At 42.8% G+C, this 57,888-nt stretch overlaps 5 protein-coding genes across 6 annotated transcripts in view; 3 read left to right on the top strand and 2 right to left on the bottom strand.

Annotated features, from left to right (window-relative positions):
- Positions 1-1,329: 1,329 nt before the first annotated feature.
- On the bottom strand, positions 1,330-6,914 carry LOC308287409 (actin-related protein 2/3 complex subunit 4-like). Its single transcript, XM_080728567.1, has 6 exons — positions 6,863-6,914; positions 5,911-6,029; positions 4,552-4,663; positions 3,834-3,929; positions 2,966-3,136; positions 1,330-2,098 (listed from the first exon to the last, which is right to left on the bottom strand). The coding sequence occupies exons 1-6, from the start codon at positions 6,863-6,865 to the stop codon at positions 2,093-2,095; spliced, it is 507 nt and encodes a 168-aa protein (XP_080584693.1). The 5' UTR covers positions 6,866-6,914; the 3' UTR covers positions 1,330-2,092.
- Positions 6,915-8,059: 1,145 nt separating this feature from the next.
- Positions 8,060-17,442, top strand: tada3l (transcriptional adaptor 3-like). Of its 2 annotated transcripts, XM_080727580.1 has the most exons (11): positions 8,065-8,077; positions 8,241-8,277; positions 9,097-9,136; positions 9,435-9,674; positions 10,361-10,608; positions 11,691-11,796; positions 12,381-12,516; positions 13,275-13,378; positions 13,554-13,660; positions 15,134-15,325; positions 16,432-17,442. In XM_080727580.1, the coding sequence occupies exons 4-11, from the start codon at positions 9,465-9,467 to the stop codon at positions 16,622-16,624; spliced, it is 1,296 nt and encodes a 431-aa protein (XP_080583706.1). In that variant the 5' UTR covers positions 8,065-8,077; positions 8,241-8,277; positions 9,097-9,136; positions 9,435-9,464; the 3' UTR covers positions 16,625-17,442. The 2 variants fall into 2 exon arrangements, with proteins under 2 accessions (XP_080583707.1, XP_080583706.1); XM_080727581.1 differs by lacking the exon at positions 8,241-8,277 and having other exon boundaries at positions 8,060-8,077.
- A 10,306-nt stretch (positions 17,443-27,748) lies between these two features.
- Positions 27,749-30,976, top strand: hmces (5-hydroxymethylcytosine binding, ES cell specific; the record flags this gene model as incomplete). Its single annotated transcript, XM_080728178.1, has 6 exons — positions 27,749-27,937; positions 28,029-28,172; positions 29,061-29,231; positions 29,807-29,961; positions 30,042-30,234; positions 30,794-30,976. 6 exons carry the CDS (start codon positions 27,749-27,751, stop codon positions 30,974-30,976), a joined length of 1,035 nt encoding a protein of 344 aa, XP_080584304.1.
- Positions 30,977-32,118: 1,142 nt separating this feature from the next.
- rab7a (RAB7a, member RAS oncogene family) lies at positions 32,119-42,783 on the bottom strand. The gene is made up of 6 exons (XM_080729152.1): positions 42,386-42,783; positions 38,730-38,792; positions 36,343-36,469; positions 35,900-36,118; positions 34,386-34,514; positions 32,119-33,979 (listed from the first exon to the last, which is right to left on the bottom strand). Exons 2-6 carry the CDS (start codon positions 38,780-38,782, stop codon positions 33,884-33,886), a joined length of 624 nt encoding a protein of 207 aa, XP_080585278.1. The 5' UTR covers positions 38,783-38,792; positions 42,386-42,783; the 3' UTR covers positions 32,119-33,883.
- An 8,536-nt stretch (positions 42,784-51,319) lies between these two features.
- The window catches only part of rpn1 (ribophorin I), a 12,416-nt gene continuing 5,847 nt past the window's right edge, over positions 51,320-57,888 (top strand). Inside the window, exons 1-6 of the mRNA XM_080727566.1 lie at positions 51,320-51,699; positions 53,975-54,039; positions 55,087-55,393; positions 55,635-55,844; positions 56,074-56,266; positions 57,393-57,492. Of these exons, the coding sequence (XP_080583692.1) occupies positions 51,466-51,699; positions 53,975-54,039; positions 55,087-55,393; positions 55,635-55,844; positions 56,074-56,266; positions 57,393-57,492 (1,109 nt within the window). The 5' untranslated portion in view covers positions 51,320-51,465. The remainder of the gene's footprint in view (positions 51,700-53,974; positions 54,040-55,086; positions 55,394-55,634; positions 55,845-56,073; positions 56,267-57,392; positions 57,493-57,888) is intronic.

Raw genomic sequence — 57,888 nt, 5'->3', positions numbered from 1 at the left:
CCTATGGAAGTTATATTGATGCAAAAAAAGGCATAGATTTATTTATTATGTTGAAATAAAATTCTACTGCTTGTCCTTGGAGATATGCGTTTATTAGAAGAAAACTGATGCTAATTCCAAATGTTCAAATTGAATCTTTTTTTATAAGATTTTAAGAACCCAAGGGACCCATCTGGAATGCAGAAATGTAACGTTGCTCAAAGCGGTCTGTTATTGGAGGCGTGTCTCCCAAGCCAAACGAGCTGCAAATAAAATTGTGTTATTTTTATACATAAACGTGTTCAACTCACTCTTCTTCAGTTGCCTGAAAATAAGGTACAGGAAAGGGTGATGATTTAGTAGGGCTGCAACTATGCAACCACTTCAGAGTGGCTTTTTCAAATAAACTAATCTTTTGGATTGAAGAGAAAAAAAAAAAAAAAAACTATTCTGAATTACCATGTCCGCTCCGAGACTGAGGTCAGGGTTCGATCCCCGACCAGGTCATACCAAAGACTGAATATTGAGACCCAATAACTCCCAGCTAGCGGAGTTATTGATCAATTTGTTGGATTAACTGTTGCACCCCTCAACCAATGGCCCTTTCCAACCTTTTCAGGCCGTGAAACCCTCAAAAGAATCATATTTGAACTGGGGACCCTGACAAGCACTTGGAATTGTTGAGGGCGGCATTACATTTAGTTTAGTATCGGTTCCACAGATAATTATTGTTTTCACAATTTTTTGCCTCTTAGACAATTTGACCAATGGGGGGTCCTGACCCACAGGTTGAGAACCACTGCCCTAGACAATATTCCCCAGACTGAGAAGAGGAAATGAAGAGTCCGCACAAGTGGCTAATCAGATCAACTATTCCAGTCACCAATATAACCCAGATAACATTCAGTGGGGCAAATGAGTTAATACGAGTTGAACCACGTTTGAAATCTTACGTTTCTTTTAAGTTGGCTATGAATTGCAATTCAGCCCTTTGAATATGTATAAAAGTGCTTTGTCATCATTGTAAACCACAGCAGCTCAACATGTTGCACTGCTTCCCTTTCCCAGCACCTGAAATAACAGTTTCCCTGTAGATGGAAACAGACAATGACTAAAGGCTCATTTCAAGTACTCATTAAAGGCCTTTAGTACTCACTAAAGGCTCATTTCAAGTACTTACTTACTGCTGTTCTTTTTTTTACTGTATTGTACTGTATTTTTGTATGCTGCTGGTCGTCCATGTGTCCAAGACAAATTTCTCCTTAGGGAGACCAAATAAAGTAACCTTGAAGTAAGAAGTTAGTCATTGACATGGATTGAAATGGAAAATAATGACTTAAGGACAACATCTAAATATAAACAATTGTGTGTTTTATTTGTCATTTGACCATTCACCATTATTATGCGCTTACATTTTTTGGTGGTTCCTTCAACCACATGAACAGTCGTGTCTCGATTATATTCTGGGCATGGCATGATAGGCCAACATTTGGCAACAAAAAGAACAGGTCGAAAATAGCACATCTACACTCACAACGTGGCGTGTCTATCAGCTATTTCCGCTATTCGAATTACAACAAAGTACATGGGGGTTTAAGCGGTTAAAGGCGCGCTCATATTTAGTTTGATAAATGCCATACAGACGACGTTCCACCCATGAAACATGGGTATCCTTGAACAGATGTTTTTATAAAACATAAATGAAAACAATGAGACAGGCAAACGGTACAGAAAGACAATACAGACATACATACACGGAATGTATAAAAGCAACACAGGCCATAGAATTCTGCAACAAAACATTCTCTATGCCCCCTGTATTCATGGTTATCAACATGATTAATACTTTTCTTTAAGGACCCGCCTTGGTTTGGGGATTTGTTCTACTTGACAGAAAAATGAAACGGGGAAATATTTCCTTATATACAGCCATTAATATCCATGACTACAGGGACATGCTTGAGAGAAGAAGGGTGCAAACGCATTCGTCACCAGATTGGTCTCTTTTCTATAGTTGTCGTCGTCGCTGATTGGCTGTTCACTCCTATACGTCACTGTGCTGAATCATGGCCCCTTTGAGAAATGGTTGCTCCAATGGAACGACCCCTTTTCATCAGAACTGCAAAGAGAAGAAAAAAAGCAGTGATAATTTTGACATCAAATTTTGATTTAGTTTTAGTCATGGACTTTTGGATAAATTTTAATTTAAGTCATCTGAAATGTTGTGGTCGACTAAATATACAGCTGATTTTGTCCACAAAAATGAATCTTGGCGGGCCATGATGACGTCGTAATGGCTGATTGGTTGCATGCTGAAAATATCCGATCTACAAGAGATCTACTGAGCTTGTAGATCTGCTATTTTCAGAGCAACAAACAAGCAGGATCTGGATCTCTTCATAGCTTAGTTTTTATTTCGTTTTTGGAAGTAAGATCACATCAACATCAAATTCTGCCATTCTAGCATTATTTTTTCTATGAACATCAAATTCTGCCATTAAGCATGCTTTATTTTTTCTATGAACCTCTCTAAAGTAAACAAGTGTTATTATCGAGGTAGATGCCTGCTGGGACACACAGTACAAGCCTGTGGTTTTCATGCAGATTTAGATTCCATTTCCTCTAAAGGGGATCTCTGATATATAAAATCAAAGAAAGAGCACACTGTCATTGTCTGTCCTGATGAAGGTTTAACGACCGAACTTAATAAAGAACACCATTATTTTGCAAGTTCCAGACAGTGTGCGCCTCTGTGCGGGATCTCTTTCCTTGATTTTATAATCAGAGATCCCCTTCTGAACATTTGGACCTTTGTCCTACACACCAACCTTTGAGGTGCCTTCTTCTAAAGATATTTTTCAATGACTAAAATCCAATTAATCTCATTTTTATGGCACACTTTTGACAAATAATGTGATACACAACATTGATGGGGGAAAAAAACAACAACACCACAGTAGATATAGAGACAATTACAGTAGCTTACATTCTTCAGGAACTCTTCAGCAACTATACGGGCCCTGGCATTGACGGACAGCTTCATCTCGCTGATCTCCTTGTCGATCTCCTCCATGAAGTTGATAACAAAGTCCACCAGCTTGTGCTTGTACATCTGCTCTGTATGGAAGTTGGTGATCAGGAAGCTGATGTCATAGCCCTGCATCACAGAGAGGAAGACAAGAGAATGCATGATTCAAACACACTAGGATCTTCAATTAGCTTTACACCGTCCTATTCAGTCAATTAAAGTAGCCAACTGCACCAACTGCATTACCTAATCGTTCCAAGATCCGAATGGTTCAGACAGTTTTAGGACCAGTGAACTTTGTTCTGAGATCCGAGATTTGTATCGTATTACTGATGAATTGAATACAGTGGATCAATATGGATAGTTATGGATATGGAAGTTTGTCCGTTGTGCCTATGACGAGCTGTCAATATGCAAAACAATTAAAGTATGACGCCGATCGGACATTATTTCTTTCTCTATAGAGCCGTACTATCCACAGAAACTGGATACGGATATTCCCAGACCAGAAACAGGGGGCGGGACAACAACCCCCTGTATCCTGTCTCCGAAACGCATTCACGAGTCGTTACGTCGTTACCTAAAATAAACAAATCATTCACGTCACACCCTTCTGCCTTTTTTCAACTGATCTCTGGCCCGCATTATCGCTTCCTCTTTTGGAAATGAACAAGTGACTGAAACCCTCCACTGGTATTACACATCCGGGTTTTTGACCAATAAGCACCTTTGTTTGACCTTTCAAGGGGTCAAACAAGGGAATCACGTTGATTCCCTTCCCCTATTGGCTCATACCAGGACATGACGTATGTGGCTCATCTCTCACCTCTACAGGTTTCCTCCTCAGGATGAAGAAATTCTCCGCTCTCATCATCATGAAGCGCATGAACTTGTGGCACAGGATCTTCTCAATCTCGTCGGCCTAAAAAGTGATGATACATGTATCGTTGTAACAAACCTTTTTTCCTCCACATTCTGTAGAACATACATGGGCAACTGGCGGCCCGGGGGCCACATGCGTCCCCCACCTTCACTGCGCCCGCTGGTTAATATTGGAATACTGATATATTATTGATTTCAGCTGTTACAACTCCATTTCCAACCATGCACACATGACTCGCTTTAATTACTTCAGTCTACAGTATATTAGTAGCTTAATCACTTAGCTCTTTTTTATGTCCAATGAATTTGAATTTAAGTTCGCATAAGAACATTCATATAAATGCATTTGAAATTAAATACAATTTTTACTAACCCGATTCCAATTAAAATAGCAAAAAATAATTCCGGATTCAAACTCAAAAATAGCAGATCTACAAGCTCAAAACACGTTGCGCTGCGACGCGTTTTGAGCTTGTAGATCGGCTATTTTTGACTGTGTATGCAATGTGGCCCTCTGGAGTGAATGTGGAAATATATTGGCCCTCTCCACCATTAAAGTTGCCCACCCCTGCTGTAGAAGTACCTACAATTGCAGGACCAGCGAAATTTGTAAACAACTCAGGAGGACCAAGACCTTTAACTTTTTTTTACCCCCCACTGACCTGCTTGACAGCAATGCTGACTCTAACAGAGTTGATGGATCCCTCGATGAGAACCTTCTCCTTCTCATTACGGCTGACCACCACAGGTTGGAGTAGCAGCTCCTTGCTGCTCCTGGAACAACAAACCAAAAGAACAAACAATTACAAAAAGGACACCTGACAGTTTCTCACATCAGGCATGACTTAAATAAAGGGTCTCCAACAGGGGGTCTGGGACCCCTTGGAGGTCCTCAGAGTTACAACAGGGGGGCCGCCAAATCTTTGTGATAGGATCATGTTTTGTACATTAACCACTTGAACCCTAGCATCCCTATTCTGAGTGGAACATTAGCCAAAAAGAGCAAATCTACAAGCTTACAACGCCGTAAGCTTACAGATCGGCAATTTTTGGCAAAGAGGTTTGTAGAGGGAAAAGAAGAGCAGACTAAGCATTTGACAGTTCAAGCAGTTAAATGTCTGAAAATACACATTACTCCAACATGATGACACTGACAGTGCTGTCAAAAAAAGTCTAATCTGTCTAAGAAATCTATGAACATAACAATTTTATACAATATGTAGTGGGGGTCCCTGCTTCATCTCTCTCTCAGCCAAGGGGTCCCTGGCCTGAAAATGTTGAAGAGCCCCGACATAAATTATTAAGTACTTAAATTATATACTTACTATATTAACAGACTTTAGGCCATTTAGACCTGAAAAGCCTATACATTGTTAACCACACAAACCCTAGTGTCTCCATTATGGGCATGCCATAACAGGTCAAACTTATGCGATAATAGCAGATCTACAAGCACACAACATGTCATGTTGCAAAACTTCCTGACTGAGCTTGTAATGTCTATTTTCGCTGCCATGCAACTAAGTATATAGGGTTTAACTTTAAGTACCACTGATGTGCAAGTGTACATGATGTTGATACACATCAAGCATTGGTAGATTTGAACGAGAAAACAAAACAATGGAGGAAAAGGTTTTTGGAACCAGGAACTTAAAAAGATACCAATACAGAAAACCAAAGACAATACACTGTGTGCAATCTAAACGTTTAAGACGTCATATACCTTATGAGATGCTTATGAAAGAGCCTCCACAAGTCCCTACTGGCCAGGTGCAGGTGTAATATGCAGCCCTGTCCATACATGCCATCTATTCCCTACTCTGGCTTCTGAACGAATGTTTGAACAAGTCTCTGCATGTTGCCAGACACCCTGGATCAGTGGTTGTGTTGTGGTTCTCAAAAGCGGGGTTCAGGGAGGGAGGTGTGTTTCTAAATGGACCCCTACTATGAGTCCATTTGGTTCCATTTGTACGCTCTCAAGAGTTTACGGGTGTTAATCGGAGCACTGCTTCAAAACGTACCTGACCTCCACCTCTGGCTTGTTGTGTCGCTCCACCACCTGAGAGGAGAAGTTCTCCAGGCACAGAGCCGCCTGCAGGGTGGCCCGAACAGCGTTCAGGTATGGACGCAGTGTCGCTGTCTGAAAAGGAACACGTTTCAATAGAATCAGTGGTGGTGGTGGAAAAGCACTCAACTCAAGTAGAAGTATCAACTATCAATCCTATGCAAAGTACTCTGTTTTATCCGTCTCTTTCAATGCTATATGAGATACATAAAGTGGTTCCTGTGTAAATACGCCGTAAAGATCTCCTTTTAGTTGACCTTGTACCAGTGCTTTGTGCTGTCATGAAACTGTACTTTTTCCTATTGCAAACGTCTAGTAAATTCTTCAATCAATCAATCAATCAATCAATCAATCACTCAATCAATCAATACTGCAATGAAGAAATACTGTTACAAGTAAAAAGTCCAAAATAAAATCAGCAAAGTTAAAGTACCTCACAATTGTACTTTAGTGCAGTACTTGAGTAAATGGCCTACTTTCCACCACTGGTCTAAAGGCAAAACGTTTCAACATAATGAATGAATGCAGAGTCAAATTACACCACAATGCTCCCAATAAATGCCAGTTTCAGTGTAATAAATAATAAGCCACTCGTGCATGAGATCGACGGATGTCCAGCTAATACACTCTGTGGTTATAGTGGTGGATCTTTATTATAGGATAACAGTAGATCTTTTGACAGCAAATGTTAGAAGTGAACCATCGGATCAGCTGAGATCAGCCAACACTTTCGTCGTCAGTCACCCTGTGGCCGCCTATAGCATTATATTTACATTACAACCACACGGATAACGGCCATTGGCTGAAAACACTGACCCGGTTAACCTTGGAAATTCGAGGCTAAAGCGATATTAGTCGATATTATGTTTCAGATCAATAATCATCAATCATACAGACAGTGGACTTACCATTTTGCTGCTGTACAAGGCGGAAGTTGCTCTGCCACGCCTGGGACTTCTTCTTCCGTAAATCTACACATCCACTGTTGCCAGATTTATGGTTTTGAGAGAGAAATAAGCAAACCGGGTCTATGAAAACAAAGCCTTGAAAGGAGCAACTATAATGAGGCCACATGAGCACTTGACTACACAGCCGGTAATACAAAAATAAAGAGAGAGAAAAAAAACACAAAACATGCATACGGTAAAACAAGAACATAGACATAAACGTCACTTATAATATGCAGACATGGCAACACTGCGTGCGCTCCATTTGAGGAACCTCTTCTCTGAATGGGACGGGAGGAGTTAAAGGGATAGTTCAGTCCCCAAATAACTCATGGAGGCTTGAAATTGAATTCAATAATATGTTTTAGTTTTTGTCGCATTCATAAGACAATAATTTGATTATAATAAATGTACCCCATTGATTCCGGATGAAGACTTATGCATTTGCGTCTCCATCCGATAAAATTATTGTCTAATGCTGCATTCACACTGCAGATATATAGTTGAACGTTTTGCTTGCTTGGTCAATGTTATCTCAATGGAAACCAGCTTTAAAGATACAGGACATACACAGAACAAAGCTTTGAAAGCTTTAAAGCTGGTTTCCATTGAGATAACATTGACCAAGCAAGCAAAACGTTCAACTATATATCTGTAGTGTGAATGAGGCATAAGGAATGTGACAAAAACTAAAAAATATCCACGAATTCAAGTCTCCATGGGGTGAGTAATCAATAGAAATACAAAAAACATTTAATTGGAGAAAAATAATTGAACGCAAATGCACAATTATCCTGGTGTAATGTGACACAGCCACAGCCCTCAATGGCGCCCTCCAGTGATCAGCCGAATAACCCCATATAACAAGCTCCGCTCATCGGGGACACATTGCTCCTCAAAACGTACACATTATAATGGTTTCTACCGACGATACCATTCATTCTACCAAGAGGTTTTGCCGTTTTCCAGCTTCATTTGGTTATTTAACATGAACATTGGTCTGAAATGGCTGCATGTATTAATGTAAAATATGTTTTTCTTTTATTGTAGCTTTTTAGCGTGATATATTTCTGAAGCGGCACACAACTGCAACGTAGCAAAAAACAATGACTACCACCCCACCCACCCCCATACTGGAATGGTTTCTTCCAATATGGACGCCATTCAGACGACAAGGTAAATATTACATTTACTCTTTATGAAACATATATTAAATACATTGTTCCCGGGAGGTATTGTTGAACAGAAACCCGAGGTGAAGAAGAGCGTATACTTTCAACCATAAAGTGTATTATTTAAATATGAGAGAGCTATCTGATCAAAAAAATGTCGTCAGCAGCACACACTGGACACAGCGCAAGATGCTGTGATGCTAGGTAGGTAGGTAGGTACTAGGTAGGTAGATTGTGTGTGTGTGTGTGTGTGTGTGTGTGTGTGTGTGTGTGTGTGTGTGTGTGTGTGTGTGTGTGTGTGTGTGTGTTGATTGATTGAATACTTTATTAGCAGGTTGCATAGGAAAAGTACAGGACAGTTCAGATTAGATACAAAATTACAACATTTAAACACAAGAAAGAAAGCACTATGGCTTTTATATATAGGGGTCTTTTTGTACTCAATTAATTGAGACATTAAATGACAGACAAATATATACAACACACAACAATTATGCAAGTGCAACACATAACAGTCAGAAGAATCAGGAGAAAATACAGTCTTCTTACTGATCAGCGAGGAGATCTTGTACAAAAACGTGTTCTTTGAGAGAGACAAGAGATCTGGTGGGAGGGGTTGTGTTTGACTTGTGTGTAAACAAAAACATTCCCCCCTCCCCTCTATGACAGGCATCAAACAGGTCCTTGTCTTTGATGCTAACGAGGTGTGCAAAACCCCCTTTGAAGTTTAAAGGGAGCAATTAAGAGCTTTGGCTGAGCTCCCCCTCTCTCCACTGTTTCTGTTGATTTTCAAAAGTCAGACCCACCCCCTCCTCCAAGGCTCCGACTCTCATTGGCTTGGTTCTGCCTAAACCAGAGAAACTTTAGCGTCATATGACAACACCAGACCAAGAGAACCAGACAGTCCGCTCAGAGAGTGGGTGGGTCTATGTTCTGGAGCCAGGCAAATTTTGGACAACTGAAAGGATATTCTGGAATATTCATTTCACACAGGGACTAAACTCAATGATTGTTTCTTCACAGGGGAAACTAAACTGACATCTGGGAATAACTCTAAACCTGAGTAAGTATCACTCACTGATGTAGGCTTACCTCACAATCCAAAAAAGTGTTATGAAGGTACTCTTTGGTACTAGGGAACTGAAAGTACTAAAGAAACAAGAAACCAAGGCACTCTTCTTTTAAAGGCCTTTATTAGGCTAATTCATATTTGAATAATAAAATAAAAAATGGGATAACCCACGTGTTTCAGCTATCAACAGCCTTCTTCTACGTTTGTGTTTAGATATATTGTGTTTACATATACATCTCCCACTCAACCATGAAGTCTCGTCTCCTCTTGAAACCTTTATTTCTTGTAGATATTTCTAGACTTCTGCCACGTTGAGAACATGAGTGAGCTTAAGGACTGTCCCCCGCTGAAGTACTACGATTTCAAGCCCGTGGAGCATGTCAAAGTGTGTCCCCGCTACACCGCCGTGCTCGGCCGCTCGGAGGACGATGGCATCGGCATCGAGGAGCTGGACACGCTCCAGCTGGAACTGGAGACTCTCCTGTCCTCGGCCAGCCGACGCCTCAGAGCCCTTGAGGAGCAGAGACAGGTAGGATCAGGAAGGCACACATTTGGAAGAGTTTTCTGCTTTGCTTCATTGCTTTCCCCGATGATATGTAGTCCATGGTTCTGCAGCGGACAGAAAAAACGTCATACCTTACTAGGGTTGGGGTCCTTTCAATGATTGGGAGCGTGTCGATATTGCGACATAACATTTGTTCGACGCGGCTGAATGTTAACCTGGTGAAATGCTAACCTGCCGACGCTGGTGAATGCTAACCTGGTGAATGTTAACCACTATGTCTAACCCTAAAACCTAACCCTAACCCTTCGAAATAATGAAACATAGAAATATCGAGATTTCCCCCATTCCCGAAAGATTCCTTTTAACTCGTTTACGGCCAGAGAAGTTTTAAAAGCCCTCACTACGAGCAATTTTCTGTTTTCTTACCTTTTTCAAGGAGTCACAGAATATTTATCTCCAGTACGATCGATCCCCCGATTGTTGGTAAAGGCAGAGGTTATTTCTGTGCTTCCACAAGAAAATAAATGTGAGTCATTCCGACCACCGGTTGTCTAGTTATCACATTTGGAACTGGCTCATAACAGTTATGAGCCAGTTCCAAATGTGATGGAACCAATTCCTGGTTCCTCAATGTTGGATCTGATTCTTCCGAATCCCAACCCTATACCTAACTCGGTTGAAGGAAATGTTAACGCCATGTTATTTCTCAGATTCTCACAGACTGGCAGGATAAGAAGGGAGACAAGCGGTTCCTGAAGTTGGGTAAAGATCCAGACCCCTCTGCCTCGTCTCGCCACAAACCCAAGAAACAGAAGTTGGACGGCAAAGGTGGCCACGGGCCGGGACCTGGTCCTGGTCGATCCAAAACCAAAAACCTGCAGGCCAAAGTCCACGGATATGAGCTTACCGAAGAGTCACAAGACATTCCCCGCACTCCTAAGAATGATGCCCCGAACAGGTCACTAAAACCAGCAACTATTTACTGATAGCCTACTGTGTATATCTCTGGTGTCTTGTCCTATATAGACTGTGCATTGCTCCTTTATTCGGTCTTACGATACCATCCCCTAGACCAAGGGTTCACAAACCTTTCAGGCTGTGACCCCCCCAAAAGAATCATACTTGAGCTGGGGACCTCCCACCCTTGTTTTTACTGTTGAGTGAGAAAACAATGTTGCACATTAAGCTAATCATCTGGCCATACCATTTGGGGGGCCCCCCCTTTGCTTTGGGGTCCTGACCACTAGTTTGGGAATCATCTCTGAAGTAGGTTGTAATACAGTTTACAGTTTAGGCATTTACCAGAATAGATACCTCATATCATACACGTGATTCTTTTTCGTAGCGAGATTCGGGCAAACCCCACCCTGCCAGTGTGTGATTGTTGGAAACGCTCCAGCGCAGTACAGTCCCTTTGAGCCGCATTCGGACGCAGAAGCAGTCTCCGGGTCAATATTTACTATTCTGTCCATAAAGGCACATTACTCGGTAACGGCGCTGAGTCGGCTCATGCGACCTTCGCACCACTCGACACTGCGACTCGCTCACTACCGCTCACTCGGTGGTGTGTCACGGGGCTCAAGGTCGCCTGAGACGGCACGCCTCTGTCATTGTTAATAATAAAAATGTATCGCTCCAAAAAAAAGGTTGTCCGCGGTGGTGGATAAAAGTGGCATGAGCGGGATGCAAAGCCCAGAGTGCATGGTTTGGGAACACTGTGACTAATCCACTAAGCCACTGAGGCCAGTGCTGGGAAGTTGAATTCAGTCTTTATTTGTAGGGGAGGAAAAGCCTCACGTAGGGGAGGAAAAGCCTCACGTAGGGGAGGAGCGCGCGTCTTTGTGACTCAAATGACGCCTGGCCAATCACTGAGCCCTGAGTCTTTTCCGGGACTTCCCCAAATCTTGTTACCTTTAGATATCACGCACCTCGTACCTGTCAAGGTCATGCTTGCAAATTCACAGGTTGGGAGGATAAAAAAAAAAAAAAAGGTTTTATATGAAATATTGAAATCATATACTGTATTTATTTATTTTGCAGATTTTGGGCATCAGTCGAACCATACTGTGCTGACATCACAAATGAAGAAATCAGAGTGCTCGAGGAACTTCTGAAACCCCCAGAGGATGCGGATGAATATTATAAAGTATGACTTGAAGCCATTCATACAGTACATAGATTATTATAGACACATGTTTTATATGCATGTACACAAAATCACTCAACGTCTCTGTCAGAAGCGGTCAGAACCTTCAATAAAACATCCGGGACAATGACCTTTCAAGCTCATGCTGCTAAAATGTAATTTAGATAGCATGTTATGTTGACAGATGTCAGGTCATTTACAGTATACTGTAGACCTGGCATTATATTGTCTTAGTTTCAATGTACATATTATTATTCTTTTTTGATAGTATACTGTTTAGACTGATGATAGGTTCTTGGTTTACCTATGATCCTAGATTACTATTTCTATGCATTTGATTTAATACCTTGTGTTGTTTTACCTTGCTTACTATAAATCGCTCTGGATTAAGAGCTAAATGCATAAACTGTAAATTGTAAAGTTTGGCTAAGTATGTATATCCGTATGAGGTCTTCACTTTAGTATGATATAATTGTTCTAACCGAAACACTGACACATACTGTCCATTTCATTTGAAAAGTAGTATGTTGATGACAGACAGCATGTTGATGACAGCTAACGGCACCATCCTGTCCTCTGTGCAGATCCCAGCCTTGGGGAAGCACTACTCTCAGCGCTGGGCCCAGGAGGACCTGCTGGAGGAGCAGAGGGAAGGAGCACGAGCCAACGACAAAAAGAAGAACCTCCTGGGAGGGCCGCTCTCCGAGCTGGACGCCAAGGGTAAAGACACTATAAAACCCTGTGTGTTTCTTCAACAAATGTTAACTCATTTACTGCCAGATTTAACCCCTTTAGAACGGGTACACATTTTGTGTATCATTATTTTATGCTTTAACTATTGAAAAATAGCAGATATACAAGCTCACAGCTGCGAGCTTGTAGATCTGCTATTTTTGAATAATCGTGAAAATTAGAATTTTGACCCGATTCTATAAGATTCTTCTAAGATTTTTTTGAAATACCTATGTTTCTATGTCAGCAATCTGGCCAGCCATCGTCAAAGAAAAGGTTCTTTTCACTTAACTGGAACTCAGTTAGTCTGTTCTTGAGAGACTACTATGTCAGTGGTTCTCAAACCTTTTCATGTGAAGGACCCCCAAAATGATATATATTTGGCCACGGACCCCCATCTCAAAATATTTAGTTCCAGGGACCCCCCAGAAGCAGAATTTGAGTTACAAACGTTCGCTTTGAAAATACATATATTCAAAGATTTGCACACATTTTCACGACTTTTTCAAAAAATAACAGATCTACAAGCTGTGAGCTTGTATATCTGCTATTTTTCAATAGTTAAAGCAGTCAATTCTAGGCCTAAATGGGTTAAAACATCGCCTATAGCTGCGAGCGTTTTCACATACATTTGAAAATGTGTCACGAGTCGACGACCCGCCCGCGGGTGGTGTTAAAGAGATACGCTGTGCATGCACCATGATGTGGTTATTCGTTTAGCTTGACGTCTGCTGATGGTCTTCTAGATGTGGATTCTTTGCTGAAAAAGTCCGAGTCCCAACACGATTCTCCAGAAGACGGCTGTCCCTTTGGCCCACTCACACAACGTCTGCTCCAGGCACTAGTTGAGGTTAGACGGAGCACTTGGTGGTTTACCGTTCTTCTGTGTGTTCAATTCAACATGACCGTTTTCCAAACGTGCGCTGATGCTTCATTAAATGATAAATGGCATTCTGCGTTCCTGTTTTAATCCTGTGACACCTCACTGATGTGTGACTGTGTGGGGATTGGTTATGTGCCACCAGGAGAACATAATATCGCCCATGGAGGACTCTCCAATTCCAGACATTTCCGGGAAGGATGCGAACGATGGAGCCGGAACGTCTCCTCGAAGCCAGGGAAAAGCTTTCAGGTATTTGCACATCATCTCTTGGGCTAGGTCTACATTATGAAGTATAATGATCATTCCTAAAATGATGCGATTAGATTTAAATTTGCATCCCTATACCATAATAACACCAGCTATTACAAGAGACAATCATACCAGATTTTCCAAAAAGTCGACAGATATCTTGTGACACTGTGGCTGGGGTTAGACAGCAGCATAATAATAGAATACTGAGATTAATTCAGCCAACACATTGACACTAGAGCTTTAATCTGGCCCAAATATGTGGGCCTGCCCAACCCAGCCAGACAGAACATCAGCCCGAGACCGACCCAAAGCACGATACATAATTGACAAATTGGTGCCGACCCAGCCAGCCTGACAATTTTATATTCTTTTTCCTCATTAAAATTTGGTGATTCGTTAAGAACAGAGTCATTCTACCCTTTTCCAAATGTCTTTATTAAAAGAAACACCTTCTAGCAAATAGGGCTAACCGTCCTAATTAAGGAACAAATAAACATCGGAGCCTCGTTCGGAGAACACGGGTGACGACCTCCGCTACACACATAGTCACACACACTCACAAGTTGCGCAGCATGAGCCGCCTCTCACCGGGAGTTCGTGAGCGGCGGCTCATGTTACCACAGTGAGTTACGAGCACAACCCAAAGCCTGACAAATACGTGACAATAATTGTAAGAGCCAAATCATTAAAATATGTGCAATGAAGTGGTGCGACCATGTGGTGGCGCTGTACATTATAAAAGGGTCAAGTTCACAGGCACCTTTGGGAGGCTTTGACCCGGAAGGGCAAATGGTTTTGACCGCAAGTTACCTACCTGTTGTTTGAACGCTGTGGCGCCTATTGTTTGTAGCCAAAGTTTGATTAATATAAACGTTTGACCTGCTTGTGGAATGCAACGGATGAATACTGCACGGTGAAGTAATAAAGTGTCTAGCATGAAGAAGTCGCCTGCATCGTTTCATTTGAACAATGACACAGCAAAGTTGAGCAACGGTACTAGATCTAACAGACCAACGGCGCGTCAGCCAGGTCCATCTACGGGTCAACCCCTCGGTGGCTCAGTATTAGACTGAGCTCCCTTAATAATAATTAACACTATTATTTTGACATAGTCTGCACCTTCCACAATTTGTTGATTTACTAGACCCTCCAGAAAAACACGGGCAAAAATGCTTGATTATGTGGGCTAAAATCCTTGATTTTGCGATGAAATATGCAGGGTTTTATGTGCTTTTATGAGGTGAAATATGCGGAAAGATCAGAAATAATATTATGAGAAATATGCAAACGGTTGCAGAATATGCAGAATATTTTGGAATATGCGAAAAATTGCAGATTATATGTGCCCTAATCTGTGCCATTTGGCTGATTATGTGGGTAATGCGATCGAATAATCAAATTTTTCTGGAGGGTCTAATTTACCATTTGTATTTTCTATGTCTGTTCTCTGTCCTCCTCATCTTCTCCCAGTGTTCCCCACACGCGCTCCCTGGAGGCACGGATCAAGGAGGAGCTGGTGTCTCAGGGGCTGCTGGACTCGGAGGAGCGTCCAGGAGCGGGAGGAGACTCAGAGGATGAGGTCCTGGCAGAGCTCCACAAGAGACAGGCAGAGCTCAAAGCTCTGAGTGCCCACAACAGAGCCCGCAAGCAGGAGCTGCTCCGGTGAGAGCGTGCATTCTGCTGTACACAAAGATAAAACAAGATGCACTCTAATAATGCCATCATATTGATTATGTTAATCTTACCCTAATATGGAGGGACAGTGGATGGAAGGAAAGGGTGACAAACATACAGACAGGCAACCTCATTCATTTATGACAATTGATGTTTCGCAGCTCAACTACAAATTTCCAACATCAAGTTCTAATTCAACTGTTTTAACTCATTGACTGCCAAGGCCCGAGTTTCCCGAGTTATTACAGTAGTCCCAGGCTGCCACAGCCCGAGTTTCCCGAGTTGGAAGCCATTTTGGAAAAAAAAAATTTTTTCAAAAAATCTTTTTTATAAAAAAAATTATAAAAATGCCTAAAATGTATTAGGCATAATCGCAATCGCGAAATTGCATGGTTAGCCCCATAACAAACACATCTTTCAAAATGGCAAAAATGGCTGTTTTGTCTGACTTTGAAGGCTTCTATCTCATGAATGCCTGAACAGATTTCCAAGCGGATTTTTTTGTTTGAAAGCTGTTAAAAAGTACTACACATAATATGGTGCATATATGGTGCATGGGCGTGCACGATCCGTGCACAAAAATTGATCCGTGCACTAGAAATTTAGGAAGGTGGCAGTGTTTGTTTTGTCTGACTTTGAAGGCTTCTATCTCATGAATGCCTGAACGGATTTCCAAGCGGATTTTTTTGTTTGAAAGCTGTTAAAAAGTACTACACATATGATGCATATATGGTGCATGGGCGTGCACGATCCGTGCACTAAAAATTGATCCGTGCACTAGAAATCTAGGAACGTGGCATCCTGGTACTTGGCGGCCATCTTGAAAAGGGCATTCAATGAGTTAAGTCAGTGGTTCTCAACCTTTTCAGACTGTGACCCACCAAAATAATTGTAACTGGGGACCTCTCCACCCTGACAAGCACTTTGAATGTAGGTGACAATGTCGATTCCACAGATGACAAGCTCAAATCTCAAATCGACGTCTTGCGTTGCGAGGCGTTGTGAGCTTGTAGATGATGATTGTGACAACGACCGTTTTTTATTTTACTTTCATTAACAGGTCTTTTTGTTTGTTGCTTCTTCTGACCCGCCAGGCTAGCGAAGGAGGAGATGCGTAAACAGGAGCTGAGGCAGAGGGTCAGGGTTTCCGACAATGAGGTCATGGAAGGATTCCGCCGCATCATGGCTGCCAGGCAGAAGAAGCGCACCCCCACCAAGAAGGAGAAGGACCAAGCATGGAAGGCCCTGAAGGAGAGAGACAGCATCCTCAAGCTACTGGACGGATAGGGGAGGGAGGGGCCTGAAACGAAGGTGATGCACAGCATAATGCTGAGTGTTCATTTAACAACAAAATGGACCATAAGGGTCCACTTTTACACTCTTCAGAGTTGAATTAACACTCAAGATTTTACTGTGATACACTGTATGTAGTCTGGGATCCCTTCACTTTTCGGGGTTCGATCCGGTCGGGAGCGGAAACCACTTTACTTCATGTTTGTACAATTTGGCCGGGAAAGATCAAACCGGATTCAGTTTGAACCCAAAATAATTCCCCTGCGCTCAAGGACATACTTTTAGGGCCTACCTAATAAACCCCTTGATGCGGCGTATTTTGCTTTTGGAAAATTCGTTTGGTATATGGATCATTTAGTCCAACTCGTAGCGACTGGCAAGAATACACTAGGCTACTAGAGCATTTTAATAGGGATTGGGGAAACAAACGGGGGGAACCAAAACAAAGCGACGCCACTTCTTCTACTTGTGGTTTCCGCCTAGACAGGATCAAACGGCCCGTTGTAAATGACCTTTGATTAACAATGAGTATAAATTGTATGAATGTGGTCATAGTTTGTGCTCCATAGAGCACACTTCTGTGGCCAGCTGGCCATAAACATTTTTTTGTAACAATTCTTGTGACAGTTGTGTACAGTATTGTATTATACTGTTGCCTGGAGGCATGTATATTTTGATTAGGGATATTTTTGTAGCATGCGTTCTGTAGTAAACGTGACAATGTGGTAGACATCGGTGTAGGCATTGAAGATTATTTCTACTTTTGTTTTTCGTTGTGGTTGTTTTTCACTTTTTTATGTTGTTTTTTGTTTACCATGTACCACCATGAAAAATAATAACTGAATGAATTGAATAAATTAATACCAATACTCTTTAATTTGCCTGTCAGATGCATCAGCTGTCAGATACGTATAGATAGGCAGGTGTGTCCCTGCCTATAATGTACAGTAGTGTGATTCAGTGCTGAGAAAATATAATGCGTTGATAATCGAGACGATAGCACTTCCTTTTTTTATCATTATAAGCTGTATCCGTATCTCATTTGATTTCAAGTAAAAGTAGATAGTGGACACTAAACATCATGCCAAGCGTCTCTCCCCTTCCCTTTCTTTAACAATGGGGTGCCATGATTTTTTTCCCCCCCTAAATGATGATCAGGTATTATGATTAATATACTAGGAGGAATATGTTTTCCCAAAAAGTGTACAGAAAGTGTTAAAATTATGTGGTGACCCAGCTGAAGTAACCACACCCAGTGCTGTGTTCTACCTGATACTTGGGTCTACGCCATATGCTGTGAAGAAATTCACAGTTAATTTGCCCTCTTTATTTGGTATCGGCCCTTTGTACTCAATTCATAGAGGCACATAGAGAATCTATGTTGTATTGTTAAGAGGAAGATGAGAGACACCAGATCCAACAATACAGGTGAAGGCCGCTGTCAAACACATCATAGCAAACCTGGGCTTCCATAACACCTTAGCAGTGCCACAGGCTGATCGCCTCCCACAACACTGACATTTATGTAGTAATTAATTAGTACAAATGCATAGCATAGGCTACTTTTCTGTATAAATACTTTTTTTGAGTGGTCTTGTGTAATATTCTCTAATGGCAAACAAAACAAGGTTTGACATTTCACTTTATGCACAATGAATCAATACATGAAACATTCTCTTTTCAAATGATATGATGGGATGGGAATAGATACATGTAGTCTATTTGTATAGGCTAATTATTGTAATAATTGTAATTATAATGTTGTAATCACAGAGATTAAATAGTGAGAGAGATCTTTATCCACCCTCCATGTGTCTGGCAAGGATTTCAGCCAATCCTGGAAGTCCTCGCGTTTCCGCGAGGCGGGTCTTAACTCAAGCCTGGTGGGTTTAGGAAACACGCGTAGATAATTGGTTGGATGCAGAGAAGGCTCTGGTTGGATGAAGCTCAGCTGTATACGTCATGGTGTCACGTGATCATTTCCAGCCAATGAACACAACAACATGGTTCCGCCCGCTGAAGTGACAACAGCGCTGCTTTTGAACAACTGAAAGGTGAGCAGAAACCAAAACAAAACAAAAAAATAAACTGTTAAAAACACTATTACAGCAGAACACGGGCTCTAGTAGTCACTAGTATTTTGATTTGAACGGAACCAGTTGCTGGGTTTGCTTTATAGCTAGCTATAGCCAAACAAACAACAACCCACAGAAAGAGCATGCATCTACATATTAGTAGCACGTCTACAACGTACAACGCAGGTTATTGTGTACTGTTATTCACGTTGAAACGGCAAGGAAAGACTTTAAAGTTGCTAGTAGTAATTCAACCTTTTGAAAGTCACTAGTCTAGGATATGCTGTTGGTCTAAAATTAGTAATGTATAACTCTAATACAAGCCAATATAGCCCATTGAATAATTTTTGTTTGCCTTGATGATTAAGGCTTTTAACAGTACAGTGAGTTAAAGATATTAACGTTGTCAAAAATGTCCAGCTACATTCTGTAATGTTCACTGTACAAGGCTTAAACATACACAAACACATTATCTCAAACGTAGAAACAGTTTAGGTAAACATCGTCAATGTGGTTATTACAATTACATAATAGTAAGTGTAAGGGTGGCCCAACTCACATTAACCGCCAGTGTTTAAACTGGTACCTTTGTCATTACCTTGTTACTGAATTTGCCAATAAATAATTGTAAATACACCTTTTTGGTTTGTTGTATATTATTAAGTATTATCATTAGCAGATTGTATAATTATAAGTTTCCGACAACGCCACCTCGTTTAAAGAGGAAAATAAGTGCACAAAAGGCACAACCTTTAGGGACACACAAGTTCGTTTACGGAACACCAGAGCAATATAAATCATGAGGAGAGAATGACCAGGACGACAGTTTAGAAAAGTATAACAATCTTTATTACTAGGTTACAGCGGCCTCTATCACGCCAAAAACACAATAATAAAATAAAAGGGAACCCTAAAATCCTACGGCGCCAACTAACTAAAAACTAAAAATAAGAGCACTGTCAACAATAAAACATTAATTCAAACCCCCCTTCTTTCTCTTATCGTAACGTTCTTGGTGACAATTAAAGTGCACTTAGTTTATGGTACCGGCTCGTTAAGGCCTCAAATCGTAATAGTATAATAATTACGATAATTAATTATAATGCAAGGAGCGCAGATTTAAGGACGAATAAATGTTATATAACTAAGCAGATATGAAATAATAGGCAGAGTATCGTTTCAGCAGGTGGGAATAGTGACTTCTACAGCAGGTGGGATGGCACACACAGCGGCGCACAGCTCATCTTTGGTCATCTACGTCTTTAGTCCACCGTTCTGTGAATACAAAGAATACGCCAGTATCCTTGTCGTGACGACTATACAGCTCAACTCTAGGCCAGTGACTTTAGTGACAGTGGTGTACAGGATTGGATACTCACACGCAGGCAGGCTTGTGACCTGCCGCTGCGAATAGTTCGCACGACACCACAGTAGTCACAACGACCCCTCTCGTTAGCCGGGTAGCCGGTTCGGCTCGTCAGGACCCTCTCGCTCGTCTCTGGATGGCCGGACCCTGCCTGGTACCGCTGACACCCGGATCACCGTCTGGAATCCGCTGGGTTTGTAAGGTAAAGCGCTACTCGGTCCTAGCACTTTAGTTCAATAAGGTTCAGTTCAGTTACTGCCTGGCTCGGCCTGTGCCTGTCTCTCTGCTCATCACAGCCGGCCACCTGAGTCACTTCCCTCAGCCTGCTCCACACACACGTCTGCGCCCCTTGCTTGTCAACCTAGACTGAGCCTGGCGTTCCTCTTAAAGGGCCGCCTCCCACTCTGCCAGCCGCCCATTGGCTGGTCATGACGTCAGTCCCCCATACATTGGCCAGCACCGGCGTCTAGTTATCCTATCAGTTCGCAGTCAGACTCACACATGGAAAGAGAGGAGGTTGTTAGAGGGAGACAGCAATATAGCATTATCACAACGAAACATATTAGAGAAATTATACAAAACATGCTCAAACAAAAGGAAATAATTGTAAAAACAAACAATTATTAAAGAAAATAAAAAATAAAAAGGATAACGCTACTTCCACCCCCTCACACTCCCCCCTACTAAATCATTAGCAGTCCCTGCGACCAACTCAACCAGGGCTGTAGCGTACGGGCGGCTGCCCAAAATTAGCCCGCCCTGAACGTCGTTGAGCTACGGGGAAAAAACCATAACACTGCTGCCACACCGGCCCCACGACTGGCTGCTGGGGTGTCGGTTCGGGACACTGGGGCACCTCTGGAGGCGCTACGCAGACTTTCAAGGCATTACGGTGCACCGTTCGATCTCGCCCACCCTTTTCTGGTCGAATCCTATAAACTAGCCCAGCTTCGCCCACTGTTTCTAGTACAACAAAGGGTTCTGGGTCCCACCAAGAAGCCAACTTCCCGTGCCCCTGTCTGTTCCGATTTCTCACCCACACCCGCTCGCCGGATACCAACGGTGGGATACCCGCCCTCTTGTCATACATGCGCTTGCGCTGTTCTGCCATCCTTTCCATCCTTTGCCCTGCGGTGCGATACGCATCATTCAACCGCCGTTGGTGATGCTGAACCCAGTCCCCCACCCCAAATCTGTCCTGCCTAGGCGGTACTCCCAGTTCCACGTCTACAGGGCGCCGCAGATGGCGGCCAAACATTAGAAACGCCGGGGCATAGCCAGTGGCGCTGTGAGGAGTGTTATTATACGCATGAATCAACTCAGGCAGATGCTCAGGCCATCGGCCATGCTTATCAGTGTCCAACGAGCGTAGTAAATTAAGTACCGTTTGATTACAGCGTTCCACGCCACCATTTCCGGCTGGATAATACGGCGTAGTACGGCTCTTAGTAATACCATAATTATTACATAACTGTTGCATGAGCGCAGACTCGAAGTTAGCGCCTCTGTCCGAATGAAAACGGGCGGGGCAACCGTACGGCTGTATAATATGGGTCCATAACACCCGAACAGTGGTCTGAGCAGTTTGATCACGTGTGGGTATGGCCCAGCTATATTTAGTAAATAGATCTGTGGCTACAAGGATATTTTGACAGGTGTCGGCAGGTCGACCCAGGGTAAGGAAATCAATAGCCACCACTTCTAAGGGGTACGAGACTTCGAAAGGTTGTAAAGGGGCTCTAGGCTCGACCCTAGTTTTTTGTAAGCTACAGTTTACACAGCCCTCATGGAAACGACGTACCTCCCCCTCCATGCCTTGCCAGTAGAAACGCCGCCGGAGCTGCACCAGCGTCCGGTCCACCCCCGCATGTGCCGCAGCCACATGCATCTCTCTCCACACCTCCTTCCTCCTGGAACCTGGACAGACAACTTGTAAATATTCTTCCTGGGTGTAAGGGTCAGTCACATTACGGTACAATATCCCCCCCTCCACCCGCAGTTTCGTCCATTGGCGCAACAGCTGGGCCGCCTCTTTCGTCCAGCTCCTCTTCTCTGTCAACGTAGGGTGGATGCCCCTCTCCACACACCGCGTCACCACCTGGATAGCCTCATCATCCTTCTGTGCTCGCAGCCACTCAGCACCAGCCCAGCCAGCATTTCCTGCTGCGGGCGTTAGTTCCACCGTCGCGACCGCCCCGGTGTCTACAGGAAATCTAGATAGGGCGTCAGCATTAGCATTGTTCTTGCCTGGCCGGTACTTAATCTCAAACGTAAAAGAAGCCAATTGGGCCGCCCAGCGTTGTTCGATAGCGCCCAAGCGAGCTGTCTGGAGGTGCGCCACCGGGTTATTATCGGTAAATACAGTGAACCGCGCCCCAGCCAAATAATCTTTAAATTTCTCGGTTACAGCCCATTTAAGGGCCAATAACTCTAATTTAAAGGAACTATAATTAGCATCATTTTGTTCTGTTGGGTGCAAACTACGACTCGCATACGCGATAACTCGTTCCTTCCCATCTTGGATTTGGGCTAGCACTGCACCCAACCCCCGGTTGCTCGCATCCGTATATACCACAAAAGGTTCCTCATAGTCAGCATAGGCCAACACCGGAGCTTGGGTGAGGGCACCTTTTAGCGCATCGAAAGCAGCTTGACATTCTGCCGTCCATATAATCGGTTTCTGTGAGGACTTGTTATCAACGGGGACCCCAATTAAGAGATTATTCAGTGGACGGGCTATAGCAGCGAATGATTCTACAAAACGGCGGTAATAGCCTGCAAGACCCAGAAATGCACGAACCTCCCGCACCGTGGTTGGAATTGGCCACCCTCGCACCGCCACTAACTTGTCTGGGTCGGGGCGCACTCCCTCCCGGTCCACCACATGCCCCAAGAACTGCACTTCACGTTGTAACAGTTTACATTTATCAAGGCGCAGTTTCAGTCCGTGCTTCCATAGTCGCTGGAACACCCGATCCAGCTGCTGTAGATGAGAACAGAAGTCAGGGGAGTAGATAATAATATCGTCCAAATAAACTAATAAAGACTCAGCTACTTGTCCACTTAAACAGTGCTGCATGAGTCTCTGGAACGTAGCAGGCGCATTACACAGCCCGAAGGGCATTCGTTTGAATTCAAACAGACCCAGTGGGGTCGTAAAGGCAGTCTTTTCTTGATCACGTGGATCCATGCCTACTTGCCAATACCCACTGGCCAAATCAAGAGTCGAGAACCACTGTGCTTTAGTCAAACTGGTCAATGTTTCTTCAATACGAGGTAAAGGGAACGCGTCTTTATGGGTAACTGCATTCAACTTACGGTAGTCCACGCAGAACCTCCAGCTGCCGTCCTTCTTCTTAACCAGCACAATCGGTGCGGCCCACGGACTACAGCTCTCCGCGATGACTCCTTTCGCCAACATGTCACCTAACAAGGCCTTCATTTCTTTGTACATGGAGGGCGGCAGTGGCCTGTGTCGCTCACGAATGGGTGCGGCGCCCGCTGTGTGGATTTGGTGTTGCACGGCGTCCGTCCGCCCGAAATCTTCATCGTGTACAGCAAACACCTTTTCCCATCTCAGCAACATGGACTGCAGTCCCTCTTTCTCTCCCTCGGGCAGGTCAGTGCGATCAGCCAGCCCACCGAGTTCTTGGGATAGGGTGCGCACGGGTCCGTCTTCCGCAGCGCTCACCAGGGCAACATCCACCAGGCCATCAGCGGACATGGACAGGCTCAGATCTTGACTTCCCCGAACATCAGCATCATGCACAGGGTACAGTTTCCCCAACTTCTGATAGCGCCTCACCGTCAGGCTATAAGGAAAGGGGTTACAGAGACGAATAGGGACCCGCCCGCCCCGTACCGTAACCAAGGCGCGCGCCAACCCCAATTCCTTCATGTCTGGTAGCGCCTCGACCAGAGCCTCAAAGTCAGTTCCTCCCGGTCCCCGACGTGTGCGTCCCCATACAACCATTTCACTGCGGGCGGGGACCCGAATCCTTTGGCGACTGACGGGCCACACATAACCCAAAGACCCGTCATCATTAGTCACAGCCTCAACTCTTTTACAGGCAGCGAATGCGTCTCGCCACAACGCGTTCGCTTGACGCGGGGGAAACGCAACCCTCCCAGGCCATTTAAACAGTGTACGCCAGCATGCACTCACTACGTTCATGCCAATAATCAAGGGCTGCGTACAGTGTTCATCTTTAACAATTACGACCCCTCGCCCTGGAACTTGCACTCCCTCTAGCTCCAAATCAAATACCGCATAACTAGTGTACGGTATGTCAAGGCCATTTGCTGCTCTTAATTTAAACACAAGTGGCCCTGCACCTAAATCAGTTTGAGAGAAGTGTTCTTCAAATAAGCTCTGTTGCATTAAAGTGACTTGGGACCCCGTATCAAGCAACCCTTTTAAGTGAACGCCTCCCATCTTTACTTTAATCATGGGGCATTGCCCGATAAATGCATCATTGGCCCGAGTATGTGTCACAGATAAGGGGACTCCTGTTGCCTGGACCTCGGCAACAGGACGATTTAGTTTAACGACGGCTGATTAGTAGTGCACCATCTAGCTATATGTCCTGACCGTTTGCATTGACGGCATATGGGCCTCCCCTCCCCATCCCATTCATATCTCTGAGGTGGCGCGTACCGGCGCGCAGGTGGCACATAGGACGCCTCAGACGGCGGTGGTTGGGGACGCACAGCAGGAGCGGCAGCCTGGATGAGCGGTCGGAGTTCACTCATCAACTCTTTCGTCATACCGTGCAACTGCGTCTTGACATCCTCCATTATTTCTCGCTTCAGCTCATCTCTCCACGCAGAGGTCTGTGGTGGCACAGGGACAGTTACGGGGTTAATAGCATGACAAGCGATTTCAGTAGCTGGCGTACCTCCATGTTCCGTGTCCAACGTCAAGGCCTCCTGTCGCAGCGCGGCGAAGTCTTCGTCAGGGTGGCGTCGAGCATATATTCTCAGTGCTTGACCAAGTGGGCCCTCAGTTAACCCCATAAGAAACTGGTCTTTCAAGACGGCCTCGGAGGGGGCTGTAGTCGCATCATAACGCCGCAACCCACAAAATAATTCTCTAAGTCTCAGAATAAAGGCACTGACACTCTCTCCAGGGCGCTGTGCGCAACTATAAAATTGTGAGCGTACCTTTGCAACAGGGATTGTTTCCTTGTACACGTTATCTAGATGAGCAAAGATTTTGGCCACAGTATCTCGATCCCCCTCATCCAACACATTAACTTGCCGTCTAGCTTCATCAGTCAAGGTTTGTAATAGAATGGCAACCTTTTTAGCCTCATTAACATCTTGCGTCCCCAATAGCCCTTTAATCTGTACTTTCCATTCCCTATACTTAAGTTCACCCTCTGTACCTCCAAACGTGGGCAGCCACGGGGCGCCCGGATACACCGGCATCATCATCATATTAACAAGTTCACAATTACACACTTATTCACTCTCTCCTCTATATTGCTCTGTGTCCGATCCTGCCGCTACAAACGCCAATTTATGTAAGGGTGGCCCAACTCACATTAACCGCCAGTGTTTAAACTGGTACCTTTGTCATTACCTTGTTACTGAATTTGCCAATAAATAATTGTAAATACACCTTTTTGGTTTGTTGTATATTATTAAGTATTATCATTAGCAGATTGTATAATTATAAGTTTCCGACAACGCCACCTCGTTTAAAGAGGAAAATAAGTGCACAAAAGGCACAACCTTTAGGGACACACAAGTTCGTTTACGGAACACCAGAGCAATATAAATCATGAGGAGAGAATGACCAGGACGACAGTTTAGAAAAGTATAACAATCTTTATTACTAGGTTACAGCGGCCTCTATCACGCCAAAAACACAATAATAAAATAAAAGGGAACCCTAAAATCCTACGGCGCCAACTAACTAAAAACTAAAAATAAGAGCACTGTCAACAATAAAACATTAATTCAAACCCCCCTTCTTTCTCTTATCGTAACGTTCTTGGTGACAATTAAAGTGCACTTAGTTTATGGTACCGGCTCGTTAAGGCCTCAAATCGTAATAGTATAATAATTACGATAATTAATTATAATGCAAGGAGCGCAGATTTAAGGACGAATAAATGTTATATAACTAAGCAGATATGAAATAATAGGCAGAGTATCGTTTCAGCAGGTGGGAATAGTGACTTCTACAGCAGGTGGGATGGCACACACAGCGGCGCACAGCTCATCTTTGGTCATCTACGTCTTTAGTCCACCGTTCTGTGAATACAAAGAATACGCCAGTATCCTTGTCGTGACGACTATACAGCTCAACTCTAGGCCAGTGACTTTAGTGACAGTGGTGTACAGGATTGGATACTCACACGCAGGCAGGCTTGTGACCTGCCGCTGCGAATAGTTCGCACGACACCACAGTAGTCACAACGACCCCTCTCGTTAGCCGGGTAGCCGGTTCGGCTCGTCAGGACCCTCTCGCTCGTCTCTGGATGGCCGGACCCTGCCTGGTACCGCTGACACCCGGATCACCGTCTGGAATCCGCTGGGTTTGTAAGGTAAAGCGCTACTCGGTCCTAGCACTTTAGTTCAATAAGGTTCAGTTCAGTTACTGCCTGGCTCGGCCTGTGCCTGTCTCTCTGCTCATCACAGCCGGCCACCTGAGTCACTTCCCTCAGCCTGCTCCACACACACGTCTGCGCCCCTTGCTTGTCAACCTAGACTGAGCCTGGCGTTCCTCTTAAAGGGCCGCCTCCCACTCTGCCAGCCGCCCATTGGCTGGTCATGACGTCAGTCCCCCATACATTGGCCAGCACCGGCGTCTAGTTATCCTATCAGTTCGCAGTCAGACTCACACATGGAAAGAGAGGAGGTTGTTAGAGGGAGACAGCAATATAGCATTATCACAACGAAACATATTAGAGAAATTATACAAAACATGCTCAAACAAAAGGAAATAATTGTAAAAACAAACAATTATTAAAGAAAATAAAAAATAAAAAGGATAACGCTACTTCCACCCCCTCACATAAGTTTGTAACAATCTGGTATTATGGTCCAGTGTTGCCAGAGTTTGCGAGAGAAATAAGCAACCAGTTCTATGAAAACAGGCCCTAAAGAAGCGACTAGGCTACGACTATTAAAAAAAATATGTATACAAATCTAGTTTTGTTTTCGAGTTTGCATTGCATGTTCTCCCGTGTCTCAAAGGTAGGTATCCTCACAAAAAACATGCAGTAATCCCGGCCGACTGGGGCGCCTGATGGAAGGGAACTGGTTGGAATAACGTGTTCCTTCCACGCACTTCGTCCAACCGGGTAATCTCCCCCCATCAGGTGAAAAGAAGCAGCTTGGACTCCTCGTGCTTAGAAGGAAGCATGAGGTCAGTCCGTTGCTCTCCCCAGGTTGGCAGAGGGAGTGTAGCGCCCAGGATTACGTTAGATAATTGACACCGGGTGAAAAATAACTAGGGGGAAAAACACAACACATCTTGTATGTAAATTATGACATTTTATGACATTTTCATGTCATAATTTGACATGGAAATGTTTGAGGACGACTGGTTTAAACAACATTAGGAAACAAGCCCAAATAAGAATATAAATGGAGCATTTATATAGCGGTTTTATAAATAAAAAATACTAATAATTATGTAGTAACGCTGGTACGGTACCTTTCAGGATGTGTGGGAGAACAGCTTGTACCCTGGCTCCTGACGAGGTGAGTCGGGCCTCCAGGTACAGGGACCGGGGTGGACAGCGCCGACAGCCCAGATGGAGAGACGGAGACGCAGACAAATACCGGCCTTCTTACAACAAGAGTCCCCAGTCCATGAGCCCCGTCCTCTTGTCCCAGAAGCATTTTGATAAGGTGAACAACAACATAATGTATTTTCCTTTTGTTTCGTAGCAAAGTTCTAAAGGGGAGTGCTAACAGTAAAACGTGTTTCTTGTGTGTTCAGAATGCACCCGGAGATGAGTGCGTGCTGGCGGCGATGCGTTGGGGCCTCATACCCTCATGGTTCAGGGAGAAGGACCCGAGCAAGATGCAGTACAGCACCACCAACTGCCGCAGGGAGGGCCTGTTGGAGAAGAAGTCTTTCAAGGTACATGGTGCAGGGTTCCCACGGTCATGAAATTCATGGAAATATTTTGAAATTAGAAGAATATTTTTCCAGTACTGGAAAAGTTTTGGAATTTATCAAGGGTCCTGGAAGGTCCTGGAAAAAATATCTATGCATTGTCTTTGGTTATTGATTTTGTTAATACCTCTGACATTTCAAATTAAACATGGGCCAAATTGTCAAATATATAGAGGCAGAAATTGTGAAAATTTCTGCCTCGAGGCGTTGTGAGCATGCGAGGCGTTGTGAGCATGTAGATCTGCTATTTTCACAATAGAACCGTGTTACACAAAATTCCTCAACTCTTAGTGCTCGTCAGGGTGCTGGGTCCCCAGTTAAAACATGATTGTTTCGGGGGTCACGGCCTGAAAAGGTTGAGAACCACTGGCATACACTACCTGTCTTTGGGCATTGCGCATAGGAGTAAGCAACCTGTTATTGAGCTGAATTATTGTTATTTAGTCCTGGAAATTGGGTTAAATATTCTGGAAAAGTTTTGGAAATTAATTGGTAAAAATGTGTGGGAACCCTGGTGGTGTTTCATATCGTTTTTCGTCACAGAATTGCCTGGTCAGGGTGGGATAATGTCGGGTCTCTGCTCTACATGTAAAGTGTCTTGAGACAACATTTGTGATTTGTCACTTTAATAAAATGTAATTGAATACTACTTGGATCGTAAAGAAACTCCATTCCATTCTTAACCGCTTAAAACCCCAGCATCCGTATTCGGGGGAAAAACCTTCACAGCAAATAGCAGATCTACAAGCTCTCAACGCGCCACGTTGTGAGCTTGTAGATCGGCTATGAACACATTTTCTTTGCCATGCTTGTGTCCTCCTGTCTCCTGAACATCTTCACGTGTCTCCGAAGGACCCCCTGATTAGAGGACAGCGCTGTGTGATCCTTGCCGATGGCTTCTATGAATGGAGGAGACAGGAGAAAGAGAAGCAGCCCTTCTTTATCTACTTTCCACAGACTCAGGGTGGTAGTGAGGCAACGACACCATCAACACCCTGCACTTCAGAGGAGAAAGTGAAAGAGGTCAGCGCTTGATCTTTCACCTCGATCATGTGCATTGTTTACTGGCCATTTTTACAGCATTGCCCCTGTAGTGGCCAAGCCTTCTGGAAGAGTGTGTGTGTGTGTGTGTGTGTGTGTGTGTGTGTGTGTGTGTGTGTGTGTGTGTGTGTGTGTGTGTGTGTGTGTGTGTGTGTGTGTGTGTGTGTGTGTGTGTGTGTGTGTGTGTGTGTGTGTGTGTGTGTGTCATATTTTACTTACCAAAACATTAATACTGGAAGTCAAATCAATACCACGCCAGTATTAGAAGAACCTGTTTTTCTTATGTATGGGGTACACCATAGTTAGCCTGGTGGGCCATCTCACATACTGCGTTCACTCACTCATTCCTTTCCCAGTATGAGTGAGTGAACACAGTATGTGGGATGGCCCACCAGGCTACAACATAGTTGTTGCGGCGGCCAAATACAAATCATTTTGGGGGTCCTTGACAAGGAAAACGTTTGAGCACCACTATACAGTAACATACGTTTTTCAGAAAACTGATTTAGGAGGCATTTATTTTGTAGAATATAAACAATTGCCTCTATTTTGGTTAGGAGGACAAAGAGACTGATGAGTGGAATGGGTGGAGACTGCTGACGATGGCTGGACTGTTTGACTGCTGGACACCACCGGAGGGTGGGGAGCCCCTTTATACCTACAGTGTCATCACTGTGGACGCCTCTCCTAATCTACAGGGCATCCATGACAGGTAAGGCTGCGTGATGATAAACCATCATGTTCTCCCCTTTTGTGTGTATGAAGCCCTGATGCTGACTGTTAACGTTTTAGGATGCCAGCTATCCTGGATGGAGAGGAAGAGGTGAAGAGATGGCTGGACTTTGGGGAGGTGAAGTCTTTGGATGCCTTGAAATTGCTCCACTCGAAGAACATTTTGACCTACCACCCTGTCTCGTCATTCGTCAACAACTCGCGCAACAACTCTCCAGAGTGTCTGCAGCCGGTGGATCTTCAAAAGAAAAAGGTGACGTAATTCAATTACATCCGCCAGTGGAGTTGGTTAGGAGTTATGTTTTTTTTTCTTCACCCCACTCCATTCAGTCTGTATTTTTCTGTTAGCAGGGTAGCTGCAAATATGATCAGATTAGCAGGAAACATTCCTGATAGTTTGGTTATTAATGGGAAAGGGAAAACTGATGACAGTTGCACATTGATTGCCCAAAAGGTCATGGCCTTCTCTTGAAAATTATAACTTCCAAAAAGGTTTTTCCCTACTTAGGGCATGCCATTATAGAGAAAATGTAAAAAAGAAATGCCTACCTACAAATTCACATAGCATCGCAAAGTGACACGATGTAATGTGACCTTGTATTTTTTTTATAGACAAAGTATAAAATACTTCAAATAGGGTTTAAGGGGTTTACTCTCTGGCATGCAGAAATGTCTTTATCTTGACATAGCGTGGGGGTATGAGTGCGATCTTTCTAGTTGATACTGTATGTATTTGATCAGTTTGTACAATGCCATCATTTTCTGATTATTTGAAAGGGCTTCGCTGACAAATATGCACATTATTCTCTTAGGAACCCAAGCCCACAGCCAGCAGTAAGATGGTGATGAGTTGGCTGAAAAGCAGCACCCCATCCAAGAGGAAAGAACCAGAGACATGTGACCATAAAGAAGAACAAACCAAGCCAGAGAGACAGCCTAAATCTCCAGGGCCTCTTGAACAGTGGCTCCAGGGTAAAAAACCCAAAACCAACTGAAAGATTTATAGACTGGGACTGAAAACCTGATATAAAGCATTGATATAATAATATCAATCTTCATTCATGCATTCATTCTTTGTGTAAAAGCCTCATTGCTCAAAATGTCATGTTGTTGAAGGAGCTTTACATTTAGCTTTTTTTGTATATTATTTTATTTTGGAAGTTATAATAGTTATATTTTACTATTTGAGTTACACTACCTCAAGTTAATGTTCTAGTTGTTTTACTACATACAGTGCATGCAATAACTACTAACTACATGCAGTATACAGTACAATGTAGTTACATGTTAATTGACATTTTGGATTCAATGTTCAGTTTCATCTGACAAGATTTACCAATGCATTTGAACAATACAAATAATAGGGTCGTATTCTCATCAGTAATCGGTTTAATTTACTAATGATATTGTTACTTTGTGATGATTTCTAACCAGAAGTGTGTGGATTTAGCCACATACAATGCTTGTGAAATGTGAAGGGCTGTCCACACCACAAACTATACAGTAACGATAATGAGTTATACTGATGAACGTTATCTTCTTGTAAACATGGCATGTAAATTCGGATGGATGTTGATTGGCTGTCATGTGTTTACATGGTTCATTAAAGGACCACAATGGATCTCCTTTCCATCGAGATTCTCTGCATTCTGTTAAGTACTGCTGTCAAGGTCAAGATCGACCTGAGCAATATGATGTGAAAGCTAATTTACCAATGTATATTTCACTGTGTAAAAAATATATATATTTCACTGTGTAAAAAAAAAAAGAACGGACAGAAACCGTTGCACAGGAGCAACTATGACTGGCATGCAAAAGGAACTCCTGGCTTTCTTGTGCATTTATCCTTTTGAATTCATTTTCAATTAAGTGCTCATTCATAGTTGTGGCATGGACCCCATCCATTTAAAAAAAAAAGAAATTAACATACATTTCCTAGACATACACATACGTTTCATAGTTCCAGTCTTCTGCCTTGAAGATACAGCAATAAATACACATTATACTTAAAAGATATTCAAGATAGTTTTATTACCCTTATTACTTGGAACGCAAAGACATTTTCAAACAATGTAGATGCTACGCATTTATCATAGTACTAATATGATGATGAATGCCAACACCCCCCCCCCCCCCTCACAAATTTTTTATGCTTCTTTCAGTTATGTATACTATTGTCCTATGATGCAATTCAAATTCTAAACATAATATACGAACAGACAGTAAAATATCTGATCAAAAAAGAAATAAGCACTTTAATTGTTTGCCAACGTAAGCAATTGGCAGAGACAAATACAGATTGACAACAAAGCTTTTTGCCATCCCCCCACGAAATGATTGAGAGGTTAGCAAATATACAAAGTCTTGCAATAAGTTGACAGTAAAAAGAGAAGTACTAATAGTCCTCAGTTATTTACGAGTGATATTTATACTTGAGAATAATCTGTCCCAAATGTTACCAGGTAGAATGACGTCCTGTCTTGATTTGTTTGGTTTGTTTCATCATTGATTCATTAGATTCTTTGTCGTTTTTGTGATAACAAAAGAACAGCTCGTTACAAGACAAAAACCTTCCTCCCTATTGAGAAAGAACAAACAACCGGAGATGTGGGGAGAGCATTTACATCAAGGAGCAGAGGTTTAAGTTCACACAATGTTCTTTCGCAGCTTTGAGCTATAACTGTGTTTATTGTGGCTCCAAAAAGAGATGGTTTAACAGACCATCGGTTTATTTTAGATGACAGCAAAGTGCAAGAAAGGCTCTGAATACACCCGACTGACTGACTTGTTATGGAATTTATTTCCACCCCATGAGCCAATTAACAAGAATCAGCAGGCAGCATATGAACAAGATCCCACACATGCACTTTCACACTGATACCAATTGCACATTCTGTTCCTTCACAACTTTCCTTCAGCACTGGATCTCTGGGACCAAACTGCTACGCTCCCAACTCCACCACAAAGTGGCATGACAAGTTTAGTTTGTACGTGTCGATGAGGCAAGACGATGCCATGGAAACAAGTAAGTGTTATACATGTGAGATTTCTTTCTTTTTTAAGCCACAAGCCCGATGAGTAAAAGGGGGGGCAGTGTTTCCTCTATATTCATGCAGCAGTGGTGGGCCAACAAAAATGCTTAATTTATAGTCTGTTGCACGATGGAATCACGCACCAGAAATAGCTACAATATCTACAAGCTCATAACACATTGTCAGTCTCGCAACATGTTGTAAGCTTTGTTTGATCAGCCATTTTCCAGGGAGCAACTCGGTCGCACAAGTATAAATCAGGCTTAAGAGAATTACCACCGCTGCAGATCAAAGTTTGATAAAAGAAAAAAAGAAAAGAGACTGTTAGTGTGTCTCACCTCCCCACACAAAATATAAACACGGAAAGATGCGTCGTAGAGTTTACTGCCGTTTATCATAATAATAAAGCACCCAAATCAACGCAGTGTTAAGAGAACCATACCTGGGTGCAACGCAGGAATGGACATGGAAACAAAACCACCACCGCCACAAAGAAACGTACACAGGAAAACACTGCAGAGTAATAAGCATCATAAAAGTAAATGCCATAACGTTTCCTCATCATGTTCTTTGGGCTAAGGTAGGGTTAGATTTGTTTGTTTTATTTTGTTGTTGTTTTTTTTAATAGAAAATGCGTTCTGTGTACATAAGGAGGTGAGTGCAGCATGTGTGTGTGGGTGTGTACTGTAGCAGTATACTCTAGGAGAGGAACGCTGCATGTATCTACAAAGGCCAGTGATAATATTGTTGGGCATCAGGGATCACACAGTGGGACGTGGGAAGGTAAAGGAGGGCATTATAGACAAGGCAGAGTTTAGGGGTAGTGAGAGAGCAGTGGAGTCACACCGCCGCCGGGTCGTCACAATGTTCTCAGCAGCTGCAGGTCTCTGCTGACGGTTTGGCTCGCTCGTTCCTGTCCAGCTTGATTGGCTCGGGGAACTCATTGTACAGCTCCACCTCGGTTTCCTGAACACAGACAGACACACAAGTGTAGGAGTGCGACACAAATATTTAATCAACGATCATCTCCATTTCCAATTCATCATTTCACAATAAACAAACATGAAAATCCTGAACTAGGGACCTCTAACCTAACAATGTGCAAAGCAGTAAATAAATAAAATAGTGTGAAGTGAGCAGTTCTATTTATAAGTTAATTTCATCAAGACAAGCGTCCCACCAAGCTTGGCAAATGTGACCCTGGATGTACAACAAACTTTGGACAAATTGATAAAGCCAGATGTTGGAGCTCAGCCACTTCCAGGAGCACCACTCAAAAAAGAAAGAGGCAGTAAAGAGTTGCCCATTATCAACAAGCTATCCGATCTACACAACAACATGCCCTTGAACTCTTGCTGGCCTCCCCAATTACCTGTTTAAGAGCGTTGCGTGCAATAGTCTGGAAGGCCTGCTCCACGTTGATTGCCTCCTTGGCGCTGGTCTCAAAGTAGGGGATGTTGTTCTTGCTCTGGCACCAAGCCTGTGCTCGTTTGGTTGTTACCTTGAAAACACAGAAAAGTGCAACGATGAGATGTTTTTTCTTAGAAATATCAGATAAATAATATGGTCTGCATTTCTATAGCAGCTTATACAAAGTGCTTTACAATGTGCTTTACATTCACCCATTCAGACACTGACAGTGGAGATGCAGCAATACAAGGTGCCAATCAGGAGGAGCAGCCAGGGGTTCAGGATAGTCTCGTCTCTTGCTCAGACACTTACTGTACATCAGGAAAAACCCAGGGATCGAACAGGGAACCTTTCAGTTCCCCAGACGGCCTCTCTCTCTCTACCTCCTGAGTCACTGCCGCCCCAGTATGCACATGAAATCACTATTATTATAGATTATTATTATTGTGGCTTTGTGGAGGGGCCTCGGGACATTAACCCGTCATGGGCCACTAGGGATTATGCATTACGAGAAGCAAGCTATTATAAAAGGATTCCAAGGCATTTCAACATGAACCCGGTGCCTTCAACTATGGAACATCTGGACTACCGCTCGATAATTTTCTTTGCGATTATGCTATCGATTACCCTTTTGATTAATTGAATAATCAATCATGAAATTGTATTTTATATTAACGGAATTTTATTTGTATAGCAAAACCTACACCTACTTAACCTGCCTGTTGGAAGAACTTAACCTGCCTGTTGGGTCTTCATTCTTAAATTGCTAAAGAAGGAGAACCAAGTCATGTATTCGCATTTATTGTAAGATAATGGAGAAACAAGATCTCATATTGAGAGTGACCAAATACATGATTCATGAACTGCAATCCAAAGAGGGAACAAGATATAAGACATGACATACTATACCAAGCCATCAACGCAGATTTATCTGTTCATCCAGTCTATACCAGCAGTACATTGAGGACTATTTGCGGATAACCTTTACACGGTTTCGGTTGTCCTCTCATAGACTGTGTGGGAAAGGGGAGGTGGAGTGGCATACCACCAGAGCAGCTTATTTGTCAATGTGAAACTGGTATACAAAACGAACAGCACATACTGGTGTGTCAGGCACTAACAAGAGGAACTTTCAGTGTGCTACATGCCTGCCTGTCACCTTTGGAGCAACAGAGAGCTCCTGTCGTATGAGTCAAGGGATTTTGTGTTGTGTATTGTATAGTTTTCGTTTATTGTTTGGACCCAATGTTTTATACAATTGTGTCAATAAAGTAACTAAGGGGAACACACACCGGTTGCGGACAGGCTGCGGACATTTTTCACAGCGCGGCAACACCTGGAAATAGAACAGTGGCGTGTCGAAGCGGCAGGCGAGGCCGATGCCGCCGGTGTGGGTATGTTCATTGGCCCTTTAATTAGATATTTTCAAAAGGATTTAATGACATGCCTAAAATAGGGATCGATTATTTAACCCACCTGTCTGTTCTCCAGGTCAATCTTGTTGCCCAGCACCACAAAGGGGAAGTTCTCTGGGTCCCGGGGGCTGGCCTGGATCAGGAACTCGTCCCTCCAGCTGTCTAGGGTTTTGAAGGTATTGGGTGCAGTCACGTCAAACACCAGCACACAGCAGTCTGCTCCGCGGTAGAACGCTACGCCTAAGGACTGGAACCTCTCCTGTCCAGCTGTGTCCCAAATCTGATAAAGTGGCAAAGAAGACAAGATGACCATTAGAAGACATAGTGATCCCATCACTCTACATTGTTCAGTTTACATAGTTTTGTTTAAATATTATACATCCTTCTCCATTAAAACTACCCTTTATTGCACTTTTAGGGCACAGCTTTTGGCCAAAAGACAAGAATGTAAAAATTGTCCTCTGTGACAATGTGTGAATGTGACATTAATTATTCCCCTCATACCTGCATTGTGACGAGTCTGTCATCCACCATGACTTCTTTTGTCAAGAAATCAGCGCCTATTGTGGCTTTGTACTGGTTGCTGAACTTTTTATTCACATACTGGTTCATCAACGAGGTCTTCCCAACTCTGGAGAAATTCAGAAAACAAGGTAAGAGTAAATAAAACATCAACGTGATAAATAACACTTAACAGGGATGCGCCAATATCATTTTTTGTGGCTGAGTCTGACTATTTCCCATCCATATCAGCCAATGTCAAATTTTGGCCTAAAGCTTGTTGATAGGCTATTTTCACTGCGCAACATGCTTATATACAACAGGGTTTCTCAAAGTGGGTGCCTTGACACAAGTCCAGGGTGCCGCAGAATACTGATAGTATTTGGAATTCATCAATATCACTTCAGTTTAACCACTTAGACCCTTTATAGTTAGTCAAATGGACCTGAGCTCTGTACTTGGTGAGCTCTTTTTCCATCTTCACCAAACCTCTTTGGTGCTAATAAAAGCTAAATCTGCTACATCCCCAATAGGGATGCTGGGGTTCAAGTGGTTAAACGTCAAGTATAAAGTTCTCCTCATGACATACTGTATCTAAGTGGGAAAGGTTTACATATTTACATACTGTAATATGACATTAATGTAAGGTTCCAAAAAATAACCTCGTCATTCAGGGGTGAATGAAAACATTATTTCTAGGGGTGCTCCGAGTCAAAAGACATGCAGACTTCGATGGAACCCAAATGACTGAACCTTCTTAAACGTTTTTCAGGCCAAGGACCCCTTAGCTGAGAGAGAGATGAAGCAGAGACCCCCCACTACATATTGAATAGAAATCTCTGAATAAATATTTTCTTACATTTAATTTTGCATTTACATTTAACCACTTAAACCGCCAATACTTGACCATAGACAATCTATAAACTCACAAGGTGCTGTGAGGCGCGCTGTTGATTAGCTATTGTTGATGAGCTTATTGATTAACTATTTTCTGCTAATATTCCCCCCACAATATGGATGCTAGGGTTCAAGTTATTAATGTTAAACAAATCACACACAGATTTGGCGGCCCCCTGTCATAACTCTGAAGACCCCCTGTTGAAGACCCCTGCTGTACATCCAATGTACGCACATAGTAGTGCACACGCAGTCTGCATTTCTTAGAGCACTCAAATCCTAACGATGCCATTTCCCATGGATGGTCAGTCAGTAGTACGCCCATAAACAGGTCCAGAGGTCCACGCAGAGACAAGAAATTACTACTGTGCGGCCGCAGACCTCTGCTCAAGGTCTGCTTTGGGTCCAAGGACTACAGTACCTCTCTACAATACATGGACCATGTTGATGTCTATGAACTGGGCTCTGGGCTCTCTCTAACTCTACCAGAACCGAAACAAAGACTCTTTGACAGCTGGCGTTGCGCAAGTAGGTCTCTCCTGCACCCTCTAAGTGAAATACTTAAAGCAGATATGTGAAAAATCTGGTTAGGCAATTAACGTGTCAAAATAGAGGGGTGAAACTTGCAATTCTGCGTTAAGGCATTTAGGTGTTATTTCCTTGAAAACAGAAACCGCGGGGCCCTATAGTATGCACTGCAGTTTGCACGATGGACCCTCACCCTACCGATGTTGGTGACCCACCCATTGCATTTCTCTAACGGCACCCTGTGGCATAGAATTGGGTGTAAGAAGTAGCATGGTCACTGGGGGGGACTAGCAGGACTTTTAGACTATTTTATGGTCCTTACACACTGCAAATACATGAGTTTATGGACAGATTTGATAACGTTTTGCTGTTGTTAAAATTAGGTCTGATTAATTATATTAACCAAGTCTTTTCTACATTTTGGGATTGCACCGTGCTCGACAAAAAACAATTCATCCTGGTGTATGACGATAAATTAAAATCTCTGCAGTATGATTGTGAGCGGTTTGTTACCACGATAAACGATAATGGTTATCATCCCATCCCTACTTCAGTGAAGTACTACTTTAATTTAAAGCATAGATCAGCCAACAGACATTTTGTCTTAGAATATATTGCTGCATTCACAGTTATACTTAGTACAACAAGACATCCTTGCTTCTGTTGCGTTATCTTAATCAATAAGCCTAATAAATGTGTTATTTTATAACAGAGGTTCTAAAACATTTTCAGGTGAATTGACACGCGTTTGGAGCTGTGGACCGCAATTTCTGTTTTTTTTTTTTCCACAATTAAACTATAGCTCATTTTGCTTGGATCCCCCCAGTAGAAATACCCCCTGGGGGTCCCTGGACCACACTTTGAGAAACAGCTTTAAAAAAAAAAAAGACTCAAGCATTGCTCTGCGTTGGTCAAGCAGTAAAAGAATCTATTCAACTGTCAAAAGCAGGGCAGGATCTCCTTACCCAGAGTCTCCAAGGATGATGACTTTAAGTAGTACTTTCTTCCTAGACGTCATCGTGTCTCAGCTGGGAAACAAAAAGCACACAAACTTCAATATTAGAAACACTTTGGTAGGGACACTCTCACTGAGCTGTGTGTGTGTGTGTGTGTGTGTGTGTGTGTGTGTGTGTGTGTGTGTGTGTGTGTGTGTGTGTGTGTGTGTGTGTGTGTGTGTGTGCTGTATATACGCATTTTGAAATACACTCAAAGATTTAAGCATGCAGCTCAGGGGCACAAACCACAAATCAGCACAGCACACAATGCCAACTTCCCTTTTAAGATGTTCCAGTATTTTAGCCTCAGCCACTATGAATGAAATCATATCTAGATTCTGTATCCCTTGTCCAGTGGTTCTCTCAACCTGTGGGTCCCTGTGTTTTTTTCCCTTTTCTGGGGGGGGGGGGGGGGGGTGGTCCCCAGATGACAGTGAAGTAACAATTTGAGAACTTTTAAAACCTTAAAAAACAACCTTTACGGCATCAAAGTAATCCCCAAACTGTACTATAAGAACTGGTCAAACATTGGCAAAATTGTCAAATAATATAAGAAAAGAGGAAAACATTGTGTAAATAGCTGATCTAAAAGCTCACCGCGCCACAGTTGTGAGCTTGTAGATCAGCTATTTCTACAATATTTATGTGTGGAACCCGAGTCAAACTAAAATGTATTGCCTCAACTCCTACATTCCAAGTGCTTATCACGGTGGGGGGTCCCCAGTTCAAATATGATTATTTTGGGGGGGGGGGGGGGGGGGGGGGGGGTCGCAGTCTGAAAAGGTTGAGAACCACTGCTCTAACCAACTGCTTGTGTAAGCTACATCACAATAAATTCCCTCTCTGCATTATCTTTACTGTAGTATACATTTACAGAAGTATATAATGTTCTAGTCATTTTAAGAGGAAAGTGAAAATGAACAGTCCCACCTCAGCCTTTGTTAAACTTTAACTAAACTAGCCCTTACCCGTTCAAAGATATGAGCTCCAAAATGATGTGCAGTGTGTGGGTTATGGGATGTGCACTGTGCACACAGTATATGAGGGATGGAAAGTAACTTTAACTGGTGCTTGCATGATAATATGTAGGAGCATCAATGTAAGAAATACCCGTTTCGTTTAATGGCTCCCCCCCCCCATCCCCCCCACCCACCCGCCTGCGCACACACCCGCCTGCCTGCACACACACACACACACACACACACACACACACACACACACACACACACACACACACACACACACACACACACACACACACACACACACACACACACACACACACACACAGAGAGCTGGTTAAACATGTTGCCTCATGCACACACACACACACACACACACACACACAGAGAGCTGGTTAAACATGTTGCCTCATGCTAGATGCAGAATAGATGTGCCTCATGCTAGATGCAGAATAGATAGTAGATACACCATAAAAATGCTAATATACAGTATATGATTTGTGAAAGTGACAAACGGGCTTCACAGTTATGTTAGGTGTGTTCATATGCTAATGGTGATGCGATTTCAGATCAATTGCTCCAGCCACTGAGGAGAAACGCTGTTTCAGACAGACAGACAGACAGACAGACAGACAGACAGACAGACAGACAGACAGACAGACAGACACTCACTCACTCACTCAGACATTCGCAAAATTATAGTATAGATGTACACTGAATATAGACATGTGATGTAGAGCTCCCGTCCTCTCTTTCCCCCCTCCCCAAATATACATATAAATATCTCATTGCTTTTGGATTGACCTACATTCTTTACACAAAGCTGCAGTGCAGGGGTCTAGAAAACAATCTCTGAATTTGGCCTGTCACCTTATGTACACTCTCCATAGTGCCGCCCCTCCCCCCCCGGGCTTCTATTAAAGTACAGTATGTGTTTTGTCTTCCGACAAAGTAACCACGTCCCGAGTCCGGCTCCCTTTTAAGTCTCTCGTTTTAAATGGTATCCAAGTCCTCATCAGAGCAAAGTATTCCACAGAAGAAAATCACATGTCAATAATTACTACTAGGCTTTCACAGCATGTGTGTGTGTGTGTGTGTGTGTGTGTGTGTGTGTGTGTGTGTGTGTGTGTGTGTGTGTGTGTGTGTACTGCATAACTGGCAGAGTTGTGAATCTTTGTTAGGATACAGAATCACAGGAAGCTTTTGAACAGAGAAGGGCCACAATCAAAGATGTACTAGACTAAGTTAAGGGGCAGAGAGCGTAGCCTACTTTATTATCTCTGCTCAACTATAAATCAACATGCAGCACATCAAGTGACAAATTAAACTAAAACCAACCTAAAGTCTTAGTACATTTTTTTAAAACCACACAACATATGTACAGTACTTATATAAGCTAATAATCATAAGAGAATTGCATTCAAAAGTTTAATTTTGAATTGAAAATGGAAATTTGGTATGCACATTGGCAGGGGGCTTTGTTTAATTTAAATATTTTTGGTACATAATTAGGTATCACCACATGCAGTACCACACCATATAATTCCAATGGAGAGTAGAAGGGTGAAACTGATGTAGGAATAAAGCCCATGCATTGTCAAGATTATCTAAATAACAAAACAATGCACCATCCACAAGCTTTCCATTTCGATTTAGAAAATAAATGTGTCTGCTTGCTTTAAAAAGCCATGACATGTTAAATGTTTGCCGTAAAGTTGGTGCAATATTCATTTAAATCATGAAAATAAATTCTCACCCAACTGTATGATTGTATGGAACAAAGTCCACCTGTTCTGTGCCTATATCATGTATTGTCATCTCATTTACATTTTCTTCTCCTTTACAGGTGACATCATTAGAGAGAGCCATTGTGTTAAGAAATGATTAAAGGCTCACAACAACAACAACACCTGGAGCTGCCTGGGTTCTAACTAATACCACTATACTAGTTTGCTCTGTTTATAACAGCTTAGCTGGCACACCATCTGATTCCGAACAAACAAAAAACATGTCTTCTTCGATGTGGCAATCTGACACGGAGAAAGACCAGTAGTATCCCAGTAACCAGCAGCACCCATAATAATCTGCAACCCATGACATTGTGTCATGGACTTGATCACATGGTTATAAGACATAGGACCAAGGGAACAACCATGACTTGGCAAGCATGATTTAGCATGGCTAATGTTGTAGCCCCCGCATCGACATGGTTTATATCGATGTCATATCATAGCGATGGATAAAACGAGCCTTAAATCTCTTAACAGTGAAGGCATGTCTCTGTTCGTTAATTAACTGTAGACTGATTTAAAAAAACGCAAATCATACATCTGCTCTGCTGTAAAGAAGACTGAGCTAACGGTACACATTATGTGAGCAGCATAATTTTAAACATACACAAGACACCAATGTACCAAAGTGATAAACATTCAGTGATTACATAAAATACACAATCCGATCCATGGCAAATTATCACACGTATCAAATGCCCACTGGCGTCTGGCGTGACACTGACACTTTCCCCCCAGCATTACAAAAAAAAAAAAGACACAAGCTAACGCTTAATAGGTGAAACTGTGTCTTATAATGTTGAGTTGAACGTCATCTAACATTGTTAAAACAAAACGGGCTTATCTGTTAGCGACAGACAAAGCAAACACAAACCTGGACGATGATCCTGTTGAGTTGTTGTTGTTGGAGAGGGGGAAGAAAAAACACCCCAAGTGGACTTTCCCTCTGGGCTTGAGATTGGATGTTGTAGCTAACACGTTAGCCTGTTAGCTTAACTAACTAGCCAAGTTCAATGTCTGCCTGCCCGGGGGAGGAAAACAACACGCATATAATAAAACACTACGAGACGAAACTATTCTAAGCTAGCTATGCCTAGCAGCTAATGTCAGCTATCGCAAGCGACGCCGTTTTCCTTTCGTTTTAAAATACAGCGATTTGGTAGGGGGTTGGTTTCGCCTTGTTCCGCTAAAAGCTATCGACGCTGCGTTAACGCTAGCCTTTTTCTCTCTGCTGCTGTGCTAACGTGCTAAAAAATAAAAGCTAGCTTCTACTTCACTTCCTCCAAAACAACCCTCTGTTCTGTCACTAATGTCCAACGTCACCAGAGGACACGCCCTAGTCTGGCGTGTCAAACTCAACTAGCCCACTGGAAAATAAAATAAAATAAAATAAAATAAAGTAGTATAGTCCCTAAATTTAATTTGTGTGTAAAACTTTATGCCAGCAATGGTAAACCTGTAAACCTGTTTTTTTTTGTTAACCTTTTAAGAGAAGTTATCTGGGTTGTAAGGCCAGATATCTTGGACAAAATAATTTCCAACCAGACAGGATTGTCATGCTTTACTTGACACATCACAATATAAAAAATTAATGGCAAAACCGAATTCATTTCCCAGTGGATTTAATACTCGCGACTCGCGTCAGTGCAGCCACACTTGCAATTTCCCAGAATTGCATCTTTCTAGTTTCATAATTATATTATAGCCATATAAAAAGTATATGTTACTAGAAATCAAACAACTGTATCAATTGATCCAGTATGTGATATTGTTATGTTGCCATCGATCGTCCTTATTCTAATCTGGAATGTTCTCTCTGTGATTTGCAAACAAACTGTTGCAGCTTTCCATCATTTCTTCATCTGTAAACAGAAATGTGCTAATCTGACAGACCTTCCTCCCAGATACCATTATGATCTATAGGAGCAGTGATTCCCAACCTGTGAGGCGGGTGAGGATATTGCAAGAGGGCCCCTGAATAATTGACAAAACACTGTGATTTTATTGATAATGTATCATTAATATAAAACCATGAATCTAATTACTTAATAAATTAGTTTTCGGTGTGATACTGATAAATAGGAACTTAAAGGCAGTATACTAACTACTCTGTAGTTACTACTGTATGTCTAGCCTGGATTCCCTAGAATCAGACGAATCCGCCGGTGCAAAAACAATTGCATTAATTAATGCATGCAATGATTTTATTTCCCATTCTGACAGTTTTACTAGCTTCATTTGTAAATAATTTAGGCCTTTTCTGCCTTTATTTTGGATATTACATTGAAGATAGGACAGGAAACAGGGAGAAAGAGAGGCTCGGGAATCAAACCCGCAACTCCCTGTCAGGCTGCAGTAGAGCGCTGTAACCAGGCAATCAGCGCCCCTAGACCTCGTAACTTATCAGTTGAATTGCAAATTCTTGTTAGCCTTTTTGATCGCCACAAACACTGCAACATGAAATAAACTTGGAGAAATTTAGAATGTTTATTATTGTGTGAAATGGTCTACTAGCCACAATTAACTCACCCTTGCACCCTTTCTATCACATGAAAGAAATGGGGCCAGTACAAAAAGATTATGAAACACTAAACTATAGGTGCAATTATTTCCATTAGGTCTATATTAGTTGAGATTTGGCAAACTTGAGAACGTTTTTTATTTGTTTGTTTCTATACTTCAGGTACACACATTGCTACAGATTAAGATAAGCTGTTATCCAAAAGCAAAACGAATCCTCACTCAGGCTATTTTCAAGAAGGCATAACTGCAGCCGAAAGAACCTAATGAAGCTACCGGAAAATGAACCGCAAAAGAAACACACATGCCGCCTTCTGGATATACACAGCTACAAAGTTATGTACAGAGCCCCCCAATCAGGCCATAGCCGCCATGACCCCTCAGTATGGCTTTATGCCCCTCAAAAAATGATATGCCAGGTGTGAGGCCACAGTAGCCATGATGCCCCACCCATACTGCTGATTGTTTTGATTGATTGAAGGCTTTATTAGAAGTTTGCATAGGAAAATGTACAGATTCATGACGGTACAGTTCACTGGTACAAGGTCTACTAAAAGGAGATCCATGAAAAGACTAAGCTTATTTCAACAGGAAACCATTTAAGTATCTCATATAACATTGAATGACAGACAAATAGAACACAGTACTATGCAGTAGATATGTAAAGAAAAGGGGGAAAAAAAAGAAAAGAAAACAGTAAATCTAAACAAACAGTAAGTATATACAAGGAATATACAGTAAATCTAAACAAACAGTAAGTATATACAAGGAATATACAAGTACAAGTATATACAAGGAAGGGGCAGGGAGGGTAGGGTTGGGCTAGGTTTTTTACCAGTTGCGAACGGCTGCTGCCTGTAAGTGGTTTTTCAGGGCAATTTTAAAGGATGCTAGTGATCCACACTCCTTTATGGCCTTCGGTAAGGCATTCCACATTTTTGTGGTATAGCAGAAGAACGAGTTCGACCCTTTCTTTGAGTTGACTCTGGGTTGAACGTGATCTGTGGCACTGCCTCTGGTGTTGTAATTATGGACATCCTTAACGTTTATAAAGTATTTTGACAGGTACTTGGGTATCATAGTGGTGTAGTGTATCTTGTACACCAGGCCCATTGCAAGTTGCTGTACTCTGTCATCTACTCTGAGCCACCCCACTCTTAACTGGTGAGTAGCGGTGAGGTGAGTCTGATAGGGAAGGTTAAGCAGGACCCTAATTAGTTTATTTTGGGCTGTTTGGAGTTTAGTTTTAAGGGCTTGTGGGGCGTCACGATACCATACGTGGACTCCGTAGTCAAAGAGGGGCTGGATTATTGCACCAGCTATGGTCTTCAGTGTGTTGAAGTTGACCATTGGGGCGATCCTCTGTAGGAAACGAGTTTGTTGGTTGATTTTATTTATTACTTTTGAAGTCATCTTTTCGCTGGAAAGATTAGCTTCAAGGATACATCCTAAGTAAGAGATTTCGTTTTTTCGTGTTATGACCTTGTCACCCACTTTGATTGTGAAGTCATCTACCTTTTTGAGGTTATGATTTGATCCAAAGAGGATGGACTCGGTTTTTCCCAGGTGAATTGATAATTTGTTGTCGTTAAGCCATGTGCAGATCTTACTCAGTTCAGAGTTAAGTGTCTTTTCAACCTGCAAGTGGTCCTTGCCCGAGACTAGGAGAGCCGAGTCATCCGCGAACAGGAACAGGTTGCAGTCGCAAGCAGATGCCATGTCGTTCACGTATATTAGGAACAACAGAGGTCCCAGTATGCTACCTTGAGGAACACCACAGCTTACTGGGAGGGGGGGGGACAGGGTTCCGTTAATCTCCACCACCTGTTCCCTCCCCACCAGGTAAGATTGCATCCAGCTCACTGCTGCGCTGTCAAGACCGATGGCTTTTAGTTTCTCAATCAGAATAGCATGATCCACGGTGTCAAATGCCTTCTGGAGGTCCATCATGACCATGCCACTATACTTGCCCTGATCCGCTTCGCGTTTGATTTGGTCAGTCAAATAGAGAAGGCATGTGTCAGTGGAATGGGATTTTCTGATTTAGCCTTATTCGTCTTATCCTGTTTTAATCCATGTTTTTTAGACATCTGGTGACTTTCGGTGAGATACTTATTGGGCTAATATGAAGGGAAGTGCTGTGCACACTGTACATAACCAGTGGTCAGTGGTAGTAGCAATACTGCAAGAGCTGTTACAAGTAGAAGACAAGTGAGTGAAAGTACAAGAGTATCGGCTTCAAAACCAAAAGTAAAAGTAGGCTACTCATTGTGTAGAATGTGAATGTCCCATTTCACAAGTTCAAAATGTATAAAAATGTAACATCCAAACTGGTTGAATTTTCAAATGGACGAAATATATATATTGCTGATATGATTAATGTGAAATAATCATGCAGACTTTCTGCTCTGTTGCAGATATCTCTTTGAAATAATCATACAAATCTAGTAGTAACTAGTAACTAAAGGTTTTCATATAATTGTCGTGGAATAAAGGTACAATATTTGCCTGTATTTAGTGGGTAGTAAATGTAAAAGTAAATGTAGCCTATTGAAATTTGTAAATACTGAAGAAAGTAAAATAAATACCTCAAAACTGTACTTAGGTTAAGGTTCAAATTCAAGCATGGAATGAACCGCTGGAAAACCAGGCTTATGATGACAGTTTGACTCAGATCCAGTACCACCAGCCAACCAGGAGACATTAAACTCACCAGGTTTGTGCTGCCAGCTTTGTTTCAATATGTGAAAAATGGAGCATATCTATATGCCATCTCCATTTGGGGCCTTGCCTCTAAAATCTTAAAATTCCAGGCCTTGCAGTCATGCAAATATGTTCCTTCTTTCTTTTTATTATAAATAGAAAATCGAACCTCTGTTCGAAGTGGAGCTGTGTGTGTGTGTGTGTGTGTGTGTGTGTGTGTGTGTGTGTGTGTGTGTGTGTGTGTGTGTGTGTGTGTGTGTGTGTGTGTGTGTGTGTGTGCAACAGCGCCCCTCCCTTAACATGTGTGGTCAGAAAAGGTTACTGCAGGCTACAGACAGACAGACACGGAGACAGACAGACAGACAGACAGACAGACCCACACACACGGCCACGTATAGGGAGCTTGTGTTCCACACAGCTCCAAAAATATATAGCCTACAATTTACAATTTAGGCATTTATCAGACACTTCTAATCCAAAGCGACTTACAATAAGCAGGTAATACATCAATATAATAATAGCCGGGGAGCCACAGGCCCAAAAGCTCAAAGAATGGGGTTTTACCTGTGACGTCATGACATACTTTTTATTTTAGTTTTAGAAGAGAAGCTCCGTCTTGTCCGGGTTCAGCTTGAGGTGGTGAGCTGACATCCACTGTGAGATGTCGGCCAGATATGTAGCAATGCGTTCTTCCACCTGGGTAGCAGAAGGGGGGAAGGACAAAAACAGTTGAGTGTCATCAGCATAGCAGTGATAGGATTGTGAGCAGAGATGACAGCATCAAGGGATTTAGTGTACAGGGAGAAAAGGAGAGGGCCAAGTACAGATCCTGGGGGACTCTGGTTTGAAGGGTGCGGGGGGATGAAAGCAAACCTTTCCATGAGACCTGATAGGTCCGGTCAGACAGGTAAGAGGAGAACCACTTTAGTGCCGTCCCGGTGATGCCTAGGTCAGCAAGGGTGTCCAGGAGCAGCTGGTGATTGCGAATGCCGCTGATAGATCCAGAAGAATCAGGACGGGCAGAGTGGGAGGCAGCCTGGGCGGCATGGAGTGCTTCAGTGACTGCAAGGAGTGCAGTTTCCATGGAATGGGCTGGTTTAAAATAGGGATTATAAAACGTTAAAATCAAATACACTATTACCACATAATATTGACTGAATGAAAGCTGTTTGAGTTCTACTGTTATAGTTCTATGTCAGCTTGGGGAGTCGGAGTTTTGCAAGAGATATAACCACTGTGTTGTGAGCTTGTAGATCTGCTATTTTCAACAACAACAACATCTTGGGGGGAAAATAAAATAATTACATAGGCCTATTCATTTGGGGGGTCCTTGTCATGAAAATGTTTGAGAACCACTGGACAACATTAAAGTTACACTTTAGAAACAGACAAAACCAAGTCCAAACTAGAAGAAGTGCTCTTCCGAGCACAGGTCTCCACCAGCCACGTGTCCTGGTGGTGCTATAATAGGCCAATGTAAAAAGGGTGGCATGTGTTCTTCACCAATCTTAGACCTTTCATGGCGGCACCATGAGGCTGATTTGAACATTTTGTAGTGTAATTTCTTCCTTGGCCTTTTGCGATTGTGCGTGCACAATTTCATTACAATTGCACGCTGTGTTTGATTTGAGGCATTTTGTTTGTTTGATTGATTGATTGAAGGCTTTATTAGAAGTTTGCATAGGAAAATGTACAATGTGTTTCATGACGGTACAGTTCACTGGTACAAGGTCTACTAAAAGGAGATCCATGAAAAGACTAAACTTATTTCAACAGGAAACCATTAAAGTATCTCATATCTATACTATAATTTTGGAGATGTCTGAGTGAGTGTCTGAAACCGCGTTTCTCCTCAGTGGCTGGAGCAATTGATCTGAAATCGCATCACCATTAGCATATGAACATACCTGACATAACTGTGAAGCCCGTTTGTCACTTTCACAAATCATATGCTGTATATTTGCATTTTTATGCTGTATCTATATCTATTTAGCCTACAGTACCTTTTGTGACCACACATGTTAAGGGAGGGGCGCTGTTGTTCAGGCCATGCACAATCACACACAAACCCACACACACACACACACACACACACACACACACACACACACACACACACACACACACACAGGGGGGGGGGGGGGGGGGTTGTGTGCAGGCAGGCGGGCAGGCGGGGGGGGGGGGGGGGGGGGGGTTCTGGCCCTGTTACAGATGTTGTCCAAAAATCATGCAGATCTGTACACAGTATCTCTGTAGCCGTTAAATGGAACGGGTATTTCTTACATTGATGCTCCTACATATTAGCATGCAAGCACCAGTTAAAGTTACTTTCCATCCCTCATATACTGTGTGCACAGTGCACATCCCATAACCCACACACTGCACATCATTTCGGAGCTCATATCTTTGAACGGGTAAGGGCTAGTCTATACTATAATTTTGCGAATGTCTGAGTGAGTGTCTGTCTGTCTGAAACAGCGTTTCTCCTCGGTGGCTGGAGCAATTGATCTGAAATCGCATCACCATAAGCATATGAACACACCTGACATAACTGTGAAGCCCGTTTGTCACTTTCACAAATCGTATGCTGTATATTAGCATTTTTATGGTGTATCTACTATCTATTCTGCATCTAGCATGAGGCACATCTATTCTGCATCTAGCTTGAGGCAAAATGTTTAACCAGGTGTGTGTGTGTGTGTGTGTGTGTGTGTGTGTGTGTGTGTGTGTGTGTGTGTGTGTGTGTGTGTGTGTGTGTAGGCAGGCAGGCGGTGTGTGCAGGCGGGTGGGCGGGCGGGCTGGGGGGGGGGGGGGGGAACAGTATCTCTGTAGCCATTAAACGAAACGGGTTTCTTACATTGATGCTCCTACATCATGCAAGCACCAGTTAAAGTTACTTTCCATCCCTCATATACTGTGTGCACAGTGCACATCCCATAACCCACACACTGCACATCATTTTGGAGCTCATATCTTTGAACGGGTAAGGGCTAGTAACATTGAATGACAGACAAATAGAACACAGTACTATGCAGTAGATATGTAAAGAAAAGGGAAAAAAAAGAAAACAGTCTAAACAAACAGTAAGTATATACAAGGAAGGGGCAGGGGAGGGTAGGGTTGGGCTAGGTTTTTACCAGTTGCGAACGGCTGCTGCCTATTCGAAACGGATCAATCCTGCAAAGTTTGGAGGGCAATCTTAGCCAATCAGGATTGAATATTTAATACGGGACAGATCCGTCTTGATCATATGACTGTAGAGATACTGTGTACTGATTTGTGTTAATTTTAGGTAAAATCTGAAGGAGAACTATCCAAAAATGTGTCTTACATAAGTCGGCCTCCTGGTGGCGCTATAAAAGGCTGAAGTGAAAAATGTGGGGCAGAGGTTCTGAATTGGCATCCAGGGAGTGCGCTTACAAAGTTTGAAACTGATCGGTGTAGTTATAGGTAAAACCACGAATCGGCCTGTTATAGCGCCACCATGAGGCTGATTTCAAAAAATTGAAGTGGCATTTCTTCCTCGGCCTAGTGGGAACGTGTGTGTGCGATTGCATGTTAATTGCACTCTGCATTCGTGATTTGAGGCATTTTGTCCAAAATGGACCAATCTTACAAACTTTGAAAGCCAATATCAGCCAATCAGGATGGAATATGGACAATCAGACAGATCCGTGTCGATCACATGACTGTAGAGACACTGTCTACTGATTTGCGTGATTTTTGGACACAATCTGTAGGAGTAGTGTACAGAAATGTGTTTTGCAAACATCGGCCTTATGGTGGCGCTAGAACAGGGCCATTTGAAAAATGTGGGGCAGAGGTTCTGAATTGGCATCCAGGGAGTGCGCTTACAAAGTTTGAAACTGATCGGTGGAGTTATAGGTAAAACCACAAATCGGCTTGTTATAGCGCCACCATGAGGCTGATTTCAAAAATTTGAAGTGGCATTTCTTCCTCGGCCTAGTGGGAACGTGTGTGCGCGATTTCATGTTAATTGCACTCTGCATTTGTGATTTGAGGCATTTTGTCCAAAATGGACCAATCTTACAAACTTTGAAAGCCAATATCAGCCAATCAGGATGGAATATGGACAATCAGACAGATCCGTGTCGATCACATGACTGTAGAGACACTGTCTACCGATTTGCGTGATTTTTGGTCAAAATCTGTAGGAGTAGTGTACAGAAATGTGTTTTGCAAACATCGGCCTCAAGGTGGCGCTAGAACAGGGCCATTTGAAAAATGTGGGGCAGAGGTTCTGAATTGGCATCCAGGGAGTGCGTGCGTGTGCTCATTTTGGCAGCGACCGGGCCAACGGCGCCAGAGATTAGCTGTACACAAACTCGGAGGACGGACGGACGGACGGACGGACGCACGGACGCACGCACGGACAGGGGCGAAAACATACTCTCCCCCTGCCTTCGGCTGGTGGAGACAAAAACTGCAACCAACAATATTTTACAGGAAAAACAAGCCCAAAGTCGCTTATAACGATCGGACATGGCAACACTGTCAATGTGTGCGTGCGCCATCACACTGCGTCATCACGTCAGGGCTCTCTGAATGAAGCGTCATCCTTTCCTTGTGTAGTAGAGCGGCGGCGCGCGGCCTTTTCTTCGCTGCTCTACGCTTTTTAGGTCCCTTCAAATCTTTCTAAATCCCCCCCTCTCTTTTCTTTCCTAAATATCCAACAAAGCCCGACCTTCTTCTGGTCGCCCAACAACAAACATGACTCTACTAAACAACCTGTCCGGGTTCTTGCTGCTCTGCGCCGCCCTGGGTCTGGTTCGAGCGGACGGGCTGGTGAACGAGGAGGTGAAGAGGACCGTGGACCTGAGCACTCATCTGGCCAAGATCACTGCGGAGCTGCTGCTGTCCAACCAGGGAGAGCAGGCCGTGCACAGCTTCACCGTGGCCGTGGAGCCGGACATGGCGCCGCACCTGGCCTACGTCGGTGCTTCGGTGAGAGGAGACTATTAGGGCCTGTGTTTTGTTTGCATTGCACCACCAATGCACTCAATGCATTCTTCCGAATCTGAACCCCACTGCTGCTGCTAGCATTACGGCTAGCGAGTGTGCCAGTGTGTGTGTGTGAGAGACAGAATGTCAAATATTGGGGCCGCGCGTTTGATTTGAATCGACCCGCAGAAGTGTTCTTGCAAGCTAGTGATGTATTATCCGACATGCATTGAGTCAGAACTAACGGTTCTGTTGGTTCACTTTTGATAGAGAGAGAAGCTAATAGACTCCATGAATGAATGCAAGCTGGAGGAGGCAAACCTAGTAGGCAGGCTAATGTTGTGCCACTTGAATGAACGTCCTGTTCTGTGTTGGGGGGGATTTGCACCAATGCACCAATGTCAGAAGAACACACATTGATTCTCAGCACGTTAATTTCATTCAACCAGCCTGGATGAAAGCATCCTGCTCGCTTTGCTTCCTGCACATCGCACGTTGTGTTGTGTCAGGACAGGACACAGTAGCCGACTGACACGTATGCGCTGGGCGGCTACTTCCGTGTAGTGAGAGAGAGAAGCCTGCCCACTTCCACAATGAATGAACAGATGACTATACCTTTTTATGAGGCCATGGGCTCCCCCATAATAACGCTAAATGCGTTCAAAATAGAACAAATCAAACCATAAGGGTTCATTAATTTGGATCCATTTGTACACTGAACAATCTGATGCACTAATGCCATAATTCGGTTTTTAATGCTGTAGTGTTGACAGAATAGTTGGATGGTGTTTTATTACAAAATGTACCACAGATTTATTCTTCTAAGGATTTGTGTGCTCTGCACCAAATCCAATGTAGCTCACCTGTGTCCTCCCCTATAAATGTGAGGTTCATGTTTTGCTGTGTCAATACCTGAAGAAGACCTTTCCAGGTCGAAACATTGGTACTCCTTTAATAAATTATCCTGCATCGTGGCTTAGCTGTAATTTGCAACTCTAGTTTTTTTATACGTTGAATCTAGAGTTGTAACACCAACCATAGGTAGTGGTACAATAGGTGCAAAGTGTTTGTTTCATAGAAATCCACTCTCTGTCAATACATTCCATGCAGGTGATTATTTTTTTAAGTGTTGGAGTTTGGAAGTGCTCGTGGGAAATCACTGAATAGTCCTGCATAGTATACCACCTGTTTCTAAATGTCATACAATGTAGGAGGCAGTAGGACGTTCAGTGATTTCAAACGAGCGCTTCTTAACTCCAACACTTGTAAAAATAATCACCTGATCAAAATGTATTGACAGAAAGTAGCCTATAAACATGATGGTCGTATCTCACGACCGGACCGTCATGCATCCACCTCAAGCTGGTTTGGAGCAGTTTAGCAAATTTGCGTTGGATGTTTACAAAAACAGATTTCAAAAATAGTGCTTGCTGAAGGCTCACGGATGTTGCAATATGGTCCGCTCAAGCAGAATTACCTGTATCTTCTGTATTGTTTAGTAAAAAGCATTTTAATCCTACCGCTTTCTGATTTTCCTTGTATTTTCACAGTTAAAAGGCTAAAAGCGTCATTGGGACGTGATTCACAGCGACTTCTGACCAATCACTGCAGGGTTTGGCGGCCTAAAATAGATACTGACATGGCTCAATGACCCGTCATTGGGGAAAACGAGGAAATAAGCAGGAAATACAAGGAAAAACAAAACGATCTGATTAAAATGCTTTTTATTAAACAATATGGACGATACGGGTAATTCTGCTTGAGCGAACATCTGTAAGCCTTCAGTAAGCACTTTATTTTTTGTTATTTGAACGATTGTGTAGATATCCGTCATGAATTGGCTAAACTGCACAACACCAGGTTAAGGTGGATGCATGTCGGTCGTGAGATACGACTGTCATGTTTCAGGGCTAGACAGAAAGTAGCTCATAACATGTCCACAGTGGATTTTTATGAAACAAACACTTGCAGATAGAAAGAGGATAATTCAAGCTTGCTGCAATGTTGGCGAGTTTAACGTTGTTTAATAAAATCAGATGGGACATTTCTGTTATGATGTATGGGCTGTCAATGGTTGGTGTTGCAAATCTAGATTCAACACATTAATAAAAATCTAGATTTGCAAATTGCAGCTAATCGTGGCTATGAGTGTGCACTGTCTGTGCAGCCATTTCTTCGCTGTTTGACTATATGTCTTGTAAATAGGAATACAAAGTATAACAATAGCTCCTATAATAGAAGTGCTTCATGTCATGCTAAAACAATTGTGCTTCCCCAGGTGAAGGGTGATGAGGAAGAGGATGGCATTCTTGAGCTCAAGCAGACGACAATTCATGGACAAAGGTAAGAAATTAATAATGTTTTGTCTGTGTGGGGCTTCGGAGGAAAAGCAAAGACCAAACTAATGGAAATGTGCCAGAGGCAAAACATTATCCGGAACCTCTTGCTATTTACTTAGGGTTAGGGTACTTTGATTTACTAAAGCAAGAAGCTGTGGTTTACAGTGATTTTAGAATGGCTAGCTCTATAGGGCATAGGTTTGGGTATCGTCAGTGATACTTTTAATGGTATCGATCGCATGATGTCGTTACTATCGAGTATCGGTTCAGGTAAAAACGAACAATACCTTGTTTCGATACTCTTGAACACCTGGCCAGTCGCATCTGTAACAGTTACTGAAAGTGTAATGACTGCTTTAGTAGGCTACACTCATTAGCCTACTGTGAAAATAGCCGACAATAGCCTATAATGTTTATTATTATGATGATTCTCCAACGTCTGTACTAAAATGGCTGAATGACTGGCTTAATAACCTATGGTGGTGTGTAAAATAGCCCATAGAAAAAGGCAAATAATAATTATAATAATAATAATAATAATAAATAGAAAGTATCGAAAATGGTATCGTATCGATTCCCAGGTATCGAAAAAAGTATTGTATCGATTCAAAGTTCTTACCCTGCCACCCTAAAAACATCTTAATTCAGAATGGTAATAAAAGGAATGATGTGATGAAAATTGTAAACTTGCCTTTGCTGTAGTGATACTGATACATGTGGTCTACACAAACACAAAAAATAATGCTAGCTGAAGTCTCACAGATGTCGCAATATGGTCCGCTAAAGCAGAATTGCCTGTGTCTTCCGTATTGTTTAATATGTTGAATGTGATGAAAATGGTAAACTTGCCTTTGCCGCAGTGCTTACTGATACATGTGGTCCCAAGTGTCTGTTTTATAAAGTTTGTTTTACACTTGAGCGTGTAAAACTGAATTTTTAAGTTAAGTTACCACTGATTTTACTGTGCAGCGTTAAAGGAAAGCTCTAATGAAAAGTGCTCTCACCTATGCTGCCTGTGTAGTCAAGCATTGTTTATTCATTTGTCTTGCAGTGGGGTGTTTTACAAGGTGCAGTTGCCCTCCAGTCTGGCGGGAGGCGCCAAGCTGAGAGTGAAATTGGAGACGGTGTACAGCCACGTCCTGAGGCCTTTCCCGACACACATCACCCAGGCCGAACGTCAGCTGGTGGTCTTCCAGGGCAACCACTACTTCTACTCCCCCTACCCCACCCGGAGCCAGACCACCCGTGTCCGCCTGGCCTCCAAGACCGTGGAGACTTACACCAAACTAGGAAACCCTAGCAAGACTGACGAGAGCATCGAGTACGGACCCTTCCGTGACATCGCGCCATTCAGCGAGGTACATTTCTGATGGACAATTATGTCCAAACAAATGCAGATAAACAATTAAGCCCTATATATACTGTATACTTTGTTGTGCGATGAAAGGCGAAAATGGCCGATCTACAAGTTTTGCTGTTTTTTATATATTTCTGATAGTTTTCGCCTATGGCAATGGCACGACCAAAATGGGGATGTAGTAGTTAAACTTTAACTTACAATGTTGACTTATGGCCTGTACCTTTTCTTCTTTTTTTTAGGATGCGTTGAAGATCCACTATGAAAACAACACACCTTTCCTCACCATCAGTAGTATCACACGCCTCATTGAGGTGTCTCATTGGGGCAACATCGCTGTGGAGGAGACCATTGACCTGAGGCACACAGGAGCCTATCTCAAGGGACCATTCTCACGTTATGACTACCAGCGGCAGTCTGACAGTGGTATCTCATCTGTCAAATCCTTAAAGGTGGGTTGGATTTTCCCCACAGGAGCAATCAAATCCGGACAAACACCGCTACAGTAGGCTACGGAGCCACTGCAACATGTGGAATCACATAATGTAATGGGACACCAGTTTTGGTGTAAGACATGGACCTGCACTTATCATTATTCCGGGCTTGTTAAATAAACAAATGATTAAATAAACAAATGATTAAATAATTGATTATGACTTGTTTCTGCTCCCTCCTGGACAGACTATCCTCCCTGCCTCTGCCCAAGACGTGTACTACCGGGATGAGATCGGGAACATCTCCACGTCACACCTGCAGGTCCTGGAGGACTCGGTGGAGGTGGAGGTCAGGCCCCGCTTCCCTCTGTTCGGTGGCTGGAAGACTCACTACATCATCGGCTACAACCTGCCAAGTTATGAGTACCTCTACATGCTGGGTAAGTTGATCAGTCACTGGTTATCATGTCATAAGATGGTGGTTTTCAACCTTTTTTCACATCAAGGTCCATTATTTATTCTGCATTTGCATTTAGCCTCTCAGACCCAAAACTTAGAAAATGTTGTTATCAGTTGGATAATTCTGCATTGATGTATTGATGTTGGTATCATAGGAGAGATGACATGCAAATGTTAAAAATAACAACTCTTCTACATTCTCTAATTGTGTAGACTTCTTGTAAATTGAGTAATGCAGGTGTTTAACAATAATTAAACTTGTGAGAGCATAAAATTAAACTAAATGTGGTTTCATTTTACGCTCTCAAGAGTTAGATCTATAAGGGTCCATTTGGTTACCAACTCCATCATTTAGCTGGGGACCACTGGTTGAAAACCACTGTCATAAGAGAAAGAACACCCTCCAGGGAATATGGAGCCACTAAGCTAAAGCTATGTTTGAATTAGGGATGATTAATCAATGATTGATTAGTCCCCATTAAGAAAATCTATTTAAACCGATGATGTATGATGAGGCAGATAGTGTGCGTTTCTTGTTTTGTTTTGTTTTTGCCAAAATGCATTTACAACACACACAAGAGGCAGTCATGCGTGTTTCTTAGAAATGCTTACAGCATATGTAACGGTTAATCACAGTTTTCTTTTTAATGTTTATTGCAGATAATGGTATCACTGAAAATCCATACATCATGCTGTCCTAGCTCTGACCAGTACTGCTAATATTTGTAGAGAAGCAATTCAAAACTCTGTACTAAATTGCTAACAGTGGTCACAATAAAGGCTCTTGTTGTAAAGGTGAAAGTTTTAGCCAACTTACTTTTAATACAGTCTCTCTGTTTTCTTCCCACCAGCATCAAGCCATTTTAAATGAAAATCTAATTTACATTAGATAATGATAACAAGTATTATTTTGGTTCATGGCTAGTTTTATGGTGCATGGATTAAAACGGAAGTAAAGAGTGCTGCCAATAGACTTTGGCTGCAGAAACCACATGTTTGTGACCAACACAGCCTGAGAGCTTAAGGCCTTTATTCTCTGTAATTAATGAATAGATTTGAATTGTAGTATCTTCTTGTACTAATTTTGAATCCTTTTTTGTCTGAAAGGTGATCAATATGCACTGAAGATGAGGTTGGTTGACCATGTGTATGATGACCAGGTCATTGATTCCCTCACAGTCAAACTCATCCTGCCTGAGGGGGCCAGGTAATGTTTCCAATATTTATGATATTTACCAGTAAGACTCCCTAATCGGGAGATAAGCGACCGTTGGTCGCTTATCTCCACAAATAGGCCAAAAGTTTGTTTTACCAATTATCAAGACATACGGGCAGTTGACAGTTTGCCATGGTTACTCATTGAAGTTGAATCTCCATATATGGAGACATAAGTTGCTCATACCATAGCAACCATGTTTTTTACAGGGCCTGGGATTGATGACATCAGAAATCTCCATATATGGGCATGAAAGGGATTTTGTTTCTGGAAATATGTCTGTGGGGTGCCACATTTGGAATAAAACACTTACATCACACATCTGGATATCCATACAGCCCATCTAGTTTGCCTGTGTCCATTTATGCCCATATATCTGATGACATT

The sequence above is a fragment of the Nannobrachium achirus genome (assembly GCF_963921795.1).
Source record: "Nannobrachium achirus genome assembly, chromosome: 6".
In the NCBI taxonomy this organism is placed as follows: domain Eukaryota; kingdom Metazoa; phylum Chordata; class Actinopteri; order Myctophiformes; family Myctophidae; genus Nannobrachium; species Nannobrachium achirus.
The sequence above is the reverse complement of the archived record's forward strand: the minus strand, read 5'-3'. Positions and strand labels throughout refer to the sequence as shown.

Bases quoted from the DNA above. Each gene is read 5' to 3' on its own strand.
- LOC308287409 (XM_080728567.1), bottom strand. The intron at 4,664-5,910 runs GTACGTTTTGAA...TTGTTGTTCCAG, and splicing joins AAGCCAGAGGTGGAGGTCAG to GAGCAGCAAGGAGCTGCTAC. The intron at 3,137-3,833 runs GTGAGAGATGAG...TCTGTGATGCAG, and splicing joins TGAGGAGGAAACCTGTAGAG to GGCTATGACATCAGCTTCCT.
- tada3l (XM_080727581.1), top strand. From the start codon at position 9,465: ATGAGTGAGCTTAAGGACTGTCCCCCGCTGAAGTACTACGATTTCAAG. The intron at 10,609-11,690 runs GTCACTAAAACC...TTTATTTTGCAG, and splicing joins AAGAATGATGCCCCGAACAG to ATTTTGGGCATCAGTCGAAC. The intron at 13,661-15,133 runs GTATTTGCACAT...ATCTTCTCCCAG, and splicing joins AGCCAGGGAAAAGCTTTCAG to TGTTCCCCACACGCGCTCCC.
- rab7a (XM_080729152.1), bottom strand. From the start codon at position 38,782: ATGACGTCTAGGAAGAAAGTACTACTTAAAGTCATCATCCTTGGAGAC. The intron at 36,470-38,729 runs GTAAGGAGATCC...GAATTTCTCCAG, and splicing joins ATCATCCTTGGAGACTCTGG to AGTTGGGAAGACCTCGTTGA. The intron at 34,515-35,899 runs GTGGGTTAAATA...TGTGTTTTCAAG, and splicing joins TTGACCTGGAGAACAGACAG to GTAACAACCAAACGAGCACA.